Source organism: Podarcis filfolensis (assembly GCF_964270895.1).
Source record: "Podarcis filfolensis genome assembly, chromosome: 16".
NCBI lineage: Eukaryota > Metazoa > Chordata > Lepidosauria > Squamata > Lacertidae > Podarcis > Podarcis filfolensis.
Genome location: NC_139620.1, coordinates 33,025,059 through 33,086,006, shown reverse-complemented (window position 1 = coordinate 33,086,006; position 60,948 = coordinate 33,025,059). Strand labels below are relative to the sequence as shown.

General features: G+C 47.3%; 1 protein-coding gene across 2 annotated transcripts; it reads left to right on the top strand.

The window, feature by feature from the left end:
- Window positions 1-3,806: 3,806 nt before the first annotated feature.
- NOC4L (nucleolar complex associated 4 homolog) lies at window positions 3,807-33,099 on the top strand. Of its 2 annotated transcripts, XM_083590306.1 has the most exons (15): window positions 3,807-4,003; window positions 5,367-5,487; window positions 6,851-6,957; window positions 8,330-8,431; window positions 10,367-10,516; window positions 19,555-19,654; window positions 21,809-21,843; window positions 23,581-23,631; window positions 24,186-24,297; window positions 26,236-26,296; window positions 27,165-27,275; window positions 28,378-28,541; window positions 30,239-30,321; window positions 32,290-32,403; window positions 32,917-33,099. In XM_083590306.1, the coding sequence occupies exons 1-15, from the start codon at window positions 3,872-3,874 to the stop codon at window positions 33,031-33,033; spliced, it is 1,560 nt and encodes a 519-aa protein (XP_083446432.1). In that variant the 5' UTR covers window positions 3,807-3,871; the 3' UTR covers window positions 33,034-33,099. The 2 variants fall into 2 exon arrangements, with proteins under 2 accessions (XP_083446432.1, XP_083446433.1); XM_083590307.1 differs by lacking the exons at window positions 30,239-30,321; window positions 32,290-32,403; window positions 32,917-33,099 and adding an exon at window positions 29,176-29,205 and having other exon boundaries at window positions 3,817-4,003; window positions 28,378-28,552.
- The last annotated feature ends 27,849 nt before the right edge of the window (window positions 33,100-60,948 follow it).

Sequence of the window (60,948 nt, the reverse complement as noted above, 5' to 3'; positions counted from 1 at the left end):
CACTGAAGGAGAACTATGAAGCAGTGAAGTATGTGCTGGGGAAAATTGGTTATGATCACCGTAAGTGGTTTATTTGTGTTGACCTGAAGATGGTGAACTTTTTGTTGGGACAACAGTCTGGCTTCACCAAGTACCCATGTTTTCTGTGCATGTGGGATAGTAGGGACCGTGCTCAGCATTACACGAAGAAGGACTGGCCTGTGCGGGAGGAATTGGTGCCTTGCAAAAAAAGGAACGTCATCAACGACCCTCTGGTGGACAGAGACAGAATACTCTTCCCACCGCTGCACATCAAGCTCGGCTTAATCAAGCAGTTCACCAAGGCTCTGGACAAGGATGGTGACTGCTTCACTTACTTGTGCCAGGCTTTTCCAGGATTGACCATGGAGAAGTTGAAAGCTGGCATTTTGATGGTCCTCAGATCCGTCAGCTCATCAGAGATCCAGAGTTCAGAAACTCAATGAACAAAGTGGAACTGGAAATGTGGAAGGCATTTGTTCTGGTAGTAAAGAACTTTCTTGGCAACAATAAGGCCAGAAACTACGCAGAACTTGTCAACAACATGCTGACTGCTTTCAGAAACCTGGGCTGCAACATGAGCATCAAGATGCACTACCTATTTTCACATATGGACCGGTTTCCTGAGAACCTGGGTTCAATGAGTGACGAGCAGGGGGAGAGATTCCATCAGGACATGAAAGAGATGGAGACCAGGTATCAGGGTCGCTGGGACGCAGTCTTGATGGCTGACTACTGTTGGACTCTGAAGAGAAACCTCCCTGCCGCTGAGCATTCCAGGAGTTCCAAGAAACGGAAGTTCAAGCCCTGAAGTTTGAAAAATGGTGAAGCAACATGCAATTTACGTGTACTTACCTTTATCAATGCCCACCATTCAGTTTACAGTAAACCTGACCTGATGGAGAGAAACGGATGCCATTTCCTGATTCAGCAGTGCAAAAATACCCTAAATCAGTTGTAGAAATCTAGACAACATTCAAAAAGTAAAAAATTGTTGCCCAGTGTAATTCACAGTTTCTTTGATTAAATATTACAACATGACATAAGATTTACTTCAATCCTGCCAACGTTTTCAAATTTGTACAGTTCTCACTTATATAAATCAAAAATTTACACCATTCTTTTTGGTACTTTGTCTCCTCCTGATTGCGAATTCTGTGTGTCAATTTAGCCATCTCAGTGTATTCAACCAGCTTTATCTGCCATTCTCCTATTGTCAGCATCTCCTGTTGCTTCCACTTTTGAGCTATCAGAACTCCAGCTGCTGTTGTTGCATACAGATATAATCTTCGATCAATCTTCTTAATATCTTCTCCCACCAAACCTAGCAAGAATTCTTCCGGCTTTTTGGGAAAGCTATACTTAAACATCTTTTTTAACTCGTTATAAACCGCTTCCTAGGGAGAGCGAGTCTTGAAACAAAAGGAACAGTTGCAGTATAGGCTAAGAGCAAGACTCTGACCCTGATTTAGGGAAGAAGGAAAAGTTGCATTGGGTACTTTACCTGGGAGTAAACATAACTTGAGAGAGAGGAAGGCAGACCTTGCCTTGTCGAGGGGGGGGGGGGAGATGCTTCTGGAGGGGCAGTTGCCAAAAGAGCTCAGGGTTCTGGTATTTTGAATGTAGGTATAAAATAGGGGGGGGGAGTATGTTTAGTTACCTAATTAAATTAATGACTAAGCAGGGCTTTGAACATGATTCACCCAGGGTCAGAATCAATGTTCTAGCCAAGGCACCAGAGTGCAAGGCAGATGGGGCTTGTCAACCTGGGAAGGGAGCCCACTTAGGAGGAGGAAAACTAACCCTAAACCTCTGCTTCCTTGTGGGATACCGGTATATCTTACACATCTGGAGTAGAGTCCCTAAGATGGTTGGATGGCACCTTGTACACCACCTGGTGCCAAACGTATCTCCCCCCAGTTTTCAGGGGTTTTATTATTTGCTTTTATTAAAAGATTTTCATGGATAACAAAGATACACATAACATCTCTGTTTTCAGTTCATAGAGTCCTTTCTACATGTCAGTTACACTCTATGTGAGACATTGCTGTTAAAGGGGAATGTATCCACAATATAGGGACACGGGTGGCGCTGTGGGTTAAACCGCAGAGCCTAGGATTTGCTGATCAGAAGGTCGGCGGTTTGAATCCCCGCGACGGGGTGAGCTCCCGTTGCTCGGTCCCTGCTCCTGCCAACCTAGCAGTTCGAAAACACGTCAAAGTGCAAGTAGATAAATAGGTACCACTCTGGCGGGAAGGTAAATGGCGTTTCCGTAAGCTGCTCTGGTTCGCCAGAAGCAGCTTAGTCATGCTGGCCACATGACCCGGAAGCTGTACGCCAGCTCCCTCAGCCAATAAAGCGAGATGAGCGCCGCAACCCCCGAGTCGGTCACAACTGGACCTTATGGTCAGGGGTCCCTTTACCTTACCTATCCACAATATACGAAATACTACTCCAAAAGTATTGCTCTGCTGTCCTTTGGACCTTATTATCAGTGAGGTCGAGGGGGCTCTTGTTATCTGGGCATCTCACAGGGAGGTCACTTTCAAGTTGCTAACACAGCGGTTTGACTTCACCTCCAGAGGCTTACTCCATTGTCTGCGAGACAGATGTCAAAACGATAGCCTCCTACCAGCCAGGCCAGATCCCTTAACCCAGAGGAAAGTAATTCTAATCATGTGTGGCCATGTTTTTCCTATGCTTTTGGTGCCCAATGATGCCAAACCTCCTATGTAATGTCTCTCAACTTCTGTCAACACTTACTGTAGAAGCCCTGAACAACCTGAGATCAGGATACCTGAAAGACCAGCTGAGTTCTTACATCCCAGCCTGGTCACAAAGGCCCTACTGGCCTCACTTCTTTAAATGTAGCTTGATAAATTTCCCCAAATGCCACAGGGATGCATCCTGACATACTTTTATTTTTAGTACGTGAAAATTGTTATACAGTATATACTACAGAAGTGTAGAGTTGGAAGGGACTCAAAGAGTCAGCTAATCGACCCCCCCCCCCCCGTGCAATGCAATCTTTATTGTTGGGGTTATAAGATAAAAGGAGTGGGTTGGAGGATATTTTTTTACTGTATTTATATACAGTGGTACCTTGGGTTAAGTACTTAATTCGTTCCAGAGGTCCGTTCTTAACCTGAAACTGTTCTTAACCTGAAGCACCACTTTAGCTAATGGGGCCTCCCGCTGCTGCTGCACGATTTCTGTTCTCATCCTGAAGCAAAGTTCTTAACCTGAGGTACTATTTCTGGGTTAGCGGAGTCTGTAACCTGAAGCGTATGTAACCCGAGGTACCACTGTACCGCCCTATATCCGCAGGTCTCAGGGCTGTTTCCAGGATAAAATCAGAATTATAAAACCCCAAAGTACATAATCAAAATAAAAACAACAACCCAATAACACACACACATTTTAAAAAGGGCATACCATTCCAGCTTAGAAAACAAGTTTGCAACATTACTGTCTAGGCCCCCAAAAAATCTGATAAAAAAACAGTGTGTAAAAATGCACGTGTTGAAGAGCCGCTTTGTCTCTTCGGCTCCGGGCGGATCCTCGGCTCTTTACGCGCGCCTTGGCTTGGGCGCTTCGCTGCGCATTGCGCTTGCATCTAACGGAGCCTCGTGCGGCTTCCTCGTGAGAAAGGAAATAAAAGCAACATAAGGATACACTGCCAGGACTGCCGGTCGCTGCTGCTGCTGCCGCTGATCCGGAGCGGAGGCGGAGCCGAGAGGAGTCTCTTCCCGCCCCGGGGGCGGAGGAGGAGGATCGGCTCTGGAAGGCGGCGCCTGGCCGGGTTTCCTTCCGCGCACGTGGGTGCCCGGGCCCCGGAGGAGAGCAGAGAGCCATGGCGGGCCGTGGGACCGGAGGGAAAGGCGCTGTCGCCGCCGCCGAAGCCGCGCTGGGGACCTGCCTGGAAGCGGTGCTGGGCAGCCGGAGCAGCGCCAACCGCGTCTTCGAGATCCTGGAGCTGCTGCAGGTGAGCGAGGCGCACGGGCGCCGCCGGGGGAACCGGGCGCTCCGGCACCTCTTTCTTTTTTGGGGGGTGGGGTGGGGTGGGGTGGGGGGAAATCCCAGGAGCCGCACGACCCGAAGCAAAGAGGATGCTCAGGAAGGGCAGTTGCCTCTGGCCACGAGTGGACGCCGGTCTCAGTGCTCCCCATGCTTGGGCAGATGGATGGATAGATGGATACTGGGTTTAACTCAAAGGAGAAGCCCCACCGAGTTCGCAGGTGCTTACTTCCTGGCAAGTGTGGTTCACATTGCAGCCTTGGGCAGGTGATATTCTCCCTCCCTCCCTCCCTCCCTCCCTCCCTCCCTCTCTCTCTCACTCACACACACACACACACACACACACACACAGGGACACACACAGGCAGGCAAGCACACATACAGTCCAAGCCAGCACCTCCCATAGATCACCAGTGCCAGATTTATGTATAAGCTAAACAAGGGATGCGGGTGGTGCTGTGGGTTAAACCACAGAGCCTAGGACTTGCTGATCAGAGGGTTGGCGGTTCGAATCCCTGCGACGGGGTGAGCTCCCATTACTTGGTCCCAGCTCCTGCCAACTTAGCAGTTCAAAAGTACGTCAAAGTGTAAGTAGATAAATAGGTACTGCTCCGGTGGGAAGGTAAACAGCGTTTCCGTGCAGTGGTGTAGCGTGGGGGGTGCAGGGGGGCCGGCTGCACTGGGCGCAACATCTGGGGGGGGCGCTCGCACTCGCAGCTCGCACTCGCAGGGGGCGCAAATTACTTGCCTTGCCCCGGGTGCTGACAACCCACGCTACGCCACTGTTTCCGTGTGCTGCTCTGGTTCGCCAGAAGCGGCTCAGTCATGCTGGCCACATGACCCGGAAGCTGTACTCTGGCTCCCTCGGCCAATAAAGCGAGATGAGCGCCGCAACCCCAGAGTCGGTCACGACTGGACCTAATGGTCAGGGGTCCCTTTACCTTTACCTTTAAACAAGCTATAGCTTAGGGCCCCACTTTCTTGGCTTCCGTTTCCCACACTTTCCAAGCATGTAATGTTAACACAGACATGTGATGTAACAATCACACATCTAGCAACAGGAGAGAATGAAAATACTGACAAACCCTTCATTATTCCATTATTGCATTCATCAAAACTTATTTACACTGTTGAATTTATCTTAATGCTGCCAGTGTTTTCAGCTGTACACAATTATTTCCCACATATTCAATAAACGTCTTCCAATCTTCTCTAAACGTATGTTCTTCTTGTGTTGTTGTTCTATATGCTAAGTCTGCAAGCTGAGCATATTCTTCTTTGGTTGGGACCTTGCTCGTTTTCCATTTTTCCTCCTTCCCATTCCCGTACAGGATGAGCTGAAGGAGATTGTCTTGTGTGCCATCCGGACCTGCAGCCGCCTCTTTGGGGCTTTGCTTGAACGGGGAGAGCTCTTTGTTGGGAACCTGCCTCTGGAAGAGCCATCTCTGCAAGGTGAGGATGAATATCTGGGCAGGAAACGGGTCTAGGGGGAAAATTGTGATGGGCACCACTGGTATTTATTTATTTATTGCTTGCCTGCCATTCACCCTAAGATCCTAGGAGAGCCAGTGTGGTGTAGTGGTTAAGAGCGGTAGTCTCGTAATCTGGGGAACCGGGTTTGCGTCTCCACTCCTCCACATGCAGCTGCTGGGTGACCTTGGGCCAGTCACACTTCTCTGAAGTCTCTCAGCCCCACTCACCTCACAGAGTGTTTGTTGTGGGGGAGGAAGGGAAAGGAGATTGTTAGCCGCTTTGAGACTCCTTCGGGTAGTGATAAAGCGGGATATCAAATCCATACTCCTCTTCTTCCTAGGGCTAGGTCACAACATTAAAATATAACATTCAAACCAGTTTAAAACAACTCTGTGGTTGATCCACAACCAGCTGAAGACCAGTAACTCCTTCTATTTCTGTTATACAGGTGTGGGTGCCAATACAGTGGTACCTTTGTTCTCAAACTTAATCCATTCCGGAAGTCTGTTCCAAAACCAAAGCATTCCAAAACCAAGGTGTGTTTTCCCATAGAAAGCAATGCAAAACGGATTAATCATCCCAGACTTTTAAAAACAACCCCTAAAACAGCAATTTAACATGAATTTTACTATCTAACGAGACCATAAAATGAAAGCAATAAACAATGTACTGCAGTCACACAATCAGTGGCTGAACTGGGTTCCACACAGTCACCAAAAAAAGAGCTGCAAAAAGAAAAATGCAAAATAAATAGCAAAAACAGACAGACCTCAGTGTAACATTCAAAACAGAAGCGTAACACTCAAACCGGAGCACATTCGGCTTCTAAAAAAAGTTCGCAAACCGGAACACTTAATTCTGGGTTTGCAATGTTTGGGTTCAAAAGTTATTTGAGTACCAAGGCGTTTGAGAACCAAGGTACCACTGTACTTATGCAGTCAACACAGCTCTATCTGAAATGGATATTGAATAACAGTATCCATGAGGTTTTTTTAAAAAATGTATAATTAAAGGACTCTCAGACTCCTCCAATGTACAGTAAAATAGGTGGAGCACTCTTTCCCTTGGAGAAACACTCAAAAATTGTTCAGCAAAATAAAAAAACCAAACAAATTCCTAACAAGAGAAGTCATACATAGAATAAGGTTGTTGAACTTGAAAATCCTGACAAAGATCTGTTTGCTCATTCATTTCTTTCTTTCTTTCTTGACTATAACCTGAACTTGGTTGAGTGATAAACATTTGATTGACAAAAACCCCGTTCGTCATTCCCATCTGCCTTCTCTCTTTTCTCCCTCCCCGCTGGTCCCACATCCCCATTTTCTCATCTCGCCCCCTCCAGAGAGTTACAGTGCAGAAGACAAGTACAAAATTTGGATGAGGCATCGATACAACAGTTGCGTACATTGCTTGGGGGAACTGATGGGCCACGAGTCTTTCCAAGTCCAGGTGAGTTTTTCTGGGGTGATGAGTTTGGCTGCATGACTCTACTGTCAGGGAGAAAGGCGGTGTATAAATAAATATATAGGCAGACCCCCGTTTACACAAGGTTATAGCTTTGTAAACAAGCATTTTGGTTTCACTGTGAATGTCCCGGTCCTCAAACACTCTGCACTTCAGTTGGGAGAAAGCTGCACTTGCAGAGCTCAGGCAATGCTGGATTTCAGCATCAATGTTGGCCCTTGAGGAAAGAGGAAGGTACGCTTGGCAAATCCACACCGTGATCGACTCCTGCCTGGAAACCAATGTCCTCACTGTGGAAGGACATGTGGATCCGGAATTGGCCTCCACAGTCACTTACAGACTTATTGTTAAAACCGTGTTTATGGAAGACAATCTTACTCGGCTACGAGTGATCGCCAAAGAAGACGACGACACAAGTTTAACATGTGCACAACCGTGTATACGCTCATCGCTCCGAACCTGGAAGAGACTCGGAAATGTCATAAAGGCGTCACTGGAAAGGGTGGAGTTTGCAGGCTTTTTCAATGGGTTTCAATTATACGCAATTTCACTGCTGTGTGCGGTGCCTTGGAGCATAGCCCCTGCGTAAACGGGGGGCTGCCTGTAATACGAATAAAAATAATATAATAATAATTTATTATTTATACCTCGCCCATCTGGCTGGGTTTCCCTAGCCACTCTGGGGGCTTCCAACTGAATATTAAAAACAATACAGCGTCAAGAATGCTTGGGAAGAAGGCCGGGCAGAATGACTATCACGACTTAAGACTGTGGCTGCATTCGCACGTGCATTGCATCAGTTTAACTGATTATAAGGCTAGCTCTTCTGTCCTGTTTCCTAATGTTCTCTTTCCCTCTCCCCCTGTTTATTTAAAGGAATCTGTGAATGTTAGAATGATGTTGGATAGAAATTGAGTGGTTTCCAGCTGTAATGCTTTAAGAATATGGAAGAAGGGTTAATTAGGTTAAAAAAATAACTAAAATGGTGTTGGATTGGAAATAAGTGGTATTGGTAACAAAGTTAATAAGAATATGCAAAAATGAATTGATAATGTATGAAAATACTGAGTTATAAAATGTTAAGTTATAGAGATAAGATAAATGAAAGAGGGTAAGGATTTGCTGATTTGATTATTTAAATGGGAATACAAGAAGGGGAGGTGTGAGGAAGTCAAAGAAACAAGCAAACGAGTTGTATGTTATGAAAAATAATTGTTTTTAATTTTTCTTGTTGTTTTTGTATGTTTTATTTATCTTTTTATTTTTATTTATTCTCTTTCGTCATTATGTGTTTTTGTATGTTTGTCTTTGTGAAATCTTAATAAATATTTCTTTAAAAATATATATATATTTAAAGGAATCTGCCCTCTGCACCCTGATGAAATTTGTTGAATTGGAAGCCAAGCACCCTCTAGTCAAGAACGAGTGGCGGTTTAACTTCCCGCGAGAACTTTTAAAAGTAAGTCGCACTTTTGATACCATCGACCATGACATCCTTCTGGAATGTCCAGTGGAGCTGGGGGCTCTGTTATGCAGCAGTTCCGCTCCTTCCTCCTGGGCCGTGTCCAGAAAGTGGTGGTGGGGGATGAGTGTTCAGACCCCTGGGCTCTCACTTGTGGGGTGCCTCAGGGCTCCGCCCTCTTCCCCTATGCTTTTTAACATCTACATGAAGCCCCTGGGAGAGATCATCAGGGGGTTTGGGCTGGGTGTTCATCAGTATGCGGATTATACCCAGGTCTACCTCTCTTTTAAATCAGAACCACTGAAGGTGGTGAATGTCCTGTGAGGGTGTTTGGAGGTGGTTGGAGGATGGATGGTGGTTAACAGATTGAGGTTGAATCCAGACAAGACTGTTTTGGGGGGGATGGGGTGGGCCGGTGTGGAGGACTCCCTGGTCATGACTGAGGTAACTGTACCCCTGAAGGACCAGGTGCGCAGCCTAGGAGTCATTTTGGACTCACAGTTCCCTTTTTGCCATCATTTATTCCCTCTTTGTCTCTGAAGATTTGTTTATGGTCCAATTTGGGATTAACATAAAGTACTCCCCCCCCCTTTTCTTCTTCTTCAAGCATATGAATTCCTGTCCTAATCCTTTATTTAACAATAGTCTTCTGTGTTGTCTCTTTATACAGGTTGCTTGGTAGCAAATAACAGCTAGTTTTTTCTCACCAAAATATGTGTAATCCTAATTCGTCAGTTTTTATTGTTCAAACCATTAGCATTCCGAGAGAGCAATTTTAAATCCATCATTGATTCTTTTTATACAGCTTAAAGTCGTTAAAAAAATTTGTAATGACCTTATTTACTATCTTCTTCCTCCTGCTATTCCACCTGCTTATCTCCTAGTTCCTTATCGTATTTCCTCCAAAATGCTTCTGCTTTTATTGGCTCTACACATCTTTGCTTTATACATTAAAGAAAGTCCTTCTGGATATTCCCTTCTCACAGATCATCCTTTGTCTTCTATTGACCTGTTTTAGGGTTCTTCCCTCTTGGGGTATTTTGTACCCTTAAGCATCCTTTTATCACCCTCTTTTTTGAGGGTGCTTAAGGATTGGCACTAGGGACGCGGGTGGCGCTGTGGGTTAAACCACAGAGTCTAGGACTTGCCGATCAGAAGGTTGGCAGTTTGAATCCCCGCGCCGGGGTGAGCTCCCGTTGCTCGGTCCCTGCTCCTGCCAACCTTGCAGTTCAAAAGCACATCAAAGTGCAAGTAGATAAATAGGTACCGCTCTGGCGGTAAGGTAAATGGCGTTTCCGTGCGCTGCTCTGGTTCGCCAGAAGCGGCTTAGTCCTGCTGGCCACATGACCCGGAAGCTGTACGCTGGCCAATAAAGCGAGATGAGAGGCGCAACCCCAAAGTCGGCCATGACTGGACCTAATGGTCGGGGCCCCTTTACCTTGGCTCTAAGAAGGCGAGTTTGTTGTTTGTGTATCACAAGCCAGCTCACATGTGGCTCTCCAGATGTTGCAGAACCCCTAACACCCATAAGTTCTGACCATTATCCCTGCTGCCTGGGAATGATGGGAGTTGGACTCCATCAACATTGTTGGACAGCCATACGTTTTGTGGCATAGGTAAAGGTCCATTTGGGTCAGCATTTTTGTTCCAGCTAACCAGATGGTCTGGGAGATATGCAAGCATGTAGGAAGGCCTTGCTTTGCGTGGTTGCTTGTTTTCATAGTACATAGCATTCAGAGATGCACTGTCTCTGAAAATGGAGGTTCTATTTGAGCAAGAAACTGCATCTCAGTGAAATGGGGGGAGCATTGCGTGAAAAGGGATGGGCAGTATGATGGTTCAGCTGATCTTGCCTGCTGAGCTCCTGGCTTCCTTTCCTTGCGTTTTTCTTTTTTTTAAAAAAAACGTTTTTTTTAAATTATTTTTTGCTAGGTGGTTGTGGACGGCTTAATCCCGGTGGAAGCTAATTCTTCGCTCTTGATTTCTCGCTTCCAAGAATACTTGGAACATGACGATGTCCGGTTCTTTGTGATGAAGTCAGTGGCTGAAAATGTGGGTGGCGTCATGCAGAAGACCAAAAAGGTACTGGAAAATGTCAGCTGCAACGAAGAGGCTGAGCCCAGGGTGGAGCCTTGTAAATGACGAGGCATGTCTATATAGATGAACAGGTGGTGCTTATCGGATAAGGGTCAGTCTCCAAAGTCTGCTATCTCCAGGAGCAGAGAAGAATATAATAATAATAATAATAATAATAATAATAATAATAATAATAGTAATAATTTTTTATTATTTATACCCCACCCATCTGGCTGGGTTTCCCCAGCCACTCTGGGCAGCTTCCAACAAAGTATTAAAATACAGTGGTCTGTTAAACATTAAAGCTTCCCTAAACAGGGCTGCCTTCAGAAGTCTTCTAAAAGTCTGGTAGTTGTTTATCTCTTTGACATCTGGTGGGAGGGCGTTCCACAGGGCGGGCGCCACCACCGAGAAGGCCCTCTGCCTGGTTCCCTGTAACTTGGCTTCTCGCAGTGAGGGAACCGACAGAAGGCCCTTGGTGCTGGACCTCAGTGTCCAGGCAGAATGATGGGGGTGGAGACGCTCCTTTAGATATACTGGGCCAAGGCTGTTTAGGCCTTTAAAGGTCAGCACCAACATTTTGAATTGTGCTCGGAAACGTACTGGGAGCCAGTGTAGATCTTTCAAGACCAGTATTATGTGGTCTTGGTGGCTGCTCCCAGTCACCAGTCTAGCTGCAGTCCTTAAATCAGTGGTGTGTCCTTTGTCCCCCACTCTCTCTGCAGTTCATCTGAATCAGGCCAATGGCCCATCTAGTCCAGGATCCGGCTCCTGTAGTGGCCAACCAGATGCGTGTGGGAAACCTGAAACCAGGACCCCCCCCAAGCACTACAGCACTCTCTCCTGCTGTGGTTTCCAGCAAGTGCCATTCAGAAGCATTTCAGTTGAACACATCATAATGGGTAGCAGGGTGTGCTGAAATGCATCTCTGTAGAGGCATCTTGCCATCCCTTCCAGCCCTTGCAATATTATTGTTATTGTTATTAGTATTATTATTAGTAGTAATACCCCGCTGATGTGACTGGGTTGCCCCAGTCTCTGAGCAACTTCCAACATACCGTATTTTTCGCTCCATAAGACGCACCTGACCATAAGACACACCTAGTTTTTAGAGGAGGAAAACAAGAAAAAAATAATTCTGAACGAAACAGTGGATGTATGATTTTTGTGGTTCATGCTGCGACCACAGGCATGATATGTGATTTGATGGAGAGTTTGGGGTAGCCCAATGCAAAAATCCTGAGAATTCATGTGGATCCATGCTTTGTAACCATGTTTTTGCGCCGTTGCGGCCCCACAAAACGGTGGATGCGTGATTTTTTTGGTGCAGGCTATAGCCATGGACATGCTATGTGATCTGATGGTGAATTTGGGGTGACCCAATGCAAGAATCCTGAGGATCCATGTGCTTTTACCTCCCCACTCCCAGGTAGCCTCCTTTATCACTAGCATCCCTTATCTACCTCCCAATTGCTTGCCAATCAGCTGCTCAACGGCTTCGTTTCAACACTCCTTTCCCTCTTTCAAAAAAAAGAAAAGAAAAAAAAGCATGATTTGCTTTTTGCCCCTGGGCAATTCGGCTCCAGGGACTACACATTCGCTCCATAAGACTCACAGGCATTTCCCCTTACTTTTTAGGAGGGAAAAAGTGCGTCTTATAGAGCGAAAAATACAGTATATAAAAACATAATAAAGCATTAAACATTAAAAACTTCTACGTACAGGGCTGCCTTCAGATGTCTCCCAATGGATTTTTTTTATATACTACTTTCTTTTTTACATGCACTGACTACTTATTATAATGATGAAAAAATTCAGATTGGAGAAATGCGCTAAGAAAGCATGGTTCTAAAGCAGCAGTAGCATGAAATCATGTTATTAGTAGTCGTATTACTTTTACTGTTATTATTACTACTACTATTTAGGGTTAATGGCTTCTAAACAGTTCACAAATTAAAAAAACCCAATTGCAGATTGGCAACACCCCTTCACCAAAACACCAGATGATTCTCAGCACATGGTAACATGGAGGCAGGATTTTTGCACCAAGAGAGGAAGATGTAGCCCACTCTGAGCTGGGGAGAAATTTAACCGCTCATTAAAAGAAATTGCGAGAAATGTTTTTGCCAGCTCTGTTAGAAATAAGGAGGGACATTTTGCTCTTTGCCGGGAAAAGATTCCCCATCCTCCTTTTTGGTGCTTGTGATCACTGCCTAAAGCGGGGGACTCGCGCAACACCCTCACCTTGAAATCTGATATTTTTATTGATTTTCCATTTTTAACAATATTATAACATCATATCACCTTTTACAAATTTTAGCTCTGCTTAGCTTTTGATCTTCCTCCATTCCATCATCTGGTTTTTATAGAACACAACTTAAATCCGCAGATTTATACCGTCGAAATTCTACATTTATCTTAAATTATTTAAAACCTAAAGCACAAGTAGAAGGCTTATTCTTTTAAATGTTGCGAGCTTTATCGCTGTCCCGCTAGTGTCTTTATACGTTCACAATGATGGTCTGTGTATTGAACAAAATTACTCCACTCTTCCTGGAACGCTTGGTCCCTCTGGTTTCAGATTCTCCCTGTCAGCTTTGCCAATTCCACATACAGTGGTACCTCGGGTTAAGTACTTAATTCGTTCTGGAGGTCCGTACTTAACCTGAAACTGTTCTTAACCTGAAGCACCACTTTAGCTAATGGGGCCTCCTGCTGCCGCTGCGCAGCCGGAGCACGATTTCTGTTCTCATCTTGAAGCAAAGTTCTTAACCTGAAGCACTATTTCTGGGTTAGCGGAGTTTGTAACCTGAAGCATATGTAACCCGAGGTACCACTGTAGTCCATCATCTTCGTCTGCCATTTGTCTATCGTCGGTAATTCTTGCTGCTTCCATTTCTGGGCTAATAAAATTCTAGCTGCAGTAGTAGCATACATAAACAATTTCTGGTCAACTTTTAATATTTCCACTCCTGTCGTCCGCAAGAGGAATGTTTCCAGTTTTTTGGGGAAAGTATATTGTGATGGGATGGTGAGCTGCTTGTGCGTAAAATCCTGATCCCTCAGAGTTTGGCTAAGTTCCCAAACCTCTGTCTGTGATGGAGCTCCTTAAGCATGGCTCCATCAATCGCTCGTTGAATCGGACAGTGGGCGTTTACGGAACTTCTTCCAGCATAAAAGCTCCTTGACGGAAACGCGTCTTCTGGACTCTCGGCGCGACAGTTTCCGCCGAGGAGTGGGTGTGCCTACGGGAGGTCCTGAAACCTCTCCACTGTTCCCGCTTGAAGTATCTCTGAGCTCTCCCTCCGACTCACTTTCCCTTGTAACTCCACTTCTCCCCCTGCTGGTCCCCTCCTCCGCTGAGTGGTCTCTCTCACCCTCCATGAGCCCTTTCACCTCCTTCGTCTCAGATGACAGTTCCCTGACATCCACCTCCCCTCTAGGGCCCCCTTCACCCCCTTCCCTCCCCTCCTCTGCGGGAGGCGAGGGAGCAAAACCCCTGAAGGAACCTCCCTCATCTTCCGAAGTTTCGAACACTTCCCTCCACCTTTTGCTGTTTCCGGTTTCCAAGTACTCCTCCTCCTCGGAGTCTGTACCCTCTTCCAACTCCGATTCCCTGAATCCCTCCAGTTCCTCCTCATCGTCGGTGGTGCCAAAGTACTCCCTCCGGAACCTCGCTACTGGTTGAGGTTTCCTGGGGAACCTTTGGTGGAACGTTTCGATCAAGACCTCGTCATGGACCTCCTCTGCCTTCACCCAGGTGTTTTCCGACTCCGGTTCCCCTTCCCACGCGACCAAATACTCCACCTGATTACCCTTCCACCTGGAGTCGATGATTTCCGCCACATAGTTGCGGCTTTCCCTTTCTTCTATGGCTGGCCCCCGTGTGGATACCCCTTCACCTTCCCCCCTGTATGGTGACAGTAATGACCTGTGGAATACTGGGTGCAGTTTCATGTGGTTCGGTAACCGGAGTCTGAAAGCCACTGGGTTGACCTGTTGGATGACCTCAAATGGTCCCAATCTTTTGGGTCTCAATTTCTTGCAACTACCCTTGAACGGCAACCCTTGGGTTGATAGCCAGACCCGACTCCCCACCCTAATTGTTTCACCTTCCCTTCTGCTCTTGTCTGCCTGCCTCTTATATTCTTCTTTGGCCCTTTCTAAGTTGTGTTGGGGTTGACGATGGATCGCTTCCATTTCTTCTACAAACAGTTCAGCGGCCGGAACACTCCATCTCTCTCCTCCTTCCCCTGGAAACGCCCTGGGGTGGCACCCATAATTAGCCAAAAAGGGGCTCATCCCGGTGGACACATTCTCTGCATTATTGTAAGCAAATTCCGCTAGTGCCAACTTTTCGACCCAATCGTTTTCTCTGTCATTGACATAACACCTCAGGTATTGTTGAAGGATACCGTTTGCCCTCTCCGCCTGCCCATTGGTCTCAGGGTGCCTGGCAGTCGAAAAGTTGACCTCTACGTGCAACAAGCTCATAAGCTTCCTCCAGAATCTGGACGTGAACTGTTTCCCTCTGTCGGAAACCAGCCTCAAGGGGGCGCCATGCAGCCTAAAAATATGTTCTACAAACAATTTTGCTGTCTCTTCCGCCGTGACTGCATGTGAGCAAGCTACAAAGTGACCCATCTTAGTTAACTGGTCTACTACGACTAGTATGGCGGTTTTCCCCTGGGATTTGGGCAGATCAGTCATAAAATCTATCGACACCGCCTCCCATGGTCGTTCTGGTGTGGGTAACGGTTCTAAATACCCCGCTGGTGCCCGCCTTTCTCCTTTGGCTCTCTGGCATTGGTCACACCTTCTCACATACTCCCGTACATCCTCCCTCACCTTGGGCCACCAAAACTCCCTGGTCACCAACCACATGGTCTTGTGTTGCCCAAAATGCCCCGCTGTGGGATTGTCGTGCAGCTGTTTGAGTACTCTCCCCCTCAATTCCCCTTCTGGTATATATAGCGCCCCTTTGTAATACAATGCCCCGTTTCTTTCTTCAAAACCTCCGGGGTCTTCTCCCTCTCCCCTTAAACCTCTGAGCTTATCCTGGGCGTACTCATCATTTACCGTTCCCTCTACCAGTTCTCTTTGCCCCACCCAGGCCGCACCACACACCCAGTGGTCCTCTGGGATAATATGTCTCTCTTCTGGCGCTCCCTCCCCCTCCAAATATTCCGGTTTGCGAGAGAGAGCGTCCGCTCTGATGTTTTCTGGACCTGGCACATAGCAGATTTCAAAATGGAATTTGGAGAACTCCTGGGCCCATCTCACTTGTCGTTGGTTGAGCACTCGTGCCGTTCTCCAATACTCCAAATTCTTGTGGTCCGTACATACTTGTACCTTATGCTGTGCACCAATTAGTAAGTGTCTCCATCTCCGGAACGCTTCGTGAATGGCGAGTAGTTCTCGGTCATATACCGTGTAGTTCCTCTCGGATTTGTTCAGCTTACGCGAAAAGAAGGCACACGGTCTCCATTCCGACTTATTGCTCCCTGGCTGAAGCAGCACCGCCCCCACCGCGCGGTCTGAGGCATCAGTTTCCACTCTCATGGGTTTTTGTAAATCCACATGCAGGAGCTGTTCTTCCGAAGCGAATGCCTTTTTCAATTCCTCAAAAGCGTGCTCCGCCTCCGCCGTCCAAACGAATTTCTTCTTGCTGCTCAGACAGTCCGTGATGGGAGCCGTTAAGTGGGCAAAGTTCTTGATGAATTTACGGTAAAAGTTCCCAAACCCTAAGAACCTTTGCACATCTTTTTTCGTTTTCGGTGTCTTCCATTCCAGCACCGCCTGTACCTTGCCTGGATCCATGGCTAATCCCTTGTCTGATAGGCGGTACCCCAGGAATTCCACCTCCTTGGCGTGGAACTGACACTTCTCCAATTTCACCCACAACTGGTTTGCTTGCAGCTGGCTCAGCACTTCCCTGACATCCTTTACATGCTGCTCCTCATTCTCTGAATATATCAGCACGTCATCGAGAAAGGCCACGCAATTCTTGTAGAGCAAAGGTCCCAGTACATGGTTCATGAGCGATTGAAAACAGGCGGAGCCTGCTTGTAATCCAAAGGGCATAACGAGATATTCGAAAGCCCCTAGGGGGGTGAACATCGTTGTCTTCCATTCATCCCCCTTCTTTATTCGTATCAGGTTGTACGCTCCTCTCAGGTCCAGTTTCGTGAATATCTTTCCCTTCCTCACCCTGGTCAAAATGTCATCAATTCTGGGCATGGGGAAAGTCACTGGTTCTGACACGGCATTCAGCCGCCGGTAGTCCACGATCAATCTCGGTTTATCCGTGTTTTTTTTGTCCACAAAAAACACTGGGCTGCCCCCCACCGCTCTGGACTCTCTGATGAAACCTCTCTTCAGGTTTTTGTCAATAAACTCCCTCAACTCCTGCATTTCCCTGTCTGACATGGCGTACAGCTTGCCCACGGGGAGCTGGGCCCCAGGGACCAGGTTAATTTGGCAGTCAAAGTCTCTATGCGGTGGTAGTTTATCTGCTTCCCTTTCGCTGAAGACCTTGCTCAGGTCAGCGTATTGTTTGGGCACCTTCCCTTTGTCCGCCACTTCCATCCCTGCTAGGGAGGCTTTTGCCCCTTCTGGCACCTTTCCCTCTTTGCAGTGTTCCAAGCAATGTGCTGACCCAAAGGAGACCACTCTCTGATGCCAGCCCACTAGCGGGTCATGCAACGCTAGCCAGCTCATTCCCAAAATGACTGGCGCCCCTCCCAGGGTGGCTACATTGAACGCTATCCTTTCAGTGTGCCTTGCCACCCTCATAACCATTGGGACGGTCTGTAGGCTAACTTCTCCCCCCAACAGCTCCCTCCCATCGATAGTGGTGACCTGCAGGGGGGTGCTTAAAGGCAGTGTCTGTATCTGGTGTTCAGCTGCAAACTCCTTGCTCATAAAATTACAGGAGCTGCCTGAGTCCAACAGCGCCTTGGTCTTTAGTGGGTATCCGTTTGCCAGCTCTAGCAGCACCTCTATTACTAGAGCTGGTCTTGGAGGTTCCGGAGTGGGCACTTTTACTGCTCCTTGGCCTGTCTGCAGTGCCCTGACAGCGGCAGACAGGCGGTGGCTTTTACTGGCTCCTGGACTTCCTCCTCCTTCCCCCCAACAGCTCCCGCCATCCCTTGCCATTCCTTTCTTTGTGGGCAGACTCTGGCAAAGTGACCTGGCTGCTGGCAGAGGTAACATTTCTTGGCGCTCTTTCCCTCCTTCTTCCTCCCTTCACTGGGATTTGAAACTGCGCGCGCGCGCGCTGTTCCAACTTCCATCGGCTCTCCGGGCGGGAAACTGGGTTCTGGAATCTCTGGAATGCGGAAATCCCTCCAACGCTCTCCTTTCCCCTCCCGCTTCTCCAAGGCTCTTGCCTCCTTTCGCGCTCCAATGGTCAGCGCTGATTTGGTCAGCTGGTCCATAGACTCCGCCCTGGGCGCCCGGGAAAGTTCGTCTTTCACCGCCGAAGAAAGCCCCTCTTCAAAGAGCATTTGAATGGGTTCCGCCGATAGGTCCCACCCCAATTTATGTATCAACATTGTAAACTCAGTCCAGTACTCACGAACCGATCGGCTCCCCTGTTTGCAAGCCATCAATTGTCTGCGCACCAGTCCCTGTTCAATCTCGCTGGAAAACATCAAATCCATGGCGCGAAAAAACTTCCTCGCGTCCTTCAGCATGTCACTATTCCCTGCCATCAGGGGCCGGACCCAGTCTCTCGCCCCCCCTTCGAGATGGCCAATCACAAACGCCACTCGCGATGCCTCATCGGGAAAGTCGTTAAACTGCAGTTCAAGAGCATACTGCATCTCTGTCCTAAAGGCTTGGTAGTTCCTGGGGTCCCCCCCAAACTTCTGCACCATTCCTGGCATCTTTCTTGCTAGTGTAGCGCCTTTTGCCTTTTCTGCATCCTGCGCCCTCCTTTCTTCTAGCCTTGCCGTTTGCATTGCTAGCTGGAGTTCCAAAACTCTGCACCTTTCTTCCAGAGTTGGACCTTCTCCAGCTCCTGCTGCTCCTCCGGCTCCAGCTGGGTTGCTCATGATGCCTCTCTGCACAAGCTGCTTTCAGGGACTGTCCGATTGCTGTGATGGGATGGTGAGCTGCTTGTGCGTAAAATCCTGATCCCTCAGAGTTTGGCTAAGTTCCCAAACCTCTGTCTGTGATGGAGCTCCTTAATCATGGCTCCATCAATCGCTCGTTGAATCGGACAGTGGGCGTTTACGGAACTTCTTCCAGCATAAAAGCTCCTTGACGGAAACGCGTCTTCTGGACTCTCGGCGCGACAGTTTCCGCCGAGGAGTGGGTGTGCCTACGGGAGGTCCTGAAACCTCTCCACTGTTCCCGCTTGAAGTATCTCTGAGCTCTCCCTCCGACTCACTTTCCCTTGTAACTCCACTTCTCCCCCTGCTGGTCCCCTCCTCCGCTGAGTGGTCTCTCTCACCCTCCATGAGCCCTTTCACCTCCTTCGTCTCAGATGACAGTTCCCTGACATATATCTAAACATTTTTTTAACTCATTATAAATATTTTCCCAAAATACTTTAACTTTATCACAAGTCCACCACATATGATGAAAACCACCCTCTTTAATGTTACATTTCCAACAATTCTTATTACTCATTTTATACATTTTAGCTAATTTAGTTGGTGTTAAATACCATCTATACATCATTTTCATTATAGTTTCTTTCAACGCCATGCATGCAGTGAATTTAATTCTGTCATTCCATAACTTTGACCAGGCTTCGAATTGAATATTATGTCCAGTGTCTTTTGCCCACTTAATCATCACCTCTTTAACCTCTTCATCTTTTGTATGCTGTTCTAATAGTAAGTCATACATTTTTTATAAGATGATTATTTTTTCCCTCCCAACAATTTGGTTTCTAGCTTAGATCTAAAAGTTTCAAAGCCATTCTTCCTGTTATCTTTTTTAAATACATCATTTATTTGATGGTATTGCATTCAAGTTTGGTTCTTTGTGTGTCTTCCACGATACAACAATGTGGGGTTTTTCTTCTTCTGCAGGTGCCACTTCCAGTGTACCAGAAAAACGCCTTTGCCCTCATTTCATCTATTTCCATGCCGAGCGAGGAGAGTGAGATACAGAACTTCCTAGTGAGAAACAGTGAGTGAAATGTGGCAGCTGCCCGTTCGGACACACCGTATTTTTTGCTCCATAAGACGCACCAAGTTTTTGGAGGAGGAAAACAAGAAAAAAAATATTCTGAATCCCAGAAGCCAGAACAGCAAGAGGGATCGCTGCGCAGCGAAAGCAGCGATCCCTCTTGCTGTTCTGGCTTCTGGGATAGCTGCGCAGCCTGCATTCACTCCATAACACACACACACACATCTTCCCTTTTTAGGAGGGAAAAAGTGAGTCTTATAGAGAGAAAAATACGGCATTTGCGTTGGGACTGGGGTGCTTTGACCCACACGGTCCCCCTAAAGCGCTCAGCAACTCTGCCTGGCCAGCGTTGGAGATTTCAGTGAGGCAGCCCAAGGGCCACATTCCCCTGAGAGCAGCTTTCTGGGGGCCGCAAGCTAGGGGTGGGCAGGATCAGAGGCAAAAGTGATGAGAGCCTTCGTGCAGCAGGCTGCATCGCATCCTCACAAATTTCGAGAGGTTTCTACCTGTACAAATGCCTCTCCAAGCTCCCTGGCCTAGGAAGGGCCAGAGGCAAATGTCTGCACCAGACATTTGAAGCAGTATCACGCCACTTTCAACGGCCATGGCTTTCCCCTGAGCATCCTAGGGACAGGGTTGTCATTTGCTAATGGTGTTAAGAGTTGTTAGGGGGAAGCCTCACAGAGCTAAAATTCCCAGATTTATTATTGCTTATTATTTAGATATGTATACCGCCTATAAATCCCAGCATAAGGATACTAGATCAAAATGCAAAATGCATGATAAATAAGAACGAAACAAAACAATAATGCCCCCCTCTCACCTGGGGAGTTCCCTGGGAAGAGGTGTTGACTCTCAAACCTCCTCCTCCTCTTCTTCTTCTTCTTCTTCTTCTTCTTCTTCTTCTTCTTCTTCTTCATTCAAATTATATACCCTGTACCCAGGGTGGTGTACAACATTTATTGAAGCTCTGTGAGGGAAATAACAGTTCACAGAACCCGTAACAAACTACAATTCCCAGAATTCTTTGGAGGCTCTTTGAAGTGGTATGATACTGCTTTAAATGTATAGTACATGCTGTACGGTACAGAATTCTGTGTCCAAATGTGTACAAAACAGCATGCATGTTTACTGAACGCACACAGGCTTCGTCATATGAAAGCACCGTTATGCTCCCTTTCCATCAAGCCCTTTATTGTGTAATAAACAAAAATCTGCCCTTATTCCCTTTTGGGGGACACAAGAGCCCTTATAGAGTCCTTTGTAGGTTCTCCATCGGTCGGAGAGAATAACAGAGGCCAACTAGAGAATATTGAGAAGCAAAGCAGCTCATAAGCTTGATCTTTATTGAACTGTTGCAACAGGGTACTCCCCTCACACACAGGAAAGGAGAAGGACCCCGAACAAAGACATTTTTAATTCCCCCCCTGGAGTCCAAGACCACCCCCAGAAACATACATACATACATTACAGAAGGGGTGTAGCTCAAGACCACCCCCAGATACATCATGCCTACATCACAGAAAGGGCAGTCTACAACAGAAATTTGAGTGCGTTGTTTATCTCCTGTTTGGAAGGTTACCTGTTAATTGTCACTTGATTGGATACCCTGGGAAGCCTGGCCAGTCTTTTGTAATGACAGATACTTAGTTCCTGAGCCAGGTCACAGGCTCACCCTATTCATACACAGACATACCCTTAAGACAGTATTTGTGAACGAAAAAGCAGTGGGGAGGCTTTTCCTTTTTCCTTCGACCTTGCAGAGAAATATTTGAGGTCAATTTGGGAGGGACAAAATGGCTTCAGGAGTTTTTCTGTGTGGTTTATATATGCAGTTATGAACATTTATCTTTAATTTTTTTATTTCAATTGTCTACTCTGGCATGGCAGGCTGTCTCATAGCTGTTGGCACACGCTAGCAGTCCATCTAACCCAGTGTTGCTTGCTCTGGTTGGCAGCAGTGCTTCCAGCACAGAGTCATCCCCACCACCTGCTCCCTGATGTCCTTTGAACTGGAGATGCTGGGGTTTGGACTTTCTGCAGGCTGAACATGGGCTCCACTGCAGAGGTGTGGCTCCTGCCTCGCAGACTTGGTCGCACTTTGCGCTTTTGTTTACCTGACTGTTTCCTTCTTTTCCTCTCCCCCTGCAACAGCTAACCAGGAAGAATGGAAAGTCTCAAAGCTGAAGGTAGGTATTTTGGGTGGCTGAATGGAATTCCGTTTCTGCTCTTGTCTTACACGTCCTGTTTCGTTTACATCAGGATGAGGAGGGCCGGCCTGGGTGGGCGGCCGATCTCTGGGGAGCATCGCAACTCGCATCAACCCCAACTAGCATGACCTGCGATTGGGTGTGGGGTTGAGGGCACCAGGTTGGCTAACTGGGTTTAGGGTTGCTGTCTGATGCAACCGTTTTGCACCTGTGGAGGTGGCCGTCTTAAGTGTTTCTGTCATTAATTCTACTGATATTGACCCAGAGCGGATTCCAACATGTAGTTAACAAAGTAAAAACCTAAACACGTTGCAGGATTCCCCAAAAATGGACCAGAGGCAATTAATATTTCATCCAGCAGAGCTTTACTGCTATTGAAGGCAAATGAGCATAATGGTCACAAATCCAATTCATTCAAGATTGGCACTGCCCATAAGAAATCCAGTCGCAGCAGACTTCACTTAAACTTACAATAACTTATAATAAGACTAAAACCTTAATGCTAAGCATACTATATACAGAACACCACACCAGAAGGAAAGAGGGATAGATAGTGAAGCCCAGGCTCCTTCTGGCCTTATCATTCTAGTCAGCATGACATTGACAGAAAGAGATAACAGGAGCAGTTTAAGCCAGCTGTACTCGGCTTCTCTGAAGGAATAACCCAAACATCATGAACCTTTTGCTTGGTTCCAGTTTGTGTCATGCAGAGAAGCCTCCAGAACCCTCTTGAATTAATTAGAATAGGAAAGATCTCCACACATCAGATTGATACTGTAATGGCTTTAGGGGTTGCTTGTGCGTAAATAGCCGCCGCTCTGGGCTAGGTTGGCTGGTTAAACTATTTCTCGCTGGACAGCCACCCACTCTTTTCCAACATAAAAGTTGTTTGACACCCAGTCTCCTCCTACTCTCCCTGCGCGGAAGTCTTCTGCGCAGGGAGGGCGTGGGTAGCGGAGGACCTGTGCTCTCCCCGCTGGTGTCCAGTGAAGAGTCCCGGAGCCTGCTCTCTGCTTCCCCCATTGGCCCCCCTCTATCCCTGGTGTAGCGCTGATTTTCTTCCCCAACAGGAGACTTGCCTCTCTCCCTGCTTGGCCCCTCTCCAGCATCGTTGTGGGGCCTCGCCGCCTCCTCTAGTTCCGATGGCAGTTCCCTGACAGATATTTTCTGTACTAAGAAATGCAAACTGATGGTTTCTTCCTGGAAGTGATGAGGGAGCAGGGATGGCGGCCATCATAGGCTCCTTTTGTGGTCTTGCGTCAGTAGCCACCGACTGAAGTCCGGGCTAGCCATTCTCAAACTCTCTTCCTTCAGAGGGACTGCTCTGCATATATTCCTATGCCAGCCAACCCCAGAGCATCAGCTGTAGAACCCCCTGTTGCAAAGCAATCTGCAGAATTTTCTAGGGTCTTCTGGAATGTTCCGGAATCCAGTCTGGAACGCTCCTCCTGTGGTTGGAGGTTGCTGGGGAAGAAAATGTGCTTGCTCTTATAAATCCTCTCACTGAGGAAATCTGAACCTGCCGAGAAGCTTTCAAAGAATTCCCTGGTTTTCTCCTGGGATGAGAGTGTGAAGACCGTAGTGGTCGATCCACGAAGCCCCTTTTGGTGTGATAACGCTTTCCAAAAACATGAGCCCACTAAAGCCCAATGAACGCAAGATGGTTCCTGCGGAGACCTACTTCCTCCATGTTCTTTCTGCCCTTTCTGTTTACAGGAGCACAGACGAGCTTTTGAGAGGATGTGGCTGGTATTTCTCAAGTACAAGGTGAGTGGCTGGTGCTGTTGAAGGTTTTCGTAGAATTGTATAGGTAGAAGGGACCCCATGGGTCATCTAGCCCAACCCCCTGCAATGCAGGAATCTCAATTAAAGCATCCGTGGTTTTTGCTTTAATGTCACGCTAAAAAAACAACAACCGCACTCTTTTGTTAAAGTAGGTTTTTTAATGATTTCTTTCAAGTGGTTTTACCCCAAAGAGGGCTCACAGAGTGGTTTGCAGTGACCAGATAGTGCACCAGCCCTTCAGACTAAAAGGGGACAGCGCAAAAGGGGGGAAAGGGGGATTTGGGAGGAAGGAAGGGAAATGCAAAAGCTGGGCGCCAGTTCTAAGGTTCTTCATAAAGATCATCTGGAATAAGAACGGTTCTGGGAGAGGAGGAGCCGGAAGTTGTTATTCTTCCAGCAGAGCCGATGGTGTGGCCTTGCTCTGCTTTCTTTCCTTTCTTCTTCTATAGCCTGATGGATCGTCATCCATGGTGGATGATGCTGGAAGGAAAACCTGCTTGACTGTGACCGTCTGACTATCCTTCCTCTCTCCCCAGCTACCTGGCAGCGTCTACAAAAAAGTGCTGGTAATACTTCACGACTCGATCCTCCCTCATATGAACGAGCCAACCCTCATGATAGATTTCCTGACGGTCGCCTACGACGTAGGTAGGTTGAGAGGTTGCATTCTCCAGGCGATGGAGAGTGGTGATGCTGGACTGGCAAGTCACTTGTGGGCCATACGAGCTTTGGGGTGAACCTGAGTGGCCAACCTGGGGGCACAGGGTCTGCGAGAGGCCAGAGGAATCTGGGTCTTTTGCACACCTGGGTAAGGAGGGTCTCTGGCTTGGCTCTGGCAAATGCCGTATTTTTCGCTCCATAAGATGCACCTGACCATAAGACACACCTAGTTTTTAGAGAAGGAAAACAAGAAAAAAAATATTCTGAAGGAAACAGTGGATGTATGATTTTTGGGGTTCATGCTGTGGCCACAGACATGTGATTTGACGGTGAGTTTGGGGTAGCCCAATGCAAAAATCCTGAGAATCCATGTGGATCCGTGCTTTTTAACCACATTTTTGCACCATTGCGCCCCACAAAACAGTGGATGCGGGGTTTTTTTGGTGCAGGCTGTAGCCATGGACATGCTATGTGATCTGATGGTGAATTTGGGGTGACCCAGTGCAAAACTCCTGAGGATCCATGTGCTTTTCCCTCCCCCCTACCAGGCAGCCTCCTTTATCGCTAGCATCCCTTATCTCCCTCCTGATCGCTTGCAGATCAGCTGCTCAGCAGCTTTTTTTCAACACCCCCTTTCCTCTTTCAAAAAAAAAAAGCACGATCTGCTTTTCGCCCCTGGGCAATTCGGCTCCAGGGACCACGCATTCGCTCCATAAGACGCACAGACATTTCCCCTTACTTTTTAGGAGGAAAAAAGTGCATCTTATGGAGCAAACAAATGCTGTAATCAGTCTGCCCTACAGTGTTTTCTGCCTCTCTGCCAGCATGGAACTCGATGATGGTCTGTGTGGGCCTCTTGGTAGTCACCCTTCCATACTGGGCTGCTGCAATGCGCTTGATGTAGGTCTGCCCCTGGAGACTGTCTGAAAGCTGCGGTGAACACAGGATCCGGCTGCTAAGTTGAGGGGGGGAGGGCAAGAATAAAAACGGAATTAGTAATACAAAATATATAATGATAATAATTAGCTTCAGCAAGGCAGCTGCATCATGTGCCTTCATACTGTTACACCTTGGTAAAACATTCTGACTGCATGTCTTGTGAGTGGCCGAACTAGGATTTGTGATCCAGTATATGCTGTTGACTTACGTATGCAGGTTTTCAGCATTTTAGAAATTTGTTTCTAATATAATAATCTATTGTAATAATTTATTATTTATACCCCGCCCATCTGGCGGCTCCCAACAGAATATTAAAAACACGATCAAACATTAAAAACTTCCCTAAACAGGGCTGCCTTCAGATGTCTTCTAAAAGTCAGATAGTTGTTTATTTCCTTGACATCTGATGGGAGGGCGTTCCACAGAGCGGGCGCCACTACCGAGAAGGCCCTCTGCCTGGTTCCCTGTAACCTCACTTCTCGCAGTGAGGGAACTGCCAAAAGGCCCTTGGAGGAGGACCTCAGTGTCTGGGCTGAATGATGGGGGTGGAGATGTTCCTTCAGGTTTAAATAATAGCATTCAGTCCGCACACATGTGTAGTCCTGCTTATGAGCTGAGAGCCCGGTTCCTACCCATTTGTTGCTTCCCCAATAATGTTTTCCCAAGGCTTTCCCTGATGCATAAGACTGAACCCTATTATTACAGAATTCCTGCTTTTATAATATATACTGTTTTTGGTTGTTTTTCTGGTGGAAGGTGGTGGACTGGAGGTTTTTTAAACAGGGTGCATGGCCATCTGTCAAGTATTCTTTAGCACTGCAGGGGGTTGGACTAGATGACCCTCGGGTCCTCTTCAAGCTCTACAATTCTGCGGTGTGGTTATGGTTTTTTTAAAAATTGGTGTATTTCTGTGTATTGCTTAGAAAAAAATTAAGCAGTTTAGAATTGCTTTTATTTTAAGTAAATGAATGAATGCTTCTCTTACAGGTGGAGCAATCAGCCTCCTTGCCTTGAACGGGTTGTTTGTCCTGATTCTGCAGCATAACCTGTAAGTTTCCCCGGCTCCCTGGGATGTGAGCCACTCTTGGGATGCCACCTGTTTGGATAATCATGCATTGAAGCCCTTTCGTATGCAGAATGGGCGGTGTTTGGCGAGTGAATCTTAGTTAAAGATCTTGGTTGTTGCCATCTCTCACAGAGATAGGGAGGTCAGCAAAAGATGCTAAATGTACAGGGACATTGTACAGGGAATGTGCAGGTCCCTCAATCTGTATCTGCGTCAACCCCACGTGAAACTCGCCTTTTGCAAGCCGAGTTGCGCCCAAACATCTATCGTCAACCGTATTATAGAAGCATCATAAGTAAAACACAGAACACCACACAACGCAGCGCAAAATAATCATTAAGTGACTGGCTGGACAAGAGAGTTTTGGGCAGCTGGACAGGGGCGTCTGAATGAAAAAAGTCTTTAAGAGACTCCCACAAAGCAAAAGCAAGAATTCCTACCAAATTCCACAGCACTGGGAACAGTGAGGCTAAATCTCCAATTTCTGTAGCACAGGGGACAACTAACAACCCTCATCCAAAATATTTTTGGTGATCGAGCTAGGCTTTATAAGAGCTCAGGCGATCCTTAAAAGCTTTGTGTATTAACTCTAGAGCCTTGAACCTGGCTGGGTAGGCGTAGTTTATTTATTTTTTAAGAGATGACTTTGAGATTGGCTTTGAACCAAAGAGCTACTTCTGGTTGTTCTTGCTGGAGCTCCTGCATGTTGCGCTAAACCGTGGTTTGGTGTGAAGTGCAAACGCAGCCGCTGTGTTAAATGAGAGTTTTCACTATCTTTGGAGTCAGTAGTCACTCAGATGTGTAAGAGGGTTCAGCGAGGCAGCTTGCCTATCTGTTTTGGTCTCCATAGGGAATATCCGGATTTTTACAAGAAGCTCTACAGCCTTCTGGACCCATCTATCTTCCACGTGAAATACCGCGCCAGGTTTTTCCGTTTATTGGATTTATTCCTGTCTTCCTCGTAAGTACGCACACGACCAAAATGCCACAAGGCTTATTTGTCTCCTTCTTGCTTAGGCTTTGATCAAGTAATCTGAAGGCTCATTTCCCCTTTGGCTGTTTCCAAAGGCTGACCTCCTAAAACCTCCTAAAACCTTCTTCATTTTCTCTGGGAACAGAGAATACAGTGGTACCTCAGGTTACATACGCTTCAGGTTACATACGCTTCAGGTTACAGACTCCGCTAACCCAGAAATAGTACCTCAGGTTAAGAACTTTGCTTCAGGATGAGAACAGAAATCGTGCTCTGGCGGTGCGGCAGCAGCTGGAGGCCCCATTAGCTAAAGTGGTGCTTCAGGTTAAGAACAGTTTCAGGTTAAGAACAGAGCTCTAGAACGAATTAAGTACTTAACCTGAGGTACCACTGTAAATGAGACAGGTTTGAGGATCTCTTTTCAGTAGGTTTTAAATCCACAAAGAACCTCTGAAAACCCACCCACCTCCTCCAAAAAACTAAACCACCCCCCCCCCACTATAATTACTTTGATTTTAGGTGCTGGGGTACTTTTGAAAGGCCTGCTTTTCTCTGCAGCATGCCTTAAACATAATTTGCAATAAGCAATTAGCAAGACAGGCGCTGAGATTCAGAAGCAGGGGAGAAAAATATATGGGGGAAGCTGTGTTCCGCATCATGCTTAAATTATGCAAATAAGCAGATTTGCATATTTGTTTTATTGCGTGAAATTTATACCCCGCTTGATTGTGACAAAAAACCCAACAACAACCCTTCAAAGTAGTTCACAATTTGAAGAGTTGCGTGCCCAAGTATAGTTGTACCTTGGTTCTTGATGTCCATTCGACTTCCGAAAATGTTTGAAAACGAAGCCTTGGAAGCCCCTTCGGACGTTCAGGTTCCAAAGAACGTTCGCAAACTGTAACACTCACTTCTGGGTTTGCGGTGTTCAGGAGCCAAAACGTTCAAGTTGCAAGGTGTTCAACAACCAAGGTGTGACTGTACTGATATTCAGAGGCCTTTTCTTTGAGTGACCTTGAACTGGGCTTGTGTGATGGTGGGGAAGAGAGGAAGAGAGTTTTCACCACCCTCTCTTCTTCCTTTCCAATAGGCACTTGCCCGCATATCTGGTGGCTGCCTTCACAAAGCGACTCGCTCGCCTGGCACTCACAGCACCGCCTGACGGCTTGCTGATCGTCATCCCCTTCATCTGCAATCTCTTGCGGAGGCATCCGGCGTGCAAGGTCCTCATCCACAGGCCCGATGGCCCTGCAGGTAAGAGGAAGGTGCAAAACAACAACAAACCTGTGGTTACATGAAACATATTCAATAAACACACAAGACGTAACTGGCTGTACATTTGAAAAAATAATATATACTATTCATTGTATTGAATTGTAGATTTCAACAGAAGTAGCTCATAAAGTTCAACAAAAAAAGTAGAAGACCCAGTGGATCAGTTCATTCTCTAATCAGTTTATGCATAAGGTCCATATATGTGAAAGTGTCTATTCTACCTGTCTGTTCATAGAGTCCAACAATCCACACGAAAGGTTGCTGCAATTCCACAGAATCCTTTCACAGAGTAAGACAAGGAATTCCGGAATATTAGCCTTGTTTCGCTGTCTTGGGCTTCACCAGTAGTACAAACTCATATATGATATCACAGGGCAGTGGTTCTTATAGCATAATAGCTGCTATGGACTCTATGAACAGACAGGTGGAATAGGCACTTTCACATATATGGATCTTATGCATGAACTGATTAGAGAATGAACTGATCCACTGGGTCTTCTACCTTTTTCGTTGAATTTTATGAGCTACTTCAGTTGAAATCTACAATACAATGAATAGTATATATTATTTTTTCAAACATACAGCCGTTTATGTCTTGTCTGGTAAGAGGAAGGTGGCACAACCTTGAACCATTTCTGGACAAAGGCAAAGGGAGGGCTGAGCAGTTCTGTGAGGGTTTTTTTTTGTTTTTTTTTGCCTCTGTCCAAATTTGTGGGACATGCACATGCACATAGCTTGCATCAAAGGGGCGCCAACCTTTTGAACCCTATGGAACAGGGGTCAGCTTACCAGGCATGGGCCAGATCACTCTCGGAGATCCTCCGTGGAAATCACTTCTGCTCAGATGTGATTTCTGGCATCTGGGCATGCGCAGAAGCGATTTCCAGAGCCACGGAAGAGTGTCCCCGCACCATGCTGTGCTGGTTTAGCGCAGTGCGTGGGTGCTTACCAAGCAGGCAGTTCGGTTCGGGAGTGGCTCGTGGGCCGGTTAAACAGTCTCCATGGGCTACTTCCGGCCCATGTGCCTTAGGTTGCCGACCCCTGCTATGGAAGTAGGAAAGCTTGGAGGTTTTTTTTAGTACTGTTTATTTAATGTTACCGACAACAAAAAAAGTATTTCCAGTCTTAATGCTTCCATACCATGCATTCAGATACTCAACAAAAAACTGTCCCACCTTTCCTCAAAATCAGAATTCCTTTTTCTTCTTTGAAGGAGTGAACTTATCCATTTCGGCCACTTCCAAATGTTTTATTAGCTGCCAGAGTGTGTTGGCGCTTCTGTTTTCTAGGTACCTTTCAAGGGAGAAGAAGACAACCCCTTTCACCACATCATAAATAAGGGAGGCTGTTGGGGTGGGGACCTCAGAGGCTTTGTCGGCATCGGGAAAGACCTCAAGAGAGTTCTGTTGTGCCTGAGGGGGCACCAGGCCCTCTGGCCTAGATCATATATATACCATTGTCTGGGCAACCTCGTCATGCCAGCTGGTGGCCATTGGGACTGGTAGGGTGGAAGGCAAGCAACCCAACAACAGCAGCAAGAGCCAGAGTTGATGACACTAAAGGCGTAAAGCAGGGAGGTCAACAGTAGGTGGCGCTAGAGCCAGTTCTGAGGTGTAGCCTCTTGGGACACGGACCTCACATGTTTGCTGGTAATGGCGTTCTGTGTTTCCTCGTAGAGATGTCAGAAGATCCCTACTTGATGAGTGAAGAAGAGCCTTCGGAAAGCAGAGCGTTGGAGAGCTCCCTTTGGGAGATACAGGTACGTTTCTGGGTATCTCAGTGGCTCCCTTGTGTGCTGGTGCCAGGTTCTAGTGAGGGAGCCTGGTCACACCCACTCCAAAAAATGGCCCCAACCCTCCCCAGCGTCTCTCCTTGCTACTCCATTGACGGGCTGCTCTCTAAGTGATGCAGAAAGCGCTGGTGGGATTCAGCACTGTGTAACTCTTCAGCTTGGCCTGAATCTAGAAAGCCAGGTCACCGGGGAGAAAGGCTTTGCAGAGACCTCTCCCTGATGTGCTTGCTCTCTGCATGCAGGGAGCTCTTCGCATCGGGCAGCATTCGAAAGCATTCCTGCATTCCCTACTTTCAGAAGTGGAACGGTCCAGAATTTCGCCACTTCGTTTTGCCTAAAATGTAGAAAATGTCTAACGCTTGCCGAGGGAGACACAGGCAACTGCAAACAGGAGCAGGTAGCCCTTCTCTCTAACAAAAGGGCCGAGGAACATTTTTAACCCACCCGCAGGGCTCCCGAGGCTGCGGATGTCTGCCCAAAGCGGGCTCCCCAGGCTTGCTGATAGCTTCCTGAAGCCTGGAGAGCGAGAGGGGTCAGTGCGCACCTACCCTTCTCGCTCTCCAAGCTTCAGCGAAAGCCTGCATTCACCCCATAGGACGCACACAGATTTCCCCTTCATTTTTTGAGGGGAAATGTGCGTCCTATAGGGCGAAAAATACGGTAACAAGTAGTACGTAATTTTTTAAAAATCAAAAAACCCCAAAGCAAAACAACATTATAATTCTATATCTACTCATCTAGTACAAAGGTATACAAATGAAACTTTTATTCTAATACATATCCATTTATTTATAACCTACTATAATTTTTATAAATGTTTTCCAAATATAGTGTTTGTCCATACACAGTCTATGTCTATAAGCTCTCCAATCGTATGTAGCAAGAGTTGTCATGTCTTCTATCCATTCATTAAAGGGAGCCATAGATTTATGTTTCTAGTAGATCAATATCAGTCTTTTAGCTGTAGTGAGGGCATATAGAATCCTTTTATGTTAGCCAGTTGTCACATTCCGTGTAGTAGGTAGATAATTTAAAATAATAGTACCCTCTGGCAACGTTAACCTTCCCCCCAAAGTAATATTTGTACAATCTAGTACTCTCTCCTAAAACTTCATAGGCATAGGACATTGAATAAACATATGTGTCAAAGAAGTATTATTACGTGTACAACCTGTTGTCATAGATAGTCCCTTTCTAGACAAAGCCACTGGGAATTTGTGGCAAAATTGAGGTTTGGACAGGGGAGCCTATCCCCACTTGCTGACAGGAGTGTCTGTCAGAAGCAAGTTGGCAATAACTCACATGGTATTAGTGAAGTTAAGTCTTTTTTCAAAGAAACAAAATGGCCCAGGAGGCCAGGCTTAGTGGGCACAGCAACCCTTCTGCTTCCTGCAGTTGTGAGGACTGCCTTCCCTCCACTCTCTTAAGTCTCCTCCTCCAGGTCCTTCCCAAGCAACCTGAGACTTCTCTACCTGGTCTGTCTTTCCTGCGCCTTCTTCATACCTCTTTGGAAACTGGGAGGAGGGGAAGACAGCCTAGTTTCCTCACCAGCCAGACTCATCTCTGGCTCTTGGTCCTTCTTGGTCCCCCTCCTCTCCAGCCTCCACTTCTGCCTCTGCTTCTGGACTGCTCCCTGCCACACCCTCATCCTGCTCACTAAAGCCTGTCGCCTCTCCAGCTTCCGGCACGTCCTCCTCCCAGTCTGCTCCCTCTTCTCCCTCTGACCACTTATCATCATCCCACCACCAATCCCATGGCTCTGAGTCTTCTTCCCTTGGGGTTCGTCAGCTGGTGCCTCCCACCACTCCTCTGTGTCCAACCAGTCCATGACACTTGCACACTTAGCTGCCGTATTTTGCCAGGGATTTGCCGGGGCCACTCTAGCAAGGCCTTGACTTAAGCTGACGGTGAGCTCTGTTCTTCCCGGCGTCTCAGACCCTGCAGAGCCATTACCATCCAGAAGTGTCCAAGGCTGCTACCACAATCAACACGTTGCTGTCGGAGATGGAGGATGACTTATCAGAACTCCTGGAGTTGACTGCCTATGAGGTAACTGATGCTCTTGGTGTGAATGCAGCAGTATGTGTGTGAGACTGAAATCCCAGACCCCCTTTTTAAAAACAAAGAAGCTGTGCATCTCCAGCGCTTTCGTTTGCAGAATCTCTAGAAACAGGGGAACAGCCTTTTTATTTGCTAACTTCAGGAGTGGTGAACTTTTCCCAGACTGAGGGCCCCAACATGCCTCTGGCCATATTCCAGTAGTGGGCGGGGCCAGAGGCAAAAGTGGGTGGGGCAATGGGATGCAAATGTTACCATTGCACTAGTAAGCTAGTTTCTTCACATGCACAGACACACCTCTCTCTGTCTTATATCTAGGCAGGCAAAGAGTCAGTGTTCAATCTGCCCCACTGGTGTTGTTTTCCCAGTCAAATTTGCCCCACCAGGGTGGACAGTGGGAGAAAATGGGGGTCCGCAGTATTGGCAAACCAAATTGCAAAAGACTGATAATTTGTCTGCCTTTCTCTCTCTCTCTCTGTCTGTCTCTCTCCCCGCTGCTACCAGATCTTTGATAGGGATGTAAAGAAAGAAGCCACAGATATCCCGCTGGAATTTCAACAAGCCCGAGGTCTGTTTGGCAAGAAGGATGATATTTTTGCTGAATATTTTACATTGGGTTGATTAAAAAAACAACAACTTGTAGTGTTGGAAATACTGTACAAATAAAGCTTTGCTTTCGTTATTTAAGAGATTGCACATTGCTTGCTTTTTTTTAAAAAAAATACTCAGTGCACCTTTGCACCCAGAACAGACCATGTCTAAATATGTGGTTGAATCCCTGGGGCGGCCAGTGGGGATAGGAAACAGATCATACCACTTCAGACTGTTTGGTGGGTGTGAGAGAATGATGATTTATTCAAAACTGTATCCAACATAATTCTCTGCCCACTGGTACAAGGGCTAAGTTTTAATGTTGTGCAACCCTGCAATTGTGCTAGTGGAAACTCCCTGTGCAGCTGAGTGCACAATCTCTTGTGCAGTAAAAGTACCGGCCACTTGGTTTATGCATGCAAACCCAATCTCCGAGTGGTGAGAGACTCTGGGGTTATGGTGCTGCTTACCCTGGTCCTCAGTTCCTTTGTAGGGACGCAGGTGGCGCTGTGGGTAAAACCACAGAGCCTAGGACTTGCCGATCAGAAGGTCGGCGGTTCGAATCCCCGCGACGGGGTGAGCTCCCGTTGTTCGGTCCCTGCTCCTGCCCACCTAGCAGCTCGAAAGCACGTCAAAGTGCAAGTAGATCAATAGGTACCGCTCCAGCGGGAAGGTAAACGGCGTTTCCGTGCGCTGCTCTGGTTTGCCAGAAGCGGCTTAGTCATGCTGGCCACATGACCCAGAAGTTGTACACCGGCTCTCATGGCCAATAAAGCGAGCTGAGCGCCGCAACCCCAGAGTCGTCCACGACTGGACCTCATGGTCAGGGGCCCCTTTACTGTTACAACCTGAATAGGGTGTATGGGGTGTTAGGAGAGGGTGGGGCTTAACCAGGTGACGGTGGCCGATGGGTCTCAAACCTTTGGAGAGTTAGGGACTTCCCTTCCATGTAAAGACAAGCTCCAGCGCATAGAGCAGACAGGATCAATACTGCGTCCAGCGGTCCAGAAGGCGCTTTGTGCACATGCTCTAGAGCAGTGGTGGCCAAACTTGGCCCTCTAGCTGTTTTGGGACAATTCCCATCATCCCTGGCCACTGGTCCTGTTAGTTAGGGATGATGGGAGTTGTAGTCCCAAAACAGCTGGCGGGCCAAGTTTGGCCAGTACTGCTCTAGAGAAGGTGGTCCATCTAATAAAAGGAAAACTCTCATCCTGTCTTAATCTGGCCCAGCTTCTCCACAACGTTTGACGACCCCTGATGTAAAGCTTCAGGTACACTGATGGTGTATATAATAATAATAATAATAATAATAATAATAATAATAATAATAATGATAATATGTTACTTGTTTGTTTATTCAATTTATATCCCCCACTTCCTCCCAAAGGAGCTCAGGGCAGTAAACATACCAAAAATAAAAACATTTTAAAAAGCATTCTAAAAAACTGGTTTTGAGGTTGCCAGGAATCTCTTTCAGCGATTAAATGTCTGAGTAAACAGGAATTTATTCAAATTCCTCCTGGACATTCCACAAATGAGGAGCCACCACTGAAAAGGCCCTGTCATGGGGCTAAGGCAATTGGCTGGCTGGTGTGAGAATCGAATGCTGGACTTGTTGGGCCGTTGGCCTGATTTTGCAGTGGCTTCTTACGTTCTTAGGTCGCAAGTCCAAGTAGGGCACTTAGGAATAGCCAAACCTTTCCGATTCATTTTCTCATTTTTTTTCAGTCTTCAGTTCATCTCCTTTTTCTCGTCCTGTGCTTCCTTCTGAAGTTCAGGGCAGCAAGCACATCAATAATAATAACACAAAGACAGTTTAAAACTTTATCCCGGCCATCGACCAGTGTTGCTATTTACAGTTATCTTTCAGCGATCAAATTCCTCCTGAAAGCTAATAATGAGGGAGATGGGTGCACCTCACCAGGGAGGGCATTCTACAAACAGGAGCCACCACTGGAAAGATCCTGTCAGTGGGTCAATGTCAACCAGGCGGCCCCCAGCAGTAGCACCAACAACTACCGTATTTTTCGCTCTATAAGACGCACCAGACCACAAGACGCACCTAGTTTTTGGAGGAGGAAAACAAGAAAAAAAGTATTCTGAATCTCAGAAGCCAGAACAGCAAGAGGGATCGCTGCGCAGTGAAAGCAGCAATCCCTCTTGCTGTTCTGGCTTCTTGGACAGCTGCGCAGCCTGCATTCGCTCCATAAGACGCACACACATTTCCCCTTTCTTTTTAGGAGAGAAAAAGTGAGTCTTATAGAGCAAAAAATACGGTAGGTCTCACCTGCCGATCACAGATGTCTCCAAGATTGTTGACATGGAAGAAGGCACATTTTAGGTACTTGGGGCTTTCTAAAAAGGTAAAGGTAAAGGTACCCCGACGGTTAGGTCCAGTTGTGGAAGACTCTGGGGTTGTGCACTCATCTCGCTCTACAGGCCGAGGGAGCTGGTGTTTGTCTGCAGACAGCTTCCGGGTCATGTGGCCAGCATGACTAAGCCTCTTCTGGCGAACCAGAGCAGCGCACGGAAACGCTGTTTACCTTCCCGCCAGAGTGGTACCTATTTATCTACTTGCACTTTGACGTGCTTTCGAACTACTAGGTTGGCAGGAGCAGGGACCAAGCAATGGGAGCTCAGCCCGTCGTGGGGATTCGAACTGCTGACCTTCCAATTGGCAAGCCCTAGGCTCTGTGGTTTAGACCACAGTGCCACCCGCGTCCCTTGGGGCTTTCTGTGCTAGTACTAACACCTTGAATTTGGCCCAGTAGCTAAGAAAATAGTTCAACCCATGTTGCTGTAAAGAGGGGTGATAAAACTATTACATGACTTGGAATTGTCAGTGTCCTGACCGCAGACAGAATGGGCTTTTCAAAACACTCCTCACGATTCTGTGTTGCCGTTGATTTATGGGGACCGCGAAGCCACCTCTCTTTTCTTTCTGACTTGACGACTGTCTTGTCCTTGAAAGCAGGTGTGTTCTTGTCTGCTCAAAGAGCTGCTTATCTTTAAACTTCATGCAGGATTTCTGGGGGCTGGTGGGGTGGGGGGTGGGGAAAGGATGCTCTGCCCATTCTCCGCTGAGTTGGAAAGCTGGCTGTTTATAAATATTAAAAGTGCGAGGCTGTTCCTGGCGATGGCGTGAGCCTTATCGGCCTGCACACCCGCTCTCCCACGAGACATTCCGGGGTCTCTGTAGGCTTGAAGATTATAGATGCTTTAATCAGTTTTGGTATTAACTGCAAGGCGAGATGGAAGCGGCAATGCAGAGGGGAGCATAAATCATTCCAGCCGTGATTTGATTTTTATCAGTCTTTTAAAATAAATAAATAAAGTGTGATTACTGAAAGGAAGGCACCTCTGTGGAAAGACAGGCCTTGCTTCCATCTCTCTGGGCAGCTCATAGGAACACAAGAAGCTGCTTAATACCTAGTGAAACCCTTGGTACATCTAGTTCAGTATTTCCTGCACTGACTGACAGCACCTCTCCAGGATTTCAGACGGGCCTCTCCCAACCCAACCGGCAGATGCCAGGCATTGAATCTGGGAACTGTCTGCCTCGCCAGAGTGGTGCATGCTCTGGTTATCTCCCGCTTGGACTACTGCAATGCGCTCTACGTGGGGCTACCTTTGAAGGTGACCCAGAAACTACAACTAATCCAGAATGCGGCAGCATAACTGGTGACTGGGAGCGGCCGCTGAGACCACATAACACTGGTCTTGAAAGACCTACATTGGCCCCTAGTATGTTTCCGAGCACAATTCAAAGTGTTGGTGCTGGCCTTTAAAGCCCTAAATGGCCTCGGTCCAGTATATCTGAAGGAGAGTCTCCACCCTCATCGTTCTACCTGGACACTGAGGTCCAGCTCCGAGGGCCTTCTGGCGGTTCCCTCACTGTGAGAAGCCAAGTTACAGGGAACCAGGCAGAGGGCCTTCTCGGTAGTGGCGCCCTGTGGAATGCCCTCCCACCAGATGTCAAAGAGAAAAACAACTACCAGGCTTTTAGAAGACATCTGAAGGCAGCCCTGTTTAGGGAAGCTGTTTGATGTATTACAGTATTTTAATATTTTTTTGGAAGCCGCCCAGAGTGGCTGGGAAAGCACAGCCAGATGGGCAGGTATAAATAATAAATTATTATTATATTATTATTATTATTCAGAGTATAAGGATTAACAAGAACCGATTCCATACCTTCCATACCTTTCTCTGATGAAAATAGGGATTGCCCATTCAACAACAACCACCACAACAATAGTCATAATAATAATTTTATTATTTATACCCTGGCCATCTGACTGGGTTGCCGCAGTCACTCTGGGCAGCTTCCAACATATATAAAAACATAATAAAACTTCAAACATTAAAAAAACTTCCCTATAAGGATGTTTTAGATGTTTTCTGAAGGTTGTATAGTTACTTAACTCCTTGGCTCATGGGTCACATAAATCTATATCCTCCCAACATTTGAAAATAGGGGCATCCCAAGGAAAAGTGGGACATTCCAGGATCAAATCAGAAACCAGGATGTCTTCTGAAAATCTGGAACTGTCCCTGGAAAACAGGGACACCTGGAGGGTCTGATCCGATTCACACGTAAAGCAAGAATGGAGAAAGGGAATGATGGGCAGAGCCGGAGATGAAAATAATCTGGTTTATCTAATTCAGACAGCAGGTGCCAGAGGTAGTCCTGCCCAAGGATACCATGTGGAGATGTCAGGTGTAAGCAGAATCCATCGCAGTGCATGAGGGCATTACTTGGTGGTGGGTGCCAAGAGTTCCCTGAAAGCTGAAACTTTTGCAGAGTGCTCAGCTCAGAATTCCTGTGCTGGTGGTGTTCACCAACATTAATCTGGATCTAGAGATTGGACACTAGAGGTCAGTAACGCCTTTTGCAAAGAGCAAGGAGAACTAGCAAGCTGTGGTTAACGGCAAGGAGAGGTTGCAAAGCAGAGGTGTGGCGCTACTTAGGTGTTTTGCACGTACATGTCTGTATACAGCATCACTCTTGAGGTACCTGGAACCTGGTGGTGGCATAAAGGTGCAGAAGGTTGCATGCAGTGTGCCTGGAAGAACGTTGCAGGGGGTTGAGCTAGAATGATGACCGTTGGCGTCCCATCCAAGTCAACCGTTCTATGATCCTGTGAGCTATTGCATTCAGTGGCGTAGCGTGGGTTGTCAGCACCCGGGGCGGGGCAAGGCAAGTAATTTGCGCCCCCTAACCTGTGGATTTGCGCCCCCTAACCCGTGGATTTGCGCCCCCTAACCCTAACCCCCAGATGTTGCGCCCGGTGCGGCCGGCCCCCCCTGCACCCCCCACGCTACGCCACTGATTGCATTGGATTCTTCTGTTGCACAACATTAAAACTCACCAGAGCCCTTTCCTTAGCGGACAGTGAATGTTGAATGCAGCCCAAAGTATTGACAAGCTGTTGCTCGCAAAAACCTTCATTCTGGGAAGAGCAAAGGGCATATTTCCTGAAATAATAATAATAATAATAATAATAATAATAATAATAATGATGATGATAAATTATTTATACCCTGCCCATCTGGCTGGGTTTCCCCAGCCACTCTGGGCAGCTTCCAACAGAATATTAAAATACAATAGTGTATTAAACATTAAAAGCTTCCCTAAACAGGGCTACCTTCAGATGTCTTCTAAAAGTCTGGTAGTTGTTTTTCTCTTTGACATCTGGTGGGAGCGCATTCCACAGGGCGGGTGCCACTACCGAGAAGGCCCTCTGCCTGGTTCCCCGTAACCTCACTTCTTGCAGAGAGGGAATAGCCAAAAGGCCCTCGGAGCTGGACCTCAGTGTCTGGGCAGAACGATGGGGGTGGAGACACTCCTTCAGGTATACTGGACCGAGGCCGTTTAGGGCTTTAAAGGTCAGCACCAACACTTTGAATTGTGCTCGGAAACGTATATTTGTTTTTTGAGCTGGCAGTGGTGGCTTGGTTTCCATCTGCCAAGCTAAAATAGTGGGACAGAGCACGACAAAGGAATCATGCTGTGTCAGGTGGAATCGATAGGGCTACTCTGAGGAAAGAATGCCTCTTCCTGCCATTAGGAACTTTCTCTGTAATGTTTAGCCACAATCTCCTCCTGCGCCATTTCCACGAAGTGGTCCCAGTTTGCCCTCTGGAGAACAGATCGCCACTTTCTATGCAACAGGCCATTCAAAATTTGAAGGTGGCTCTCAGATCTCCCTTTCAACTTCTCCAGGCTAAATAGATAAATAAATGCTAATAAATATTCTTCCCCCCCCCCACTATGTAATGGCATTGGATATATGTGTGTGTATGTGCACGCACGTGAGTAAGAATCTCATTTCTTAAGTAATTAAAGTTATCTATTTTGACCCAAGTGTTCTCGATGGTGTGCGCATTGCGGAAAGCGGAAGGGAGTTCGTTCTTAACGTGATAAATTTTACAAATGAATGAAAAAGAACCAAATGGGAGGGAGGTGTATTGAGGCAAGGAAACGAGGGTTTAATTTGATCCAGGGCTGAGCCAAAGACCCTGACGACTTAAAAATACTAATTTATATAGCATTTTCCCCTCCAGTGCTCAGAGCCCTCTGCGTTACAATATCTCGCTTTCCCCCACACCACGGCATTTTCCAAGTTTATCCCATGGATTTGTCTGCAGTGGAACCCCAAGTTCCTGGGCCAGAGTCCCGGAGATTTGCTGAAGATTCTGGGGGAAGAGGTTTTATCTCAACCACTGCCACAAGGCTGCCATCTGTCCTGTGAAACCTCCCATACACTTGAACCACAGCTGCCTTGTTCTGTTCTTCCACATCAGTTGGAAGTGCTGGAAGTGGCTATGTGAAAACGGAGTCTTTTCCGTGGTGGCTCCAAGATTGTGGAACTCGTTGTCCAAGAGGGCTTCAACTTGCCCCCTTTTTTCTTAGGTTTGTCATCATTGTGCAAAAACAAGTTTAGGGGTGAATATTTGGATGTTGCAAGTTGGTGATGTTGGCAGCTTCCCAATAAGAACAGGAAGTGCCAACTGGGCTGGAGGATTTGTGGGCAGGGGAAATGAATTCGCAAAGATGTGCAGGAAATCAACCCAATGAGTTTTGGTTAAGTTCTTTCTTGGGGAATATAGATGCAAGGCTGGGTTGGGCAAAGTTTTTTCTTTGTTTATGCCTTCCCAAACTTTATAGTTCTATAAACTCACCCCCAGTGCCCCCTAACCTATAAAAACCGCTATTTGGAATAGCGGTTTGCATGACCCACTAAGGAACATAACAACACAATAAAACTCTGAATACAGTGGTACCTCGGGTTACATACGCTTCAGGTTACAGACGCTTCAGGTTAAAGACTCCGCTAACCCAGAAATATTACCTCGGGTCAAGAACTTTGCTTCAGGAAGAGAACAGAAATTGTGCAGTGGCTGCGCAGCAGCAGCAGGAGGCCCCATTAGCTAAAGTGGTGCTTCGGGTTAAGAACAGTTTCAGGTTAAGAACAGACCTCCGGAAGAAATTAAGCACGTAACCAGAGGTACCACTGTAGTAACATTAGCACATTTGTTCAAAATTCTCTTAGAACTATTTTGTTCAATTAATCTAACAAAATTGATAACTTGATTCGGTGACAGATAGGTAGCCGTGTTGGTCTGCCATAGTCAAAACAAAAAAAAAAATTTTTTCCTTCCAGTAGCACCTTAAAGACCAACTAAGTTAGTTCTTGGTATGAGCTTTCGTGTGCATGCACACTTCTTCTGAAGAAGTGTGCATGCACACGAAAGCTCATACCAAGAACTAACTTAGTTGGTCTTTAAGGTGCTACTGGAAGGAATTTTTTTTTGTTTGTTTTGATTCGGTGAGACCAGCTTAGTCACTTACATCCCCAGCTGCCCCTTGCCTCTTAGCGCCCCCTAAGTAATCTCACACTTAATACACTTAAAAAATACACTTGCTTGGGTAAAAAGTGCATAGGGGGGGGCAGTGCCACCCACTTTGAGAACCACTGGTTTGACTGTTTATAGATTGCCACCCAGAGCAGACCGGGGAGGGCTAGATATTTACCTCCTCCACACACACACACACACACACACACACACACACACACACAGCTACTTTCATCTGTGAATGGGGTCTGGTGTTACAATGAAGCCAGGTGACTCCTTTTCGCTTGCTCATGTGCTTTGGAATCAAAGGGAGTTTCACCCTATAAGCACCTGGCAGGGCGAACAAGGGCAGAGAATCTGCTATCGCCACTACTCAGTAGACAATCTTGGGCCAAGCAAACAACATCACCTGGTTGGAGGCAGCAGCTTCCCCCCACCCCCCAAAGATCTCCTAAGCTCCTGAGATATATTGTGGAGCAGAATCCACTCACAGAGATTAAACAGCTGAAATCTGGTTGAGCTCAACCAGCCTCCGGTTATCAGCAGGACCGCAGGCAGCGGAGAATGAAGCCCGACTTATGATAGATGGCTACCTTTTTTGATTCCCTGGCATGTACTTGAAGATTGCGTCGGGAGCCGATCGCTGGCGCAACATGATGAATGTCTCTTTACTAAGCTGTGCTATGTACTTTCTAGAGTTGGCGGGGCATAGCCAGCTGCTGATCTAGCCGAGCGAGGCCTGTTTGTCCCTGTCGCCGACGCTGCTTTGTTTTGCGTGAGTGATGGCGCCATATCGACATTACAGTTTTGCTCTTCTGCCTTTCAGCCGCGCTGTGCTATGGCATGGGGATGAGGCTGGGGTACGGCGTTGCAGCTGCCAGCAGGTTTGGCCCTCCATATTGCATTGCTCCCCAATCCCTCCTGGGGAAAGGAAAACATTATATGTCTTGAAGTACTGGATTAAAGCATAAACGGTTAAGGGAGCTTGAAGACTCGAGAGCAAGGGATTGAAAACAAAACTGAGCAGAAGACTGTCTGCAGTGTGTGTAGTCTTCTGTAGGGCCGGCCCTAGCATTAGGCAGAGTGATGCAGCTGCCTCAGGTGCTGGGGAGGCAAGGAGCAGTGAGGAGGTGCTGGAGAAGAGAACTTTGTCTGCTGAGCAACCCTGCCCTGCTTCCCTTACGCTAGCCAGCTGCCCACAGGTATGGTGGAAGCAGCGCTGGCACAAGACATTTTGGCGCCTGAGGCAAACCGCAAAATGGCACCCTGCCCCCCACAGCCAGGGAAGAAGGGTCCCAAGGGTCTTGGGAACAAGAGAGAGGAAATAACGATATCCATCAGCAATAAGGGGGTGAGTGACGATCTACATTGGGAGCAAACAGGGGATCAAACCAGCCTTACCCAATGGTTGAAGTGGGAATCAATAGCCATTGTAGTGAGGAAATGGGCTCACTCTGAGTCATGCCAGTTGGCTGCAGAGCCCAGGAGATCCCAGAGGGCAGCCCTAGACATTTCCTCCCTAGGTGTGGAAGGAGACCAGCAATGTCTCCCGAAACGCAGCCGCCCTTCAAAAGTTGCGCCTTTCCTGGATTTTGCAGTACAGCTCTCCTGCCAAGTGATGTGTACAAAAATACACTTGCTTGGGTAAAAAGGTGCATAAAATGTGTGTATCAGCAACATTGGTTTGCAAAAGAAATGTGGATTTTGGGCAAAGCCAAATGTTCAATTTTGTAGATTTAGAGGAAAGTGCACCAAAATGCTGGTAAATTTTCACGAGGATTTAAAAAGAAAAGAGCAGATCAATGTGAAGAATTCAGCTTAAGATTGGAAAAAGGAGAACTTGAGAGAGCCTCAAACTGCCTGGTTGGCCCAACCCTAGTAATGGGGGAAATCCTGGAGAGCTGCTCCTTGCCTGGGCTACATGGGCTGACTCACTATAAAACAGCTATCTTCTTTTAAGGAGCAGGTCCATAGCTGAGCGGTAGAGCATCTGCCTTGTGTGCAAAAGTCCCCAGGTTCAATTCCTGACATCGCCATGTAGGGCTGGGAAAGCCACACACACACACAGCCTGAAAACCCTGGAGAACTGCCTGCCCGTGTCAACAATACTGGGCTCGATGGACCAATGGCCCATGAACGAACAGACATTGTTAGACCATTCCTCCCATTATCCTTGGATGACAATGATGGGAGTTCAGCAGCATCTGGAGGGCGTAAGCCTTCCCACCTTTGATATATGTTCTATGTGGGTTTCATTAGATCTGCACCTATGCCTATCAGTTGGTTCGCCTGCAGGCATAAGCAGTGGCAGGATCTTTAGGTCTGTCCTGTTCTGCCTGCACACAGCACTACCCCTATAGGGAAAACCAATCCTATGATCTCTTTGGGGACCTGCTTGGATCATTTCTAACCTGTTACGTAAGTTTTATTTGAGCCTTTAGTGTGATTTTGTTTGTAGCAAAAATAAAGAATAAACCAAGCTTCTGAAATAGGTTTGATGGCAGCTGATTGCACTTTCCAGTTGTTAAATTCAACAGCCATATGTCTGGAAGTAAATCTCACAGTGATTCACTGATGCTTACTCCCCAGGTAAGTCTTAGAAATTCAGCACATTAAGATGATGCTAAGCTTTGCTTTTTAATGACTAGCTCCCAGGTGGGTTAAAAAAAAAAAAGCATTTAATGGTATGGTTACGAATGCAACATACCAACCACCAAGTCCATGCAGTAAAAATGCATAAATGATGTTCATTGCATGCCTTCACCATATGTGCATTAACAAAGGTTTCCCATTGCGTGATATATTTCCCATGTGGCCTTCAAAGCTCAACAAATCATGCACGTCCATTTCTGGTGCTACTTGCTCAGTAACTGATGGATGGAAGACACACACATGAAAAATCTAGATTAATTTGCAAAGGTGTGCATGCATTTAAATTGCTCATTCCCTCCTTCTTTTCAAAACAGTATTATGTGCATGTGAATTATGATATTTTTTGCATTTATAATGACATGGATTAACAGATGGCAGGAGCTTCTTTTGAATCAACGTGATCATAAAAATATCTCCTTAATAGCTCAATTTGTTTCAGGTAGGAGGCAAGAGAGAGAGAGAGAGGAAAGAAAAGAAAAATGTTTTTCTCAATAATATTATCCACATCCTGACTCAGCTGATGCCATATATAGTGCTATGAGTTTGCAGGTGAGTCTGGCTGGTACCCTGTGCCCCTTCCACAGCTGTGATCCTGCGTACATGTGAGGGTTACAGAGCATAAGAGCAAGCCTAGCAAACTAGTTCCTTTCTCTAGATCAGCGGTTCTCAACCTGTGGGTCCCCAGATGTTGTTGGACTACAACTCCCATCATCCCTGAGCTCTGGCCTTCCTCTTCATCCTGGAGAAGAGTGACTAGTGGGGTGCCACAGGGTTCTGTCTTGGGCCCGGTCTTATTCAACATCTTTATCAACGACTTGGATGATGGACTCAAGGGCATCCTGATCAAATTTGCAGATGACACCAAACTGGGAGGGGTGGCTAACACCCCAGAGGACAGGATCACACTTCAAAACAACCTTGACAGATTAGAGAACTGGGCCAAAACAAACAAGATGAATTTTAACAGGGAGAAATGTAAAGTATTGCACTTGGGCAAAAAAAATGAGAGGCACAAATACAAGATGGGTGACACCTGGCTTGAGAGCAGTACATGTGAAAAGGATCTAGGAGTCTTGGTGGACCACAAACTTGACATGAGCCAACAGTGTGACGCGGCAGCTAAAAAAGCCAATGCAATTCTGGGCTGCATCAATAGGAGTATAGCATCTAGATCAAGGGAAGTAATAGTGCCACTGTATTCTGCTCTGGTCAGACCTCACCTGGAGTACTGTGTCCAGTTCTGGGCACCACAGTTCAAGAAGGACACTGACAAACTGGAACGTGTCCAGAGGAGGGCAACCAAAATGGTCAAAGGCCTGGAAACGATGCCTTATGAGGAACGGCTAAGGGAGCTGGGCATGTTTAGCCTGGAGAAGAGGAGGTTAAGGGGTGATATGATAGCCATGTTCAAATATATAAAAGGATGTCACATAGAGGAGGGAGAAAGGTTGTTTTCTGCTGCTCCAGAGAAGCGGACACGGAGCAATGGATCCAAACTACAAGAAAGAAGATTCCACCTAAACATTAGGAAGAACTTCCTGACAGTAAGAGCTGTTCGACAGCGGAATTTGCTGCCAGGGAGTGTGGTGGAGTCTCCTTCTTTGGAGGTCTTTAAGCAGAGGCTTGACAACCATATGTCAGGAGTGCTCTGATGGTGTTTCCTGCTTGGCGGGGGGTTGGACGCGATGGCCCTTGTGGTCTCTTCCAACTCTATGATTCTATGATTCTATGTAGTTCAACAACATCTGGGGACCCACAGGTTGAGAAAGGCTGCTCTAGATAATGGCTTTGGCCGGCTAGTTAAGTACCATGATCAGCATAACCGAAGAAGTTGCTCTGTGCCATAGGAAAAAATGGATGGGCTCCCTCTTCCCCAACTAGTTGCTAGGTAGGGAAACAATAACATAGGAAGCGTGTGAGAGCTGGGCCGGAAGTGGGAGACACAGAGCACTCAGCTACATTCGTAAAGATAAAGTGCTTTATATGCATTATAACATTGTCACACCAGATGGCGCTGTGGAGTCCCATCTTTTGCCAACGGGATTTCCCCATATGAAATCTACAACACATTTAACTGAATTGCTTTTTTTGAGGTGTCTAGATTAAGCCAGAGACATGTTTTGCTGTGTGTTGGATCTGAAACTGACTCATAAAGAAGCAAGACCTTTGGGGGTGTGAATGCAGTGAGGCTCTCTATCTTAAGCTCGGGTTGTATATATGTATAAGGAAAAATCTGTACCCACTGCTATGTGGGACACCTTCGGAAGCAGAAATCTCTAAGATGGTTGGACGGCGCCTTGTACACCTCTTTCCGGCAGTTCCTGTGGCCAATCTGGTGCCCATCGTATTGCTCTGCTTTCCTTTGGATGTCTTGTCATCTGGGCAGCCCAGGACCTCCAGACACACTGCCCAGGCTTGTGCCCTGGAAACAATACAGGAGGCAGCAGATGCAAGTTACCAGTCTCTGCAGCCACAGCAGGCGCTGTGATTCTCCAGCAGTTTGGCTTCACCTCCAGTCGCACACTCCATTGTCTCTCTAGACAGCTGGATGGCAAGAACATATCCTAAAGACACCACTGACCTATATCCCAAGGAAACTGAGCCCTGGATAAGTGCTTGGAAGCTCCAGAGTCTCTAACCACTCAGAGATTGGGGTGTTGTCTCATAATACCCAAGTGGACCACCTTGTTTTTCTGTGTACAGTGATACCTCGATATAAATACGCTTCAGGATAAATATTTTCGGGTTGTGCTCTGCGGTCACCGCTCGCGCATGCGCAGACGGTAAAAATGACATCAGCGCATGCACGGAAGTGGCAAAACGCGACCGTGCATGCGCAGATGCGCTGTCACGTCTTATGTTCTGTCCAGGATGTGAACGGTGCTCCGGAACAGATCCTGTTCGCATCCTGAGGTACCACTGTACACATAATTCCTCATCCCCAGCCATTTATGTGCATGGTTCCCCAGGTGCGTTGCCTTACACTCCCAGAGCCCACATGCACACAGAGCATTGGATGCTCACTTTTACATGTTGCTAAGAAAAGAAATGGGACGCGGGTGGCTCTGTGGGTTAAACCACAGAGCCTAGGACTTGCCAATCAGAAGGTCGGCGGTTGGTGAGCTCCCGTTGCTCAGTCCCTGCTCCTGCCAACCTAGCAGTTCGAAAGCACATCAAGTGCAAGTAGATAAATAAGTACCGCTCCGGCGGGAAGGTAAACGGCATTTCCGTGCATTGCTCTGGCTCGCCAGAAGCTGCTTAGTCATGCTGGCCACATGACCCGGAAGCTGTACGCTGGCTCCCTCAGCCAATAAAGTGAGATGAGCACAGCAACCCCAGAGTTGTCTGCGACTGGAACTAACGGTCAGGGGTCCCTTTGCCTTTAAGAAAAGAAAAGGCGGCAGTTTTGTGTAACTGATCAATAGGTGTGACTGCAAATTTAGAAATGATTACTGTTATTTTTGCCTAGGACTTGCTGATCAGAAGGTTGGTGGTTCGAATCCCCGTGACGGGGTGAGCTCCCGTTGTTCGGTCCCAGCTCCTGCCAACCTAGGAGTTCGAAAGCACGTCAAAGTGCAAGTAGATAAATAGGTACCGCTCCGGTGGGAAGGTTAACGGCGTTTCCGTGCGCTGCTCTGGTTCACCAGAAGCGGCTTAGTCATGCTGGCCACATGACCCGGAAGCTGTCCGCCGACTCCCTCGGCCAATAAAGCAAGATGAGCTCTGCAACCCCAGAGTTGGCCACGACTGGACCTAATGGTCAGGGGTCCCTTTACCTTTAAACAGGGCTGCCTTCAGATGTCTTCTAAAAGTCTGCTAGTTGTTTTTCTCTTTGACATCTGATGGAGGGCTTTCCACAGGGCGGGTGCCACTACCAAGAAGGCCTGGTTCCCTGTAACTTGGCTTCTCACAGCAAGGGAACTGCCAGAAGGCCCTCGGCACTGGACCTCAAGGCCCCTGCTTGCTCTCCCTTCTTATGGTGCTTGACTTCTAAACTGACTTGGACCAGATAACCCTTCATATAAAAGACTCCGTCGAATTGCCTCCACTGAAATGGGGAATGGCCGTAGCTCTGTGGGAAAGGTTTGCATGCAGAAGGTTCCTGGGCCAATTCCCAGCATCTCCAGGTAGGTCTGGGAGAGACAACCCTGTCTGAAATCCCAGAGAGGCGCTGCCAGCCAGTGTCAACAATAGTGAGCTGGGTGGGCCAATGACCTGACAGGCAGCTTCCTGTGGTCCTATGAATGAAGCAAAAGTGTGGTGATTTAGCCACATCTCACTTGATAATTTCCACCTTGAACACTGTTGCACGATGGGATTATCTTGGCCCTTCGGTAGATTATTTTAAAACAGGCCAGGCGCGAAGCTAATCAATTTTCTTACTGACACAAATCTCCTTTCCTTATCTGTGTTTACAGGCAGTAATCCCATATTTACATAGAAAATGCTGTCATGCTAGCCAGCTATCCCATAATATAATAGCTAGGCTTCAGGGATCAGAGCGAGATGATAGGAACCGCTGAATATTCTAATGCTTTGCCTTGTACACAGCCAGTGTTAGCACTCTGGGAGAAAATAAGCAGAGGTGATCGTATGCAGTGGGAGGGTGCTATGGGAATGAGAAGAGAAATGCTCATTAAATGTATTACAAAGCAATGTTCTAATCAGAAGTTTCAACATGCAGGAAGTTGCCTTATGCTGAGTTAGAGCAGGGCAGGAGCCTCTCCCAGCCCTGACTGGAGCTGCCATTGTAGACTGGGACATTCTGCATGCAAATGCTTTAACACTGAGCTACTTGCCCATTCTCCAGCAAAATACAGGAGACAGAAAATGCATTTTTTTTTGGGGGGGGAATGAATCAATTCCTATGCCCCACAAATAACCCAGGGATGCATTTTAAATACAGTGATACCTTGAGTTACAAATGCTTCAGCTTACAGATGCTTCAGCTTACAGACTCCGCTAACCCAGAAATAGTACCTCGGGTTAAGAACTTTGCTTCCAGATGAGAACAGAAATCGTGCGGCAGCAGCGGGAGGCCCCATTAGCTAAAGTGGTACCTCAGGTTAAGAACAGTTTCAGGTTAAGAACGGACCTCCAGAACGAATTAAGTTCTTAACCTGAGGTACCACAGTAAAAGCACACATTCTACGCATGTAAAAACACCAGGCAAGCCCCACAAATAACCCAGAGATGCATTTTAAATAAAAGGACACATTCTACTCATGTAAAAACACGCTGATTCCCGGACAGACCGTGGGCCGGCTTTAGAAGGCGATTGGGACGGATCTGGCCCCCAGGCCTTAGGTTGCCAACCCTGCTCCAGAGTCTCGGCTGGCCTTCATTCCAAGGACACTGAACGCTGGTAAGCACTGGAGTTTCTCACGGCTTGGAGACCAGGGTGGCTTCAACATTGCCTTAAAGATGCCCCACTCTTCCCTTCTCTCTCTAGATGCAGTGACTGTTCTTTTAAAAAACATATCTGATTGATTCACAACCTCATTGTTGTACTCTCAGTGAGAAAAATAGCAATAAAAAAAGCCACCATCCACAACATACTTTGAGGGTGATGAATGGACTATCGCTGGCTGACAAAGAGACAAGCCGAGCCATTTCATACCCCACTGAGTCCTTGCAGTGGGCCTTGTGCTTTCTCTTTTTGCAGAGCCTGCCACAGGAATGGGGTGTATCCCTTATGAGCAGAAAGCTGTACAACTGAGCAGGGAGAAATCTGTAGCAAAGGGGGGTTTCTTCACAATCTGCAATTCTTTTCCGCCTGGCACCTGTGCTTAGGCTACCTTAAGCTAAGCTGCTCTTTTTCACTGAAAATTCATTGCCATCCGTGGGCTGTTCCCTTTTTTAAAAAAGGTATATTTATTAAGTTTCTGTAAACAATAACATACAACCATAAAGAAACAGGCATCTACAGAAAGCAGTTTGCCTGCATGAAGGAGCATACACAATAACTGAGATTTAAATGGGGTGTGCATAAGAAGTGAATGGTGGGGAAAATCACCAAGGAAGGGTATAAATGAGTTGCCAACAGTAACATGCAGAAGATCAGGCAGATTAAAGCTCAGAACGAGCTCAGGCTGCCAAGAGGAAGAGGAGCCTCTTGGGCTTGCTGATCGGAAGGTCGGCAGTTCGAATCCTTGTGACGGGGTGAGTTCCTGTTGCTCTGACCCAGCTCCTGCCAATCTAGCAGTTCGAAAGCACACCAGTGCAAGTAGATAAATAGGTACCCCTGTGGTGGGAAGATAAATGGTGTTTCCATGTGCTCTGGCTTCCGTCACGGTGTTCTGTTGCACCAGAAGCGGTTTAGTCCTGCTGGCCACATGTCCTGGAAAGCCGTCTGAGGACAAATACTGGCTCCCTCGGCCTGAAGCAAAATGAGTGCTGCAACCCATAGTTGCCTTCGACTAGACTTAACCACCCAGGGGTCATTTACCTTTTACCTTTCCAAGAGGTTAAAAATAATAAGAAGGGTTTTTCTTGTTTAAAGCAAGATGAAGAACAAGCAAGTGGTAGGTCCTCTGCGTGGAGAAGATGGAGAACCACTACTGGGGGACAGAGAGAAGTTAGAACTGCTCAACACCTCCTTTGCCTCTTTCTTCAGCCAAAAGGAAAGCAGTGCCCAAGCTGATGGCCACAGAATAAATGATGAGCCTGGTGTTGCTCATCTAGTTAAACCCACTGCAATGCAGGAATCACAGCTTTGGGACCCGGTCCTGCTCTCTGGAGCAACACTACCTCTTTCGAGCACAGTGAAGTTGTCTGTCCCCCCCCCCCCACCATTGCATTTCACAGCAGGGCTTCAATTAATTTCTGGTGGGATGTTGTTGTTTTTACTTAAAAAAACCACACACAGCATTTTTATTACAGTTAAATAAATACCTCATGTATGTGCACCAGCACACCTTTATAAATGACCAAACACGACCATTTGCAAAGAAGGGCAGGTGCAATTAATTTCTGTTTGCATGTGCATCAATGGACATTGATAGGGATGGAGTGTTTTTACCCTATGCAAAGGTGCTCACATCTTGGCCAGAGAGGAATTAGGAATGGCTTAAGGCAGTCTTCCTCAACCTCGGCCCTCCAGATGTTTTGAGACTACAATTCCCATCATCCCTGACCACTGGTCCGGCTAGCTAGGGATCATAGGAGTTATAGGCCAAAAACATTCTGGAGGGCCGAGGTTGAGGAAGCCTGGCTTAAGGACTCCAATCAGTGTGATGAAGCCGGTTTGAGCAGCCACAACAAGCAGCAGCATTTTGTAAGGAAGCACCGGGCCCTTATGCATTGTGGACAAGCGTCTTGCGGGTAGAAGCCCCAGCTTGGGAATGCCGTGAGTGCAATGCCAAATGGGAATGTGAGCACAACCCAGGCCTGCTCTATCTTCCTCTGCACGACAGCCCTTCAGAGATCTAAAAACACGGTGAGTAAATCCAGGGGTGGAGGAAGGGGGGTGCAGTGGGGGCGGTCCACCCCGGGTGTCACCACTGAGGGGGGTGACAAAATGCCGGGTGGCACTCACCGCGGGGCCTGCAGTGTGCCCGAGCCACACGTCTCTTCTGGGAGTCACACAGTGGCTTCGGCACCCTCAGGCTCCGCGCTGCTCAAACGATCTGCCCACTGCCTCCCTCTCACCTGTAGGGCAGCTGAGTGGGAGGAGGCAGGTAGACTCTTTGGAGACCCCACGGATCATCCTGCCTTGCCCTGCCCTGTCCCGCAGGTGGCTGGCCTCGCCCCTGGGCTCAGGGCACGCACGCTGCCCCAGCCGCCCGATCAGCTTGCTCCGCCGCTGAGTAAATCAGGCGTCAGCTCCAGGAACCAGGGAGGCGGAGAACAAACCAGAGGATCCCGAGTAACAAGTCAGTGTTCACCAATTTGGTGAGTGAGCCATCGCAGTGGTGTAGAGTGTGAGTGACTGATGTCTCTCCCTCCTGCTCAGAGCCATCTGCAGCCTGGCAGTTGTCTAGCCATCACCTGCCCGTGGACGGCTCGGCAGAATGGAAATTACAGTGCAAGCAGGAACCAGTGGCTTTTACAGGAGAAATCATTATTATTGCCATGTTTTATGGGGAAAATAACCCTGAAGAATGTTTTGTAAGGCAGCCGTTGGGACGGGCATATGATAACATCGTAAACCATAAGGGGAAAGGCGGGGAGGGGTGATTCAGAGTCATTGCGGAGCAGGGAGAGGGGAGGGGGAGACGGGAATGAATTGCGGCTGCCTGTCATTGTCCGATGCTCTGTTGTCCTGTACAATGCATGCACACAAATACAGGAGTTCTGGGGGCAAAACTCATTGCTGTCACTGAGTCGCTGCTATTCTCAACTCCCCCTTTAGAATGTCACTGGAATGGTGGGGGGGGGGAGGGAACCTCAGGCCTGTGGACCAAATGCTTTCCCGTGTCTCTTCATCACAAGGCCACATTCTTCCCACACCCTGCTATGAGCCCTATTTGAGTGTCTTTCCCTGGCTGGAATTTTATGCTACTGAAGAGTAATAATGCACAGGTGTCTAGAAATCTCTGACTTTTGCATGAAGCTGCCATCTTCTGTGTCAGACCACCGGCCAACCGAGCTCAGCATTCCCTACACTGACCGGCAGTCTGTCCTGATCCCCTGGCCTGTTTGGCAGCCAAACCCAAGACCAAAATCCGAGGGTCGTTCAGCATCCGCAAAAACCACAGTTCAAGATCCAAAGCTGAAAGCCAGAAAATGAGCTTAATAATAATAATAATAATAATAATAATAATAATAATAATAGTTATTTATTTATACCCTGTCCATCTGGCTGAGTTTCCCTAGCCACTCTGGGCGGCTTCCAATCGAGTGTTAAAAACAATACAGCATTAAATATTAAAAACTTCCCTAAACAAGGCTGCCTTCAGATGTATTTTAAAGATAAGATAGCTACTTATTTCCTTCACATCTGAATGGAGGGCATTCCACAGGGCGGGAGACACTACCGAGAATGCCCTCTGTCTGGTTCCCTGTAACCTCACTTCAGGGTCAGTCCAAGTCAGGATGCAGCCCAGCATCATGGCTGAAATAGAAACCCACAAAGGTCCAGGAGCATCCAAGACAAGGCACCTCAACATGAGCAGTTGAGCATGTGGGATGTGATCCATAAGAAGCAGTCAAGTACAACATTCCTTGTGATGCTAGAGAAGACATTTGAGGGAATGTTCAGTCCAGCCAGTCGAAACCTCCTGTTCCTCCTGGCTGGAGCATCCTTCCTTTTGCATGTGATAGAAGGTGTGTGTGTGCCCTAACCTGTCCAGGTAACAAAAGGACGAGTCATGCAGCACAATTCCCTCCTTTTGACTTCCTTCTTCGTTTGACCAGCTTTTAGCTAGGACTGCTCAGCTAGCAGAAGCACTGGGATTATTCCCCCATATGGGGTAGATCCTCATGTACATATTTGTAACTAAGTCTGCCTTCAGGGATCCAACTGTGAACTGATGTGAGTAAACTTATTTTATTGACTTTGAATAAAATTTTGGCGTCTTTATTCTTTTAGGAGGGATTCAAGGGGACTTACCAGGAACACACAATTCAATTTGAGACAGATTGAATTGTATAATAGTGAGAGGCTCGTATGTAAAAAGGGAATGTAACTCTGCTACATGAAGGAACTTGCTAGCGCAAATTAGGAAGGATATTAATAAACAATATATCATCTCCTGCCACCCTGAACATTCCCTCAGAGCACATCCAGCCCCTCAGCTCTGCTGCCTTCTGACACTGTGCCTGCCGATTGCAGCATCTGGGCTTGATGAGGCAGGTGACCGTCTCCTGCTCTCCGCTTGCCCCAGCTGAGGAATCACATGCCTCCTCCCCCAACTGGCCAGCTAGTGAACTAGGCTGCAGAACCTGGCCTTCCTCTGCTTCCTGGAGTGCCCTGTCCACTGTTCCCTATGTCTCAGGACCCACCATGTTCGTGGGGATGGGGGCCTCTCTGGCTCTGGGTCCCACTGCTTGGCTTTCTGTGCACTGGCCCCTGGTCCCTCATCATCCTCTGTCACCCCACGAGTACTACCTACAGCAACCTCTCCTTCCCCATCCCCAGCTTGCCCCTGTGTGACCCAGTCAGCTGCACCACACCCCTCGCTGGGATCCTCTTCCTCCTCTTCCTCCTCCCCAAAATCCTGCCAGTTCATGACACAGTCCCTCTCCCTCTTCTGCAGCTGATGCTCTGACACCTGACATCCTGGGATTGCTCCAGGCCACTACATTTAGCTTCTTTGCAGCGGGTTGGGCTAGATGTCCTCTGGTGTCCCCTTCAACTCTACAATTCTGTGATTCCGTAATACACTCCAGCTGAATATGCGACTTGGATTAGGATGAGAAATAGATTCTCCATTATCCAGAAACAATCATTAAGCCCCCTCTCCGGGAGTGGGGGGGGGATCGAACGCCATACTATAAATAAAATGGAAAGAATTAATTATCGATGGCTAAGGCCCAATGAGCTTTGATGTAATATATCAGCTGTGAGATGTTCAAGTCTGTGCTTTTAAAACAAGGACCGAATCTATTGAGTACAGAAATAAAGGGTTGTAAATAGAGAGAGAAATGTTCCATATTTATGCGCTAAGCTTCTTTGAGTTGTGGTTGACATAGCAAAACAGAAACATAGATGAACTGACCCTCAAATATTCGTTTGACCATCTTGGTGTTTGTTCCTTGTAAAACAAAAGCAAAAACTCATGCTGCTAGCCCTTATGGTGCTGTTTCTTTAGGATTCTACTGGTTTTAATTTGGATAATTGCCGAATGGCAGCAAGAGCCCATGGGGTCACAGGCATGTCAAAGGTCAGTGTCCCTTTGGAGAATGGCAGACATGGCAGGGACTGTTGTGGTTTAAGAAATATGGTTTATTCACCTATTTACACCTTCCGTCTGCATGGAGGGAGTCCAGATCTTACAGCATGGCCCATGGCATTGCAGGCAACCTTCCTGCTCCCTGGCCAAGATGGATGCTAGCTCAGCTTCCTCCTCCTGATTCCCAGACAAACCCTTGCTTCCAAACTCCCTTTTCCTGTCTCCTCGAACACACAGTGACCCCTGCAGCCTTTGTGACATCTGACTCCGCAGGCCAAAGGATCCTTCTCTGACAGCCCATTAACACCTTTTTGTCATGCTAATGCTGTCTAGGTTTGTCATTGCTTTTCTCCCAAGAAGCAGGCATCTTTTAATTTCGTGACTGCTGTCACCATCTGCAGTGATCATGGAGCCCAAGAAAGTAAAATCTCTCACTACCTCCATTGCTTGATGTTGGGAAAGATGGAGGGCACAAGGTGAAGGGGACGACAGGACAAGATGGTTGGATGGTGTTCTCAAAGCTACTAACATGAGTTTGACCAAACTGTGGGAGGCAGTGGAAGACAGGAGTGCCTGGCGTGCTCTGGTCCATGGGGTCACGAAGAGTCAGATGAAACAACAACAAACAGGTTTGCTCTTCACCTAGCCAGCCAAGCTGGTTTGCATATGCCAGCCCAGGAATTTCTTTGCGCTTCACATTATCCCTTCATACCACAAATAACCAGTGCTTTTTTCGGGGGGGGGGGGATGCAGGGGTACACATACCGCTAAACATTTTGTGACTCATTGAGGGGCAGTATTTCAATATGAGTAGGAAAATGAGCGTACCTCTAAACATTTTTTTAAAGAAAAAAAGCACTACAGTGGTACCTCTGGTTGCGAACAGGATCCGTTGCAGAGGCCCGTTCGCAACCTGAAAAGAATGCAACCCGTATCTGCCCGTCTGCGTGTGCGCGAGTTGCGATTCGCCGCTTCTGCACATGTGCGTGACGTCTGTGCATGCGCAAGTGGCGAAACCTGGAAGTAACCTGTTCCGTTACTTCCGGGTCACCGTGGGACGCAACCTGAAAACGCGCAACCTGAAGCAAACGTAACATGAGGTATGACTGTACAAGTAACCAAAATCTCAGCCTTTACTAATTTCTTGGGTTTACCCACATCTATAACAATAGATTGGAATGGGTGCCACCTGCTATACCTTTTACCATGTATCTCATTTTTGTTACTGGATGGTGATAGACTGCACTCCATGTACAGCAGTTCATATGTGGGCTAAGCTGAGTCAATCACACCGGTAACATGTATGGGGGGGAGGAAAGAGACGAGGAAATTTGTAGTGAACTGATGTGCGCTTGCGCATCAATTACCAACACATTGTTTCTGCTGCTCTGGAAGCAGTATTTGGCAACTGAAAATTAAGATGGGGAGAGTTTCGTAAGCACCCCTGCTAAGCCAGGTACTGATCTTTAAAGCCCTGAACGGCCTCGGTCCAGTATACCTGAAGGAGCACCTCCACCCCCATTGTCCAGCCCAGACACTGAGGTCCAGCGCCGAGGGCCTTCTGGCGGTTCCCTCACTGCGAGAAGTGAGGTTACAATGAACCAGGCAGAGGGCCTTCTCGGTAGTGGCACCCACCCTGTGGAACGCCCTCCCACCAGATGTCAAAGAGAAGAACAACTACCAGACTTTTAGAAGACATCTGAAGGCAGCCCTGTTTAGGGAAGCTTTTAATGTTTAATAGGTTATTGTATTTTAATATTATGTTGGAAGCCACCCAGAGTGGCTGGGGCAAGGTATAAATAATAAATTATTATTATTATTATTATTATTATTATTATTATTATTATTATTAAAGCCATGCACAGGAGGAAGTGCCACAGCTCTGTGTTAGGCAGAGCACCCGTTTTGCAAAGCAGAATGTCTCAGGTTCAGTCTGTGACATCCTCAGTTAAAAGGATGAGTAGTATCTTCTGAGGCCCTGGAGAGCAGATTCCAAATACTGGACTAGATAGCATGTAAGACAGCATTCTGTGCTCCGAATCTCCAGCCCATTCTCTTAAGGTTTGATCTCTACCATCTCTTGCACAAAGGATCTCAGGGAGCGGGGGGGGGGGGGGGAGTCCAACTGCTTCAGAGAGCTGCTGCAAGAGAGTGGGCAACAATGCTGCACTCTAGACCCAGTTTGATTCTGTATCACAGCTGTCATCACCAAGATCAGATTCTGTAGCAAACGCATAGAGTTGGTAAAAGGTAAAGGTACCCCTGACCATTAGGTCCAGTCGTGGACAACTCTGGGGTTGCGCGATCATCTCGCTCTATAGGCCGAGGGAGCCGGCGTACAGCTTCCGGGTCATGTGGCCAGCATGACTAAGCTGCTTCTGGCGAACCAGAGCAGCGCACGGAAACGCCATTCACCTTCCCACCGGAGCGGTACCTATTTATCTACTTGCACAGGCATGCTTTTGAACTGCTAGGTTGGAAGGCACCCCAAATGTCTGTTAGGATCATCCTCCCTTTGTGGCACATAACTCAGGGCTACATTCTTGGCAAAGTCCTGCTGCATCAGGCTGCTTTTCCCTTCCCTCTATGTAACTTAGGGACTGGGATTTTTACCCCTTCCAAAAGGTCCGTTCCGCAGCTTAGTTCAAGCTGGAACTACCTTTTCCTGTCCTTATCAAGCTATAAATCAAGCCTTCTTCTGCCGGCCTTAATTGCCTGGCAAGAACTTCAAAGGCTTCTTGCCTTCTTCTGTGCGCTAGCCGCTGGCATTGGCGCACAACAGTCCAGCTTGCCTTTTACTTTCACTTTTAGGCATTCGCCGTACTCACACAGTCTCCACGCAGTTGCTTTTTCCATTCTGTCTCTGAAGAGGCTTGCTTCACTCTGCCAGTTCCAGGAGATGCCACCCGGGACAAAAACAGCCCCCAGTCCTACCTCTGCTGGCACCGGGTCTGTGGCCCCAATTCCTGGGCCCATAACCATTGTTAGGATCGTTCTACTCTTGTGTGGGACCCTGGCAGAGACACATGCCTGACTGGCATGTTCTCTCCCTCCTGGTCGATCGTTTGGGAGCTTCAACAGCTTTCTTCAGCCTGAACATCACAGTGACCGATACCAAGAGGCACCAGCACACTTAGGGATCCGCAAAGTATTCGCAGTTTGTGTAACGGAACTCAGTAGCTCAGCATTTTGGCTAATCTACGTTTATTTATATACAATACACTTAGAGCATTCTGCCTTAGCTCCTTCCTCTTTCTCATCAGACAGCAAAGAGAGAAAGAACAAAGGACAATAGTCCCACTTCACGGAACACAGTAACAGAAACATCCTGTCTCTCTCACTTCCCACCAGGTGGAATGAAAACATACACCATCATGTGATAGACAACATTCTCATGACTGCAAACATGGAGCAGGAATCTTAACAGTGTCATCTAGTCCAACCCCTACAATGCAGGAATCTCAACATGTGGTCCCCCATCCAATCTAAAACCATACCGGACCCTGCTTAGCTTTGCAAAATGTGCATGCAGTTTTTAATCCCTATCGGTACCAGCCAGCAAGGCCAATGGGCAGGACTGGTGGGAATGGCAGCCCAACAATATTTGGAGGGTTGCAGGTTCCCTGTCCATGCCTTACAAAGACCCCAGAAGCTTTTCCCTCACTGTGCAATAGCATCCTCACTCCCTGTCATTCATGGGAAGCAAGCTCAGAAGTGCAGGCTCCTTGGAAGTAGAAAAGGATCGGCAGATAGATGCAGAAGCAACTGCAAAAGGTCACAGAGCAAGGCGCTGGAAACCAGGAACTTCCATTCCATTGCAATTGGTTCCTCGAGGACATATCATCCAAGAACCCAGGAAATCAGAATGGCAGCTTATAAAGATCATGCCAGCCTATTTTGGGGACTGTAAATGGAACTCCTATATCTAGGAGGGTCTGCGCAAGCAACCTCAGCTTCGACGTGATCTTGCCTGGTAAATGGAAGCCTTGCTGCTGAACGAAAACACACACACAGAGTATTCCCACCCCCCGCTCTTCCGATGCACTTTTGTCCCTCAGGGTGGCTTACAACATATGTTGAAGACATTGCTACCTCACATTTATTTATCTATTTCATAAAATTTATACATCGTTTGATTGGGGAAAAAGAAAGAAACCCTCAAAGAGGTTGAGGGAAAAGATAAAACAATCAAATTATTGATAAAAACAATGGATGAGAATAATTGAAAACATCCAAAACAATTAAAATCAACAATAAACCATATTACACTGGGCCTTAAAGACTTACATTGGCTCCCAGTACGTTTCCAAGCACAATTCAAAGTGTTGGTGCTGACCTTTAAAGCCCTAAATGGCCTCGGCCCAGTATACCTGAAGGAGCGTCTCCATCCCCATTGTTCAGTCCTGACACTGAGGTCCAGCGCCGAGGGCCTTCTGGCGGTTCCCTCACTGCGAGAAGTGAGGTTACAGGGAACCAGGCAGAGAGCCTTCTCGGTAGTGGTGCCTGCCCTGTGGAATGCCCAAACAACTGACTTTTAGAAGACATCTGAAGGCAGCCTTGTTTAGGGAAGGTTTTAATGTCTGAAGTTTTATTCTGTTTTTAGTCCTCTGTTGGGACCCACCGAGAGTGGCTGGGGAGGCCCAGCCAAATGGGCGGGGTATAAATAATAAAATTATTATTATTGTTATTAACGAAAAGCAGATTAAATGATGCACCAAACATGTCTCTCCACTTCATTAACAGGGATACCGTAAGCTCCTGCAAAACCTGCCTGTTTTCTTTCCACAAACAATCTTTCCACAGCAAGGAACAGGATGTGACAGATAACTTCAGTAAGGTCTTTCAGTCCACCCATGATAGATGAAAGGTGTTTGTGGGAAAAGTCACCTGATACAATCCATTGTCAAACCATCTTTCTGATTAACAGGTATGACCCTTGTGGAGCACCACCAGTCGTAAATTTGTCATGGATGATCAATGCTTCCAGTAAAAAGCTCCCCCCAACACACACATTTTGTGAAGACAATGCTAAGGCTCTGTTTATAAGTTATAGGTGCCTTTACCTCCTAGAAAGATCATCATAGGAAATCAAAGAGATCTGATCTTGGCTTAACTTTTACAATCAAGCCTTGTGATGTTCCTGTAGTGTTCTTTCTTTGATCTGAGCAGGCGGCCTGAGTTACTGCATTTGCAGACAAGGCCAGTCCTATTGTGAGATACTGCAAATTGGCTCTATCAGGGGTCGCACCCTCCTTCCCTCGGCCAGCCAAGGAGCAGAGTGCACATGGGCACCCTTTTGCTGGCCATAAGGAGAAGGAGGTGCCACCGCTGCCCCAACCATGAAAACCTGTCCCAGGCATGGCTTCCTCACAGGGTCTCTGCCATGGGAACATATTCACCCAGTGCTTTTCCAGCTGCACTGGCTCCCGGTGGAGTACAGGGTCAGATTTAAGGTGCTGCTTTTGACCTTTAAAGCCCTTCACGGCCTAGGACCCTCGTACCTACGGGACCGCCTCTCCTGGTATGTCCCACGGAGGACCTTAAGGTCCATAAATAGCAACACCCTTGTGGTCCCAGGCCCTAAGGAAGTTAGATTGGCTTCAACCAGAGCCAGGGCCTTTTCAACACTGGCTCCGGCCTGGTGGAACGCTCTGCCTCATGAGACCAGGGCCCTGCAGGATCTGATTTCTTTCCGCAGGGCCTCAAAGACAGAGTTGTTCCGCCTGGCCTTTGGCTTGGAGCCAATTTGATTCCCTCCCCGTCTTTCTTTTTTCTTTTCCTTTCTCCTCTTGCAATGAGGCTACATTTTAATATTTTAATGTTTCAGTATTTTAATGTTGTATTTTAATTTTGTTTTTAAGTTGTATTCATTCAACTTGTTTTTATTATTGCTTGTTAGCCGCCCTGAGCCCGGCCTTGGCTGGGGAGGGTGGGGTATAAATTATTATTATTATTATTATTATTATTATTATTATTATTATTATTATTATTATTCCTTTCCTGCGGCTCTGGCCTCGATGAGGGAGCCTGTTGTGTGGGGACCAGGTTCTGCCCCCTAAAAAAAACTGTGCCTGGGGCCACGGCCTCCAGCACCCCATGCTACGTCACTGGCCACAGGCATAACTGGGTGAAGCAGCAAATACCAATTCCTCTTTGAAGCAGGCAAATTTCTACCCACTCCGTCACATGCCCCTCTCTAGCCTCCATCCATCCAGGCAGGTGGCGTTATCAGAGCTCACCTGTAGCTGCATGGTGAGATGTGATTAGAGACAACCCAGTCTCTGCAGGCTTTTTTTTTTTTAATCTGAGAGTTAAAAATACTAAGAAAACACTTTAAAAACCTGCCTCGTCACAATATTGTCACTCTCTTTGCGGTGCTTTCCTCCTCTGAAGCATTTTTCATTATTGATTGACGTCGCTTCTCGGGGAAGTTGAGACGGCATGTGGAGAAGGGCATGATTAAAGAACTGGTTTGAAACTGTAAAAGCGCTGATGATTCCTGACAAGTGTTTGGGTTTGTTAGAATCATAGACTTGTCGAGTTGGAAGGGATCCCAAGGGTCATCCAGTCCAACCCCCTGCAGTGCAGGAATCTCAACTAA

Coding starts and splice junctions, on each gene's coding strand:
- NOC4L (XM_083590306.1), top strand. CDS start 3,872: ATGGCGGGCCGTGGGACCGGAGGGAAAGGCGCTGTCGCCGCCGCCGAA. Junction 24,298..26,235: donor GACGGTCGCCTACGACGTAG/GTAGGTTGAGAG, acceptor CTTCTCTTACAG/GTGGAGCAATCAGCCTCCTT. Junction 30,322..32,289: donor GCTCCCTTTGGGAGATACAG/GTACGTTTCTGG, acceptor CCGGCGTCTCAG/ACCCTGCAGAGCCATTACCA.